Here is a 72089-nt window from a genome sequence, read left to right as displayed (position 1 = left end):
TCCTGGTCCCTGCAGCTGACGAATCAAAAACCCCCTCATCGAGCGGCAAACAAGATGGCTGCTTAAGCTCCCGGCTCCGTCGACCTCTGTATCCCGCCACAAGATCCTGTACATTATCCTGATTTCGCGCCCAGCCCCTGCGTGAATGAACTGTTCCTCACTTCGATGATGAAATCCTAAACTTTTTATCGGCTGGTTTCACGAAGTTACATCGAGCTGAGGGTTGTGGCCTGTTCCAGCGGTGAAGCCGGGGCCTCCAGTATCTCCAAGGCCAGGCTGCAGTGCAACAACAGCGGCAGAGAGACCCAGGCAGGGTCCGGTCAATCGTAGTGGAGGTTTCTTTTGCGCCCGATTTTGGCGGCGATTGTTTTCTTTGCTCAGCATTGATGGAGAGGTGACCCTGCTTGCTACCGCCTGTGGGTGGGGGTCCCTGCCCCGCGGACTCGGTGTTGGCTCCCTGCCTGGTTTTGGCGGGTCATGACCCCGGCCTGCGGCGTTAAGCCGGGTGAACGCGGCTGTAGAGAACGACGGGTCACCGTCCACGCTTGCCCTTTCGCGATCTTGTGTGCTCCCCCCGGAGATGCCGGATTCACCCGGGGGGGTGATTGCGATTGGTATTGGGCGTGAGACTATGGATCGAACGGTGTCTGAGCTATCGCTGAGGTCAATATTGGCAGAACTTTGGACGTTTCACTCACAGGTGGATGTTTTATTGACTAAAATGGATGCAAGCCTATCCGAGATGCTACTTGTGGTACCGGACCCTGCCTTGCTGTTGGAACAGCAATCTGCAGCCGTTCAAACCACGGCCAGGAGAGGGAGACTTTCGGTGCCTGAAGCTCTCGTGGACTTACTGGCTACAAGTGGTAACGGATTGACTCTTGATGACTTCCTTCTCCGATATGACTCGTTTGTGTGCTTTTGGGTCTCGCTGGGGAGGGTTCGTGTGCTGGTTCGTAAGGGTCAAGGTTGAGATCAATTAAATCGGGACGGTATGGAATGGCTATTATGGACACTCGATCTGCAATTGTTTGATTTAAGGGGCTGGGCGGTATGTCACGATGCCCCCTAGTTTCTTTATAAGGGTCGCGCTATATCCATCTTGTTGCGATAGGGGGTGTCGGTTTCTTGCGGGGGGACTAAGGGGCTGGGAGCACGTACGAATATGCCCTCCTCCATTCTTCTTTCTCCTTCCTTAGGGTTTTAGTTACTTGGGGCGACAGGCATGCTGGTAGTGGGGTTAGGCTGTAGCCATCGGCAGGGGTGCAGGGTGTGGGGTTGGAGGTTTTTTTTTTATTTTGCCTTCTTTATTTTCTATGGCCTTTTTCTCCTTTCCCTTTCTTTCTTTAGGATCAGTATGGTTTGTGATTTATTCTGATTTCACTGTGTCCTGGAACTTAGTGCCCATGCTTCTTACATTAGTCGGACTTTCGGGTGGGCAGGCCCTGAGAACTGGCGCTCACGAAAATGTATATCGTATTGCTGTTTACTCTGATTCATAAGTATTTGCGCCAGAGTCCCACATATGGCTGTTTCTAGATGGATATCCTGTTTCTGGGCTTGTCCCACGTATCCTCCTGTTTAATTGTGTGGCACCTGATCCGTTCATTTAGATAATATAAAATAAAAACCTTTATTATATCCTGTGTCCTATTCACGCGTTCTAATACAAGTTCTATCCTGAATCGTTACCGGACCTCAGGGTCGTCGGCTGATGAGCTAAGTTGTACCGCGATATAATGTGTTCTACTTCTGTATAGCGGCCGGCCCCTGCGGTTGTAGGCCCATACTTGTTTTTCAAGAATGCTCTAATAAAGGTTTTTAAAAAAAAAAAAACCCTCATCTTACCAGAACTAAGAGGGAAGGGGTCCCAGTTTTAGAGGAGTGATTAAATATAAATACGATAAAGTCCAATAGACAGAAAATGCGTCTATAATGTTTTATTCACATTATAGGACGGACCAACAAATATAGTTTCAAACATTATTGTTATAATGGTGCCCCTAGAGGTAAGGAGGATGTGAAATCGTGAGGGTAGTACAGGTAGGGAATAGTGACAATAAAAGCAAGTATTTATCAAACATTCGCAAAAATTCAATAGTCAATGTGTAACAAAACGGTCATAGTTCAATACAATACCTCATGGCACACATGCCCCGCTCCATAATATACAAAGGTAGTGGCTAGGGGGGGCTGTGTATTGTACGGGGGATTTGGCGACGTTTCGACCCCAGATTAGGCAGGAATCAATGAAATCCTTGCGTCAGGGTCTTCATCAGGACGAAGGGGGATGGGGCTAGCAACCTATTAATAAATAGTGGATACACATTATTTCTCTGTTTGTTAGGAATAGTTGCAACATTTATAGTAAAGTGGGAACACACCATGTTAAAAGCATACCTGAATTAATCAGTGCTTAATGGTCAATGATCGGGAAGAGTCCGCAGAGGGAGCGATGCTTTCTAAGGAAAATACCAACAATGTGTAACTCCGTAATCTAAAGCTTGAGAGAATCCATAAGGGATATACAGTTAGGACTTACTTTTAAGACTAAATCTGGAGTTCCGGCATGATAGGAAAGGTGGATCCGGGAGCGTTGGGCACTGGGGATCACTCAACGTATCTACACAGTGTGCAGCCGTTGGGATTCACCCCTGCATTATTTTACCACATACATCTTTGTATTGATTAACTGGAAAACCACAAGTACTAGGTACATATAATACTAGCTTGGATAAGTAAGTTCTACTGAACTTGGGGTTGAGTAGTCAAGGGTTTAGCACACCCTTCCCCAACCTAAGCGAGTTTAGTTTCTCATTAGGTTAGGTAGGTGCACACACCACTCCTTCAGTAGGTCTACTAAAGGAGAAACCAGTGGCTCTCTGCCCTCTAGATACAGGAATTGAAAGCCCCGTGTGCCTCTAGAAAGCTGAAGACAGGGCGAGCAGCCAACACTCAACGCCTGACTGAGGTGTTACTCATAAATGGCCTTAGGGAGACCCCTGGGTCAGATGAGCTGGAGAGAGTGGGTGGGACAAGGAATGAGGACATATCAGGAGGTGACAACTTTTATGACTTAGACTCAAACCCGGCAGGAGGAACCTGAAGGTTCCCACCTGGATAATTCAGATATTCCAGAGGATCAGGGAGATGGCTCAGGGGAGCCAATCTTCACCCCTCCTGGAAGAGTGAAGAGTTTACCAAGGATATCTAGATCCCCATCTGCAGAATCTGATTGCTCAGGGCATTCAGTAGAGACCTCTGTATCTAGCTCAGGGATGTGGAATTCCTATAGCCCGACGCCCAGGATATTTTGTTTGGGGTCAAGAGCAACATGTTTTAATGTGCATTTTGTCCTTGGGACAAGCAGGCCCAACCCCCAGCAGCACAAACTCTTTGGCTGCCAGTTTGCAGTACCACATTAAGGCTCAGGGAAGGGCATTGCCTGCAGTTAAGTTAATATTGTGTGCATATGTTAATGCTGTTCAAACATGTATTTATGGTTCATTGACTGAGAGCCTTTATTATTAGGCTGAGCGCTCTCAGTAAATGTAAATTCTGACAGCGCTACTGACAGTGGTTCTAGTATAAAAATATGGACACACTGTTTCAATGTTTCAAAGTTTAGTAATATGAGGCTATGCATAATGCTCCCAGAATGCTCTCTGATTAGATGTAAATATTTGCAGAAGCTTGAAAGCAAGATTAATGATGATTTGCTTTCACTATAAAATGTTCCTAAGAAATGAAAGTAGGAAAAACATTTTTATGCTAAACTACTGTAAAATTTCAGGTACCATTTCTTTGCAGCATCCTTTAGTAAAATCTGTTGATGCATGCTAGTATGTCCCCAAAATATTCATATTGGAAAATCAGTGTAACCAGTTTCAATACGATTTTGGGAAACAAAAATAAACAAGCATTGGCGGAGCCAGTAGGTCTGAAATGGTGGACAGCTTTTTAGTTTTGGCAATGCGTGACTTGTTTTGGCATGGTTTTTGTAAAACCTTATTGATGTGAGAGCTGCCAGATCCTCACCATTATAACAAACATTGGCAAAAGCAACTTCGCCCCCTAGCACAGGTACAAGTGGTGGTGCAGGGAACAAGGGAATAGTAGGGTTAACCTTGGGCTCCGAGTTGAGTTCTGGCTTAGCCAGAACTCCTGCTCGGGCTGTACTTGTCTGTGATGGTGGCAAGCCCGTCTGCGCCCATCCGCACCTCGCCAGGGGCCAGGACCCCTGCTAGTCGCAGCACGGACCTCCGAGACTCACTAACCTATTCCAGAGAGGTCCTCACTGAGCTCAACAGGCATGCCCCAAGCAACCATGCAGAATGCTTTAAAGCTTCTCAACATCAAAGGAACATTCACATGCTTAAAATGCAAATGGTGCAGCCTAGCACACATAGAATACACACCCGAAACGGTGAATAATAACTGCCTAAAAATCAAATGCCTATAGCTCAATGCTAGATCCTTCCCCACACACTCCTTGGAGATCTGGGGCATTATTAATGAAATGAACCCGGACTAGATGAGAACAACTGCCCTGATATAGCAAACCCACTCCCCCCGAAATATAAAATCATACGTCAAGATAGGCAAGGGAAAAGAGGAGGGGGCCTTGCAATAATATTTAGGGACAACCTCAACTGCCTCCCAATCACAGTAGCCCAGCTTGATGAGCACGCATTACTAGCATTCCAAGTAGCTAAGGGTAATCACACCCTATTAGGAGGAGCAGTGTTATATAATCCCCCCGGAAATCATGCCGACTTCAGCGCGAAGCTTCTCACACAACTATTCCCTGTCTGTCTCAAATACAAAAACTTTCTGGTGATCGGAGATTTTAACATTCACTGCGACAAACCAGACAACTTAGCTGCCACACATCTAAACAATGAGATACAAATTCTCCAATTTAAACAACGGATCCACGGTCCCACTCATAATGCAGGCCACACATTGGACCTACTGTTCTCAAACATTGAAACTACCTCGATTGAGGAGATTCAACCCGTGACATGGACGGACAACTCCCTTGTCTCCTTTTCAATTGCTCAGCCTGCGTTACCCGCTAGACCTTGTCTACCTGCGCCAGACTTCTACAGACCTTGGAAACTGGTAACTCCAGAATCATTTAAACTCCACAGGCCAATAAACACCAACCTAGAACACCTAGGTCACAGCTTTCCAAACTTTTCATGTTGGTGACACGCCATTCTGGAAAATAAAATTTCGGGACACGGTAACGCGAGCGAGCGAGCCCGAACCACCCAAGGCGCTTGCCAAGGCCGAGCCTACTGAGTTTGTCAATGCTTGTTTCAATGGCATTCAATCAAGATAGATTGCTGTTGTTTGGCACAAAACCATTTATTTTTCAGCACATGAGTAGGAAGAAACTGAAAATACCCCCACGTCGCACCAAAACTCTTATGGCACCAAGCAAATGAAGCAAATCATCATGACCCTCTTTAGAACATATCTCTTGTCTCTTCCACAGATCTATCCATTCATCCTTTCATCCTACCATTTACCTGCTGATGACCACCATGTAATCTTTACATTCTGTCGTCTATTCTGTCTTTCATCCATCATTCCGTTTTTCACCATTCCGTCTGTCCACCTTTCATATACAGACCTATCCATCCAACTCAAAACCTATCCATTTATCCTTTCACTCATCCATCTCTTTATCCACCCTTTTGCTCATTCATCAATCCTTTTGCTCATCTGTTCATCAAACCTTTCACTCCTTTATTCCATCCGCCCTTTCATTACATCACCCTTTCACTCAATCCCTTCTTTTGCTCATTCATCCTCCATCCCTTTCATTCATCCTCCCTCCCTCCCTTTTATTCATCCATCCAATCTTTCATGTATCCACCCATCATCCGCCCTTTTATCCAATCATCCACCCTCTTTCACCCGCAAATCCATGCTTTCACCCATCCATCCATCTATACATCCACCCTTGCTCCCTCATCCATCCACACACTCACCCACTGAAAATACCCCCACTTCGACCCAAAGCTCTTATGGCACAATGTAAATTAAGCAAATCATCATGACCCTACCCAGAAGATAGCTTGTCTCTTCCATAGATCTACCCATTCATTCTTTCATCCTACCATTTACCTGCTGATGGCTGCCATTTAACCTTTACATTGTGTCGTCTGCTCAGTCTCTCATCCATCATTCAGTTTTCACCATTCCGTCTGTCTATCCTTCATATCCAAACCATCCATCCATCTCCAAACCTATCCATTCATCCTTTCACTCATCCATCTCTTTATCCACTCTTTTGCTCATCTATCCATCAACCCTTTCACTCCTTTATTCCATCCACCCTTTCATTCCATCCACCCTTTCACTCATCCATCATCCACCCTTTCATCCACCCTCCCTCCCTTTCATTCATCCATCCAATGTTTCACTTATCCACCCATCATCCGCCCTTTTATCCAATCATCCACCCCCTTTCACCCAGCCATCCATCTATTCATTCATTCACCCATCCATACACCCTTGTTCACTCATCCATCCATAACATTTACACTATCAATACAACTTTCACTGCCTCATCAGGTTCTACTTGAAAGTTGTGACTCGTATCATGCCCTTTTTTTTACTACTCCCTCGGAAACCTCTGACACTTGTTGGAACAAATGCGCAGGATAGTGTGACTGTGATGACACCACAGGGCCTGGCCGGACCCTGCTCTGTCAAGCACAGCGTGGTGTGAGCACCCGGCAATTATTCCAATGAGCCCGGCTGAATGGCTCAGCTGGGGCTCAGATCAGGGCTGCAGAAGCGGCGCCTTGTCTGGCAGACACACATTCCACTCCGACTCACCACCACAGCCAATGGGCTGAGTTGCGATTAGGTCTGTGCAATCTCTTCTCGGGAGGTGAGCAATGCTTCCCTTATCTGTCAAATGAATCTCTTTACGAATGCAGCGGGGAGGGGCAGAGAGGTGTCTGTTGGTGACTAGGAATGTGGGAGGCTGTCTGCAGTGCAAATATCCCTCATTCTCCTCATAAATCTGCCCTCATAAATCTGATAGCGCGACACACCTACGCATGGGGCGCGACACAGTAATGTGTCGTGCCACACAGTTTGGAAAGCTGTGACCTATTTATTTATTTTAGCTGGTTTATAACGCGCTCCGTTACTACCAGATGTCCTGGCGACCTAGGTACTCCCCTCACCAACAAAGGCGCTCTGAATCTAGACACGGAGATCACCTACACCTTGAACTTATGGGCCCCCTTAATAAAATCTAAATCCATAAGAAGAACCACCTCTGAAAAATGGTATACCCCAGAAATCAAAACACTTAAAAAATTAATGCAAAATCAAGGAACACACCTGGAGAACGTCCCGACTAGATGCTGAAAAGTTAATCTACAAAACTGTTCTCAAAACTTACACAATCAAGCCATAAAAAAGGCAAAAAGGATACACTATGCACAAAGAATCAACGAAAATAGCAACTCAACCAAAGAGCTATATAAAATTGCAAAAGCCCTATTATAGATGCTGTATTCCTGGCTCACGCCCGCATTAGGTCGTATTTGGACCTCTAACACTCTGATTGTTCCTCAATACTGTTTGGTGTTATTTCTATTATACTATCGCCTTACTATAAGCGAGATCTACTTGATACAGAGATATATTAGCTACTTTCTTATCTACCTTAAATTGATTACGAATTTCACGATAGTTCACAACTTGATTTTAAGAAGCCCTTATGAATTTACAAATAAAATAAGTCCTTTTGACGATTGCCCGTCCTTCAGGCAAATACGAAGCAACAGCTTATTTTGGAAACCCCAGGGAACAAGGACGCGGTACCTATAGGATTTATACAAGAATCTTTTATCCAAGGATGATCGCTTCCAGAATATCAATTCTAAACAGTTATTCTGATATCTTGCTTCTCCTTAATTCATATTCATGCCCTGACGAAGTTCCCATGGCACTAAGGGAACGAAACGCGTTGGCTGTGCCCGTGCTCACAGACAACTAATATTTTAAATAAAGAAGAGACATTCACAAAATATTCTTTGTTCCATTGACTTCATTAGAGTGCACCTTCCTTTTTTGTTTTTGAATACTGTTGTAATTTTCACATCCCTGAACAGCAGATGTTGGAAGTGGTTGCACCATCTGATATTGAGAACATACGGAACCATTGTGCTTGACCTAGGTCTGCTGTTTTTGTGCTTTTGGGATTTATAAAATCGTAAAAGAACTGTGCAAACCTGCGTGCATGTCCCAAACATTGCACCCTGCAAAAGAAAACTGTGTAATTTTTTCACAGATAAAGTAGAGAAAATATACTCAAAATTAGACCTAAACACCCCAGTGGCTCCCACTAGCAGGGGAGAATCAGACCCCCCCTCTAATAATCACGCCCGACTAAATAGCTTCGCCCCAATTTCAGAAGCAGAAGTTGCCAGAACCATGAACGATATCAAATCTGGATCCCCCTTGACACCTGCCCACAATTTATTTAAGACAGATCATACCCTCCCTCACCCCAGCTATCATGCAGCTTTTCAACAACTCCCTAGAAGCAGCAACTTTCCCAGAAACATGGAAACAAGCGATTGTGACCCCGCTGCTAAAAAAAACAGCAGGTACAGATGTGACAAACCCGGTCAACTACCGACCCATATCTCAACTCCCGTATCTCTCCAAAGTGTTGGAGAAGCTGATTAATAGACAGCTATCCAAATACCTGGAAGACAACCACCTACTGGACCCCTCCCAAACAGGCTTCAGGGCTACCAATAGCACAGAGGCCACATTGCTGGCCGTCATGGACAAGATTAGGAACTCTCTGGACCAAGGAAAAGCTGTGGCCCTGATCCTGTTAGACCTGTCGGCAGCGTTTGACATGGTCTCTCATCATCTTCTGCTCGACAACTTACAGGAAAAAGGGATAAATGGAAAAGCCCTTGAATGGCTCAGTTCTTTTCTGAGCAACAGAAACCCAAATGGTCCAGCTAGGAGCCTTCTCATCTAACCGAAACAACTGAAATGCGGTCTCCCGCAGGGAGCATCCCTCAGCCCCACGCTGTTCAATGCCTATGTCTCACCTCTGGCACAAATTGGGAAAAAATTGGTCTTTGGGGTTTGCTCCTATGCGGATGATACACAACTTACAATCACCGTAGGAAAGGGGCATGAAGACACCAAAACTAAACTTATTAGCTGCCTTACCGAAATGGCTGACTGGATGACAGACCACTGACTAAAGCTGAATGCAGACAAAACCGAGATCCTGCTCCTCAGAGAAACCAAACACATCTGGGACTCTTCCTGGTGGCCCTCCTCTTTAGGAGACGCCCCCACACCCAAGCACTGTGCCAAAAACCTGGGTGTAACTATTGACGACACACCATCTATGCAGGCCCACATACGAACTCTATGAGGGAAAAGCTTCGCCACCCTGAAACTCCTAAAAAGGTTATTCCCGTGGATCCCCCAGGAAAACAGTCACACAGGCCCTGCTAGTCAGCAGGCTCAACTATGGCAATGCCCTTTTCGTGGGCATGTCAGACTACCTATTTAAACACTTACAGGTGGTGCAAAATGCTGCAGCAAAACTAGTATGCAACAAACACAAACACAGCTCAGCAAAGGACTGCCTAAAACAACTCCACTGGCTGCCCGTGCGTCAAAGAGCCTGCTTCAAGCTTCTTGGTCATGCTCACAGGACACTCCAAAACACAGGCCCCGTGATCCTTCAGAACAAAATACACTTTTATATTCCCACTAGATAGCAACACCTTATTCTGGCCGAAACAAAAACATAAATAAGTCTAGAACAGGAGGCTGTACCTTTTCACATCTGGCAGCATGGCATTGGAACGAGCTCCCAGTCGAACTTAGGTTGACTAAAGAGTACAACGCCTTCAGGAGAAAACTCAAAACACACCTATTCCCTAAAGACTGATATCTGGCCCTCACCCACCTACTCACTACCGTAACCCTTAGCGCCGTGACATTCCCTAGGATAAATGTTGCGCTTTATAAATATATAAATAAATATGGCCACCTTATTTGTCAGTCCAAGTAACTTTGGAAAATGCAGGCAGCAGCCTTTGATTATTGGTAAGGAGGCCAAAGAATACCGGGACACAGGTGCCAGAGTCACTATGGTGACAAAAGATCTAGTGGAGCCTGATCAAATTATACTTGGTGAGATGTAGGAAGTGACCAAAGCTAACAATGTCAGGGCTGATCATTCCTTGCCAGTTGTTAATTTCAGCTGGGGAGGGTTCACTGGCCCTAAGAAAGTTGTGGTTAGTTCAGACCTTCCGGTGGAATGCTTATTGGGCAATGACTTAGAATCTTCAGCATGGGCTGAAGTAGAACTAAGGACTCATGCAGCAATGCTGGGCATCTCTGCAGCTGTGTTTGCTGCGACTAGGTCACAGGCCAAACAGACATCCACTGAACAGGCCCTGGATCATGGAAGAATGGACCAGGAGGGGTAAGGCTGTGTCTTCCCCACAGGCTCAGGAGGAGGATCAGTCTCCTGGGGGAGATGATCATGCTCCCTGTGAAGGTACTGTCTCAGAGGAACTTGTATCTGATCAGGTTGAGTCCTTGGAGACAGGGGGCCCTTCCAGGGCAGATCTGAGCCAGGAGCAGCAAACCTGCCCCTCTCTTGAACCCCTCAGACAGCAAGCTGCTGCTGAGGCTGATGGGAGTGCCAGTGGGTCCCACAGGATCTACTGGGATGAAGGATTCCTTTACTCAGAGGATAGAGACCCCAAGCCTGGTGCCATTTCTACCTCTGAAGTTTAGGGGCTTCTTACTGACACTGGCACATGACATCCCTTTAAGGGACACCCAGGCCAAAGTAAGACTTGGGGCAGGCTTGTCCCTCACTTTCATTGGCCTACAAGTCAGAGGACACAAAAGAGTTTTGTCGCTCCTGTACCACCTGCCACAGATGGCTCTTCCTGACCAGGGGAGGTGTGAGCACCTCCACCCAGTAAAGGCATTATCGACCTCAAAGTGCAGAGGCACTCTCCCCATGAGGACAGTACACTGTTCGGTGGTAGCAGGCTGGCTCAGGCCAGTTGGTGACCCCCCCTAAGGATTGGTAGATTTTTGGGGACCCCTCTAAGGGGTTCTCTAAGTGCAATGTTTAATAAATCAGACACTGCATCAGCGCAGGTTTATTATGCTGAGATGTTTGGTACCAAATATCCCATATTTCAGTGCATCCTTCATGGAGCTGTGGCACTTGTAATGACAAGTGTGCAGCCAATGTACTTACTATAGAGCTTCCCTGGTCACTTGGAATTTCCCAGAATCGACAAGGATATTGCTGGGGCATATCTGCTCATGCAGATATGCCGTCACAGGGGATATCCCTAAAGCAGCGGGCACTATAAGGCCTGCTCGAGGGGTGTCTTACCTATATCTCAGACAGTCCCAATGGGCATCGCATACAGGGATGTGTGCCATGTCGACTCTTCAGTTTTGTCTGCACCAAGACAAACAGCTGCAGTGGCAGTATGTATGTATGTATGTATGTATGTGCTTGGTGAGGGGTCCCTTAGGGTGGCATCATTTGTGCTGCAGCCTTTAGAGACCCTCTTTAACAACAAGGCCCTTGGTACCAGAGGTATCTTTTACCAGGGACTTATGGAGTGCCAATCGTGGAAACGACAGGTACACTTAAGGGAAGGAGATCGGCTCAGGGGGCCTGGTTGGCAGTGACCTTGTGCACTTCCAGTCAAATTCTGCATACGCAGTTTCAATTATTTTGGGTGGTTCATTCACCTGTTCTAATGGAGAGAACTCCCGTAGGCGTTAGCGGATTGACACTGATGCTGCTTCCACTTTAATGGTAGCTAGTATTATGGCGGATACCTGGTTGTAGTTATTTATTAACTTCATCCCTAAGTTCAGGGCAAGTTCTGCTCCGTACTCATTTTGTATTTGTCTTAATACATCTGGTGTTATTGCTAATGAAGGAATACCATGAGTTCTGGTGCATATGGCAGCAAAGACTGTACCCCTAGAGGAGCAATCCTCTAACTGTGGTGTTATCCCCATGGGCAAGCAGATTGTTAACATTCTGTGTTTTTCAAATGGTGTTGTATTTGGGAAAACTGCTTCTAACTGGGTTATTTTCTGAGCTACTCAGAAAGGAATTTGTTCAGGTTTTGTGGGCACTTTGCCCATTAGCGTGTGTAATGTTTGTGGAGTAATTTTAGTACCTGTGCTCTGTGTAGGAGCTACATTAGGTGTAATTACGGTAGTTTGGACCGCTAGTGTCCTCAGGACAAAGTGTGTCATGTTTCTGTAAAGTTTTATCAACTCTTTGAGTTGCCCAAGCAGTTCATCACGTGGCATTGTGTCAATGTCAGGATGTGGTGCATAGGCCGCTAATATCTGCCATGTTGCTCCTGGTCTTCCTAAAGGACCAAGCCTTGCTCTTGTAGTAACGTAGGGTACGGCGCCATTAAACTAGAAAAAATGATCCTGGTAGGTAAGTGGAATCTCAATCACCACAAACGGAGTGTAGACCGCTGAAACTTCTTCATGTGTGTAATAATGAAACATTTCTGTTACGGATTTCGCTGCTGGGAATATAACCTATGAGTAGAATACCTCTGTCTGGAAAGCCTCTATCACGAATATTACTACACCTCCTCTAGGTGGTAACCCATGTTTGAGTAGTTTAACTGTCAGAGTATGCTTTACATTGGGAGCAATCCGTATTGCATTGACATCGTCTTCTTCAGACTGATTAAGTGCCTGGGTTATTGGGGTTAAGGCTCCTTCTTACACATCGTGTTTAAGACAGAGAATAACTGTCGAAGGAATTTTAAGGTACGGTTTTATGCAAAATTTAGGTAAATTCCTTCAAGCTTGATTAAACAACAACCAATACATAGGATATCTTGCCTACTCAGCTGCGGCAGAGTTTTGCGCCCACCCACTCCAGGACTCTAGTTTTTGTAAGTAGGGGTCTCTGGGAATAACCCCAACTGAGCTACTCAGATTCTACTGTTAAATAGGTACCAAACGTTGGTGGCGCCATGTCGTGTAGTTCCTACAGTATCCTTCATGCAGGACCTGCGCTGTTTTTGGATAACATATACTGTGGATCTGGCGGCAGACTGCCTCTGTACACCCCAGCCGAGTATGTTAGCCTATTTTTGCATTAGCTTGCTCACAGTGCCACTAGAATCTCCTTTTATCAGAGAGAATAGTTTTTGGCAACCTCAGAACACAACATTCTTTGACCTACAGAGGGTCATTCATATTTGTTTGCAACGACAAAGAAACCTTTACTGCAGCTTGTGTCAAATGAAGAGATAAAAGCCCTGGGCGTGTTTAATTAACTACTGACAAACATGAACAATTAAAAACATGAGTTTCTGGTAAACCATCAAGCACCCAATCAGAATCAGCCACCCTTCACATCCAGGAATTCTTGAGGCTTTGGAGAGGGTGAATTGCACGTGGTATAAGAGAAACACTACATGACTCAAAGCTCACTTCTCAGGGATGAACTGAATCGCCAGCCTCATAGCACACTTAGCCAGCTCTTCACCTCCTCCTCCTCAAACTGTTGAACAGCTATCAGGTCAAAAGAGCCTGCAGCAAAGCATTGCTGGCTTGGTTCCACACTGGACCAGGCAAGGTGACCAACTCCATACTCCTCCAAGTCAGCAAGCACTCTGGTCGAGCCAGTCCTAACCCCACATGGATGTTCCCCATCACAACTATGTTAATGGTACAAAGTTATGTTTCTGCCAAATGTATGATTGAAAAAGTGAAAGGTTTTACTATGAAGAGCTGAAAGAGAAATCATGACGTTTTTCAATATTTCTGAGTCTGCCACAGTACACAGGAGCATTATTTCTCTACAGCAGCAAATCATGTATGTGCCCTGTAGAAAGCATGTTTGAATGAAACATGGAAGGCATTGCAGCCAAAGATCTGTGCAACATCATAGCAGAGTGCAAGATAACTTGTGCTAATATTCCAGCAGAACAAAATGCCATTCCTAATGTGTACGTCGTTTTAAAGACAGTGCCAGGAAATGTATGGTCAGTGTTGTTCTTCTGCCAGTTAAAAGACTAACTCCATTAATGTGCCAGGAAATAAAACACTTTGAGAAATCCTACTCTATGGCAGGGTGCTGCCAGCCACTATATTGCAGGTTACTTCCAACATAATCTGATTTATACATACATACTCCAGGGTGCTGCCAGCTATAGGTTCTGCTCACAGCAGTCTTGAGCCACTCAGGAAGGAGGTAAGCTCTTCATTTCACCTTAAGCCTTAGGTTACATTCACAGCCTGATAGGTCCGGAGAACTTTATCCTCGCTCTAACTGCGCCAAGCAGATGGACTTAGCCCATCATAGGCTGTGTTGTGTGCTGGGTGATGCCTGGCATCATATTATCGTTGGCGGGAGGATGAAGCTCTGATAGGAGCTACTACAAGAAGAGCAGAGAAAGAGGGCCACAGTTTGCCACAGAGCAACAACTGCCCAGAAGCGGAAGAAAGAACTCTGGAACAGCAAACCTCCTGCACCCTGGAGATTCTCCAGGGTAAGCAAATGATGGTAATGAAATGCAAACTGCAGCATTAAGGTCACACAATACAACATCTTTCCCTTTAAACCGAAGGTAACAGCCTACAAGAAAAAACTAAACAAAAAGCATCACAACTTGAAAATGCTTTTCCAAATGCTGCAAAAGAGGAACAGTTAATACAAATGAACAATATTAAACTTTGTTGGTACCTTAGTAATGTGCTTACTTCTTGGTTTCACTCCATCTGCAGCAATAAAGCTCTGAAAGGAGAAATTACTGCTGTGAGTCTCAGAGTCTTCAGTGTTACTGGTCTCAGCCACGAAGACTGTGGGGTCAGACGATAACTTTCTCTTATTTGGCTTTATAGATCCACAAGTCACGCCATCGCTTTTAGCAGACACGCTACTGTCGGCAGCATCATAACTTCCGGCAGATCAGCAATTCGGATATCATCACTCATATTGGTTGAATATTCAACAAGCACGGTCTCGGCTTACCAAGCAGCACCAAAGACTCGGGTCTCATAACCATACCCAGAGTCACAGTTAGCTCTGCCGCCACTCGAGCAAATCCAAACATCTCAGCACTTAAGCACCAGTCCCAGGGGAGACCATCTATGAAGTCCTTGTGAACTTGCACCACTCCTGAGTTAGCACAAGCAGCATCATGGACAAGGTCTAACACCGCTGCCACAAACATTCATGAAAATCCAAATCCTCGTCACCCAAACTACACAAAAGTGTCTTTCTAGATAAGCAGCCAGCCCTGTAGTGTCTGTCTCTGTGCACTGATTTGATGCCAAAGTTGTAATTTTAAAAACAGCCTTTGTTACATTACAGGGGCCTGACTGACACCATTATTGGGCATTCTGCAGATTAAAACATCATCCTCTTAGCTTGCAATAATGTCCATGTTTTGCCAAACACTGGCAGCATGGAAGAATGGCAACAACTGTTGTCGCACTCGAGTTTGATTTTTAAAGTCACGCCCCAATGTGCGTATGCGCGCTAAGCATTGTGGTTCGTGCAGTTCAGCCTTATCACAACCATAGTGAATGCTGCTCATACTTCCCAAAATTCAATTGTTAGAAAAGTTAATTAAGCAGCTTTTGTAGGTGATGTTAAGCTTTGCATTATTTTTCGCCTCACCCCAAACGGACACGCCGTTCCACACGCACCTTTCAAGTTTCTAGGCGCGGACCGCATGTTTGCAGTGGGACGTCTTCCTGGCCGGAGCAGGCCATATATATTCCATATGAAGGTGCTCAAAAGTGAAGGAGCCACACACGACGTCGGTTTATCCTTTTATTGGGCAGACTGCAGATTAAAACACCATCCTCTTAGCTTGCAATATTGTCCATGTTTTGCCAAACGCGTTTCGGGTATGTACCCTTGACCTCTGTGTGTGCTGCTGTCTGCCATTGAAAGGTTAAATTGGAAGATTGGGCTCTTATCGCCCATTTGCACTCCTCAACACTGACTACAAAGTTTTTGCGTCACTATTGGCAAGGCGTCTATCTCCCGTAGTGAAAACATTGGTACACTCTGATCAAAACGGGTTTAATCCAGCCCGGTGCACTTCTCTTAATATTCTTAATTTTTTTAGAATACAGCAATATGCAACGCATAGTTGGCCTAGGTCGGGTTGCTTAGTTCTTGACCTGGAGAAAGCCTGTGACTCTCTGGAATGGCCTTGTCTGGCAGAGGTCTTAGGCAAATTTGAACTGGGAGATCACTTTTTAAATATGGTTCACCTATTGTATCAGCGCCCCACTGACCGAGTCTGCACCTGTAAGTTTATCTCGGACCCAATCAGGGTGAGACGTGGGACACGCCAGGGCTGTCCCTTGTTCCCGTTGCTATTCTCCCTAGCAATGGAGCCACTGGTGATGATGCTCCGAGGAGATGGGGAGGCATGAGGCATTCCGTTAGGGGATGGGCTACATACTATTTCCCTGTGCGCGGATGACCTATTATTATATCTTCGGAATATCACTGCGATCCCGACGTCCATTGCAGATATACTGAGAGCTTTTGAGGAAATGTCTGGACTCCGGGTTAACTGGACCAAGTCAGAGATGTATCCCTTCAGCGCTACCACAGCAGAGGAAGCTGTGATCTTAAATGGCTCACCTCTCACATGGTACCCCACCACGTTTAGATACCTTGGGATCTTTGTATATCAGATGCCTGACGACCTACTTGAAGGTAACCTGATGAGAGCAATCTCGGCACTCCGGGCTCAGATGCGCTTCTGGAAGACACTTCCCCTAAACGTTATCAGTCGTATTGTGCTGTTGAAAATTATTGTGTTGCCTAAGCTGCTGTATTATTTTTCAAATCTCCCGCTCTATGTTCCGCCCAAGCTATCGAGAGTTAGAATAGCTCCTCCGGGATTTCATATGGAATAACGGGAGGCCGCGAGTGGCTCTGTGGAAATTGCACGCTCACACTGGCTGGGGAGGACTGGCTGTCCCTAATATGGCACTGTATTATTTGGCTGCCCAACTCCAATGGGCAACAAAATGGCTTGCTGGTCAGAATCTGGAGGACACGGCGGCCATGGCACAGCCCTGGACCCACTCTCAGATCTGCCATCTGTTTCACCCCGTTGCGAAACTTCCAAGGCCAAAACAACTACATCTCGGATTGGCAATACAATGTTATAGGAGAAGCTTATATATCACCCATGCGACCCTCCCATATGCCCCTATATTTCCGCTGCTCGGTACGCGACGTGGCAGGCTGGGTACATCAGAAACAGCTCTGATGATCTGGCACGCTGCGGGTTTGACCACGCTGGGTGATCTTTACAGCGACGGTGGGCTATTGCCGTTTGCGAATCTAGCTGAAGACGCTGAGTTGCCGGCAGGTCAATTCCTTTTACATGCCTCCATTTTGAAAGCACTATCAGCTGTCTGGGGGGACTTAACGGTGGCACCACAGACACACTTGCTACTTCAATACCTGCATGTAATGGGGGAAGGGTCCCATGTGGTGCACTGGTTAGTGGAAGTACTCCTCATGCACACACTCAAGCCCATGTTGCGACTTTGTGTTAGTTGGGAAACAGATAGATGTCGGCCATGGACTGATAAGGAATGGGATGCTGTGTTAGCAAGCTCCAGACACATACCAAAACTCCAGATTCAGACTCATACAGACGTTTATCTTCCAGAGGGCGTATCTCTCGCCTGATAAGTTAAATAGATATTGCCACATTGCCACCTCTGCATGCCCACACTGCTAACAACCAGACGCGGATTTACTACACATGCTTTGGGCCTGCCCATCCCAGCAGCAATATTGGCGGGGGTAGTTACTACGCTAGCCTTATGCACAGGCACGCCCTTACCGCTGTCTTGGGAGATTTGCCTTTTAGGACTCTATGCCAGATCAAAACACAATAAAATCACCTCAAGATTCCGGGATCTGGGTTTAATCGTGGCAAAAAGACTAATAACCAAAAAATGGAAACATGCAGAGCCACCAGAGATGGTTGACTGGAAAAGTTCACTTGTAACATGGGCACAGGTGGAGAGCACGGCGCTACACAGGGAGGAAACGGCAGGGCTTCGTAAATACCCTATAGCGCCGGACTGGGACTCTATGCTAGCTGCCCTTCGAAGCGGTGCCGTGGTGAACGATGAAGGTGTGCAACCTGTTGATCTGCAATAGACATGATAGTACCCAGTGTCATGATTACAGGACAATGTTGTGCCCAGACATGCAGACAATCACGTATTCATAAGATCCCTGGTACATCAGAAGTAACCATCAAGGTCCTGCATACTTGTGGGAGGGGAGGTGCTAGCCATTGTCTTTATGGCTGTACTTAGGCACATGCCTTTGTTTAGCCCCTGCATAGGCGAGCCATAAGATAATAAGGTGCAGATAATTAATCATTATGCTCAGATATGAAACGGCGACCCGACTTACATAGTTTAGATGGCAGTTAGTAGTATTGTATGTTTCAGTTTTGATTATATGCTTATTGGAGGTACAGGTCTCATTGGTATCCACGAGTGACTACCTACTGCCAACTGCCAATCTATATTATTTCCCTTATATTGTTGTTCAAGTCCGAACAACAGGTTATTGTTCTGTGTTAGGATAGAATGTTCATCAGATATTGTAGTACTGGCCCCGATAAGATATGTATGGAACATGCTATGTATGGCCTTGTTTCTGATTCATAGACCATGAAGTAGCAGCACCGGCGAGTAATAGCACACTGAGATCTTTCCATATGTGTCCAACATAATGCATGTATCTAGCAGCAGGACTGCAGTGTTGGTTTTATGTTCTCATTGTTGGCACTTGCACTATTGAATGTCACGGGGATTATATAATTTTGCGGTGGGCAACAGAAAGTACTGTATAAAACTATGATGCCAGTTATGATAAAATCCGAAAATACCAATAAAGATATTTAAACAAAAATAAGCATATAATAAGGTCACCTTCAACAGGACCCGCAGATTATCACACAAAAAAGTTCTCAAACACCCTGGGAAGACCTGGAAAAAACATGTATGGAAACGTCCATCGGTTACTAGCCCAAGGCGACACAAACTCTTTATATATAGACATTGATTGGACCGAACACATGCAAAGTGTGATACAGTACACACGTGCCACCTTATACCCAGAAAAGATAGTGTCGTAAAACATCAAGGTCATCCTAATGTGTTCATCCTATAAGGCTCACTAAGGCACAAAATAACACACAAATTGTTAATCTGTGCCACCATAATCCCTAGAGTTATAAAAAAGCAAAGGGGGGGAAACCAATAGTATACCCCATTTGTCCTCAGATACTCACTGTAATCTATTGTGTATCAAAGAGCACACGGCTCATTACTTAAAGGTTAGTGTGCCCCAATACTCTGTAAACGTTCAAAAGGTCTGCCTGGTTCCTAGCAGGGAGATGGAGGTGATCTATCACGGTCAGATAATTTTAAACCTATTTATAACCCATCTCACCCATCAATAGACAGCTTTCTTGCAAACAATATTATATTTATTTTCCCATAGTTCCTTTGATATGAGTTTGGCACCTACGGAACACCCTGTCGTACCATCGGGTTTCCGCCTAGAAAATGACAACTTGTCCGAGGATTTTATTAGACTAAAGCATCCTTTTATACAGTGGTTAAAAGGATTCCCATTTAAGGACTTAGGGCAGGACAAAATACCTTGAATAAATGGAGGTACTCCCAACAGGAAGATCTTCTAAGAATAGCGTCTCTGTGTACACACACAGCCGGAGGTCCAGAGTCTTGGCTCCTTTTGTAGCTTAGTTTTGATACTGTCAAAGAAAATAAAAATAAAAGAGGAAGAAAGTAATATCTAACCAAGCTTGGGACCCAGTCACATACCAAAATACACTAAGATCTAGGACTCAGGCATTGAAATGTAAACCAGCCCTTCAGATATTCCTATATGTCTACTACTCCTATAGCAAGACTGAATCAATAATAATGTTTGTCATCCCACTGTCTCAAACTGCATAGTGGTTAACACATCCAGCAGGTATGTCGTAGACTGGTTACCCATATTAAACCACCAAATAGGTGGCAGTGTTTGATAACATCCTCAAGACTCTAGTATATTTCTTATACAGAACATGTCCCACGGGTTTTAAAAGGCAAGCTAGTAATCTGCCCTCCATGCCGGTAGTGATTTGTAACAGTTTACAATCCTCCGCTAGACTGTACATACGGGCTGGACTCCCATAGATTTTGCCCCTGTTGTACCGCTTCCCATTTTTTATTCATACAACACATTTGCCTGTTTTACCTCTGACTGCCCCCACCTTACACGGAGCATTCATGAAACCCCCCAAAAAATACGATACCGAAACTCACTGAATAACCCACTTCAAAAACTCACCTTCAACAACGACTTGTGTCTCATCCAAAATAGAGTGGCAGATCTGGGGTCTGGAGGGCAGATCTGGGGTCTGGGGGGGGCAGATCTGGGGTCTGAGGGGGGCAGATCTAGGGTCTGAAGGGGGGGCAGATCTGGGGTCTGATGGGGGCAGATCTGGTGTCTGAGGGGTGGGGGGTCAGATCTGGGGTCTGGGGGGGGCAGATCTAGGGTCTGGGGGGGCAGATCTGGGGTCTGAAGGAGGGCAGGTCTGGGGGGCAGATCTGGGGTCTGAGGGGGCAGATCTGGGTTCTGAAGGGGGGCAGATCTGGGGTCTGGGGGGCAGATCTGGGTTCTGAGGGGGGCAGATCTGGAGTCTGAGGGGGGGGCAGATCTGGGGTCTGAGGGGCAAATCTGGAGTCTGGGGGGCAGGGGGAGATCTGAGGGCGGGGCAGTTCTGGGGGGTCTGTTGGGGTCTGAAGATGAAGGTACCTGCCCACCAGACAGGGCTCCTTCCTCCTCTGCAGCAGGCTGGACACAAGGAGAGGACAGAAGTGATGTCACCGCTGCTGGTGCTGTTTCTGCCGCCGCTGACCCGGAAGAGGAAACCCTTCTCCTCCCATCCCCATGTGCAGCTCATGTTCCTTTGCAGAAGTTTAAAAAAATGAACACATTGCTGGTATTTCACTGAGGGAGGGGGCAGAGCTGGCATGAGGGGCTGAATCTGAGACTCCTCAAGAGCACACCAAGCAAGGGTGAAGCCTGTCCTTGGACTGTGAGTGTCTTAAAAACACCCATGTCTTTTTCTTTACAGGCGCCAAGGCTTGTTTCCCTGCCGGTGCCTGGAGGCGGCGGTTCCGTCAGGGGCCACCAGAGGGCGCTCCTCTCCTGCAGATGAACCCACCTGAACTGCACATAGGATGGGAGAAGAAGGGTTTCCTTTTCCGGGTCAGCGGTGGCAGAGACAGCACCAGCAGCGGTGCTGACATCACTTCCGGCCTCTCCGTGTGTGTTCAGCCTGCTGCTGAGGAGGATGGAGCCCTGTCTGGTGGGCAGATACCTCCATCTTCATACCCCAACAGACCCCCCAGAACTGCCCCCCTAGATCTCCACCTGCCCCTCAGGCCCCAGATTTGCCCCTCAGTCCCCAGATCTGCCCCCCTCAGACCCCAGATCTGCCCCCCTCAGATCCCAGATCTGCCCGTTCTCAGACCCCAGGTCTGCCCCTCTCAGATCCCAGATCGGTCCCCCCTCAGACCCCAGATCTGCCCTCCAGAACCCAGATCTCCCCCTGCGCTTCAGACCCCAGATCTGCCCCCTTCAGACCCCAGATCTGCCCCCTCCCTCAGACCCCAGATCTGCCCCCCAGACACCAGATCTCCCCCTGCGCTTCAGACCCCAGACCTGCCCCCTTCAGACCCCAGATCTGCCCCCCCTCAGATCCCAGATCTGCCCCCCAGGCCCTAGATCTGCCCCCTCAGACTCCAGATCAGCCCCCCCCCCCTCAGACCCCAGATCTGCCCCCCTCAAACCCCAGATCTGCCCCCTTCAGACCCTAGGTCTGCCCCCTTCAGACCCCATTCTGCCACACTATTTTGGATGAGACACAAGTCGTTGTTGGAGGTGAGTTTGGGAAGTGGGTTATTCAGTCAGTTTCGGTATCGCATTTTTTGGGGGGTTTCATGAATGCTCTGTGTAACTTGGAGGCAGTCAGAGGTAAAACAGACACATGTGTTGTATGAATAAAAAAATGGGAAGTGGTACAACAGGGGCAAAATCTATGGGAGGCCAGCCTGTATGTAGAATCTAGCGGAGGATAGTAAACTGTCACAAATCACTACCGGCATGGAGGGCAGATATTACTAGCTTGCCTTATAAAACCTGTGGGACATGTTCCGTATAAGAAATATACTAGAGTCTTGAGGATGTTATCAAACACTGCCACCTATTTGGTGGTTTAATATGGGTAACCAGTCTACGACATACCTGCTGGATGTGTTAACCACTATGCAGTTTGAGACAGTGGGATGACAAACATTATTATTGATTCAGTCTTGCTATAGGAGTAGTAGACATATAGGAATATCTGAAGGGCTGGTTTACATTTCTGCCTGAGTCCTAGATCTTAGTGTATTTTGGTATGCGACTGGGTCCCAAGCTTGGTTAGATATTACTTTCCTCCTCTTTTATTTTTATTTTCTTTGACAGTATCTAAGTTACAAAAGGAGCCAAGATTCTGGACCTCCAGCTGTGTGTGTACACAGAGACGCTATTCTTAGAAGATCTTCCTGTTGGGAGTACCTCCATTTATTCAAGGTATTTTGTCCTGCCCTAAGCCCTTAAATGAGAATCCTTTTAACCACTCTATAAAAGGATGCCTTAGTCTAATAAAATCCTTGGAAAAATTGTCGATTTCTAGGCGGAAACCCGATGGTACGACAGGGTGTTCCGTAGGTGCCAAACTCATATCAAAGGAACTATGGGAAAAGAAATGTAATATTGTTGGTAAGAAAGCTGTCTATTGAAGGGGGAGATGGGTTATAAGGTCTCTTGTTTTAAAATGATCTGGCCGTAATATATCACCTCCTTCTCCCTGCTAGGAACCAGGCAGACCTTTGAACGTTTACAGAGTATTGGGGCACACTAACCTTTAAGTGATGAGCAGTGTGCTCTTCTCCCTGCTAGGAACAAGGCAGACCTTTGAACGTTTACAGAGTATTGGGGCACACTAACCTTTAAGTGATGAGCAGTGTGCTCTTCTCCCTGCTAGGAACAAGGCAGACCTTTGAACGTTTACAGAGTATTGGGGCACACTAACCTTTAAGTGATGAGCAGTGTGCTCTTCTCCCTGCTAGGGACCAGGCAGACCTTTGAACGTTTACAGAGTATTGGGGCACACTAACCTTTAAGTGATGAGCAGTGTGCTCTTCTCCCTGCTAGGAACCAGGCAGACCTTTGAACGTTTACAGAGTATTGGGGCACACTAACCTTTAAGTGATGAGCAGTGTGCTCTTCTCCCTGCTAGGAACCAGGCAGACCTTTGAACGTTTACAGAGTATTGGGGCACACTAACCTTTAAGTGATGAGCAGTGTGCTCTTCTCCCTGCTAGGAACCAGGCAGACCTTTGAACGTTTACAGAGTATTGGGGCACACTAACCTTTAAGTGATGAGCAGTGTGCTCTTCTCCCTGCTAGGAACCAGGCAGACCTTTGAACGTTTACAGAGTATTGGGGCACACTAACCTTTAAGTGATGAGCAGTGTGCTCTTTGATACATAATACATTACAGTAAGTATCTGAGGACAAATGGAGTAAGCTCTTGGTCCCCCCCCCGCTTTCCTTTCTTATAACCCTAGGGATTATGGTGGCACAGATTAACAATTTGTGTTTTATTTTGTGCCTTATTTATTTATTTATTTATTTTTTCAATTTGTAGGGCGCAACAGCTACCCAAAAAGGGTTTCCCGGCGCCTAGACTCAGCTAGTTAGGAAGACAGAAGAAGAGTTTTGGCTATTGAGATTATTGTTCAAAATAGCCAGGTCTTAACATGCCTTCTAAACCTGGCATAATTTTCCTCCTTTCGAAAGAAGGGAGGGAGTGTGTTCCAGAGGGATGGTCCCAGATGGGCGAAAGATCTGCCATCTACTCTTGCCAATTTGAATCTCGGCACACAGAAATTGGCCGCCGATTGTGACCGCAGGTTGCGCTTGGGAGTGTAGGGGTGGGCTAGAGCTAGTGCCTTAGTGAACCTTATAGGATAAACACATTAGGATGACCTTGATGTTTGATGACACTATCTTTTCTGGGTATAAGGTGGCACGTGTGTACTGTATCACACTTTGCATGTGTTCGGTCCAATCAATGTCTATATATAGAGTTTGTGTCGCCTTGGGCTAGTAACCGATGGACGTTTCCATACATGTTTTTTCCAGGTCTTCCCAGGGTGTTTGAGAACTTTTGAGAACTTTTGGTGTGATAATCTGCGGGTCCTGATGAAGGTGGCCTTATTATATGCTTATTTTTGTTTAAATATCTTTATTGGTATTTTCTGATTTTATCATACCTGGCATCATAGTGTTATACAGTACTTTCTGTGGCCCTTCGCAAAATTGTATAACCCCTGTGACATTCAATAGTGCAAGTGTCAACAATGAGAACATAAAACCAACACTGCAGTCCTGCTGCTAGATACATGCATTATGTTGGACACATATGGAAAGATCTCAGTGTGCTATTACTCGCCGGTGCTGCTACTTCATGGTCTATGAATCAGAAACAAGGCCATACATAGCATGATCCTTACATATCTTGTCGGGGCCAGTACTACAATATCTGATGAACATTCTATCCTAACACAGAACAATAACCTGTTGTTCGGACTTGAACAACAATATAAGGGAAATAATATAGATTGGCATTTGGCAGTAGGTAGTCACTCGTGGATACCAATAAGACCTGTACCTCCAATAAGCATATAATCAAAACTGAAACGTACAGTACTACTAACTGCCATCTAAACTATGTAAGTCGGGTTGCAGTTGCATATCTGAGCATAATGATTCATTATCTGCACCTTGTTATCTTTTGGCTCGCCTATGCAGGGGCTAAACAAAGGCATGTGCCTACGTACAGCCATGAAGACAACGGCTAGCACCTCCCCTCCCAAAAGTGTGCAGGACCTTGATGGTTACTACTGATGTACCAGGGATCTTATGAATACGTGATTGTCAATCAATCAATCAATACATTTTTAGAGCGCGCTACTCACCCGTGAGGGTCTCAAGGCACTGAAGGGGGGAGGGAGGGTCACTAACTGCTCGAATAGCCAGGTCTTGAGGTGTCTCCTGAAGGTGAGATGGTCCTGGGTCAGTCGTAGGTGTGCCGGGAGGGAGTTCCATGTTTTGGCTGCCAGGTAGGAAAACGATCTTCCTCTGGTGGTGGTTCTGCGGATTCGTGGGACAGTGGCGAATGTCGAGGTTGGCGGAGCAGAGCTGGCGGGTGGGGGTATAGAATGAGAGGCGGCTGTTGAGGTATTCGGGGCCTTTGTCGTGGAGCGCTTTGTGTGTGTGGGTGAGGAGCCTGAACGTGATCCTCTTGTTGATGGGGAGCCAGTGCAGGTTTCTCAGGGGGGCGGATTTGTGGCTGTGGTGGGGGATGTCGAGGATGAGTCGTGCGGAGGCGTTCTGTATGCGCTGTAGTCGTTTCTGAAGTTTGGCTGTGGTTCCTTCGTATAGGGCGTTTCCGTAGTCTAGTTGGCTGGTAACGAGGGCTTGGGTGACGGTCTTTCTGGTTTTGGTGGGGATAAACCGGAAGATTTTTCGGAGCATGCGCAGGGTGTTGAAGCAAGATGATGAGAGGGCGTTGACTTGCTTGGTCATCGTGAGGGAGGAGTCCAGGATGAATCCCAGGTTGCGTGCGTGGTCCGTGGGTGTTGGTGCGGAGCCCAGTGCTGTGGGCCACCAGGTGTCGTCCCAGGCCGATGGGGATTGTCCGAGGATAAGGACCTCCGTCTTGTCTGAGTTCAGTTTCAGGCGACTGAGCTTCATCCATTCTGCGACGTCTTTCATTCCGTCCTGGAGGTTGGTTTTGGCTGTGGCTGGGTCGTTGGTGAGGGAGAGTATCAGTTGGGTGTCGTCGGCGTAAGAGATGATGTTGATGTTGTGTTTGCGTGCGATGACAGCGAGGGAGCTCATGTAGATATTGAAGAGGGTTGGGCTGAGCGAGGAGCCTTGGGGTGCGCCGAAGATGATCTTGTTGGCTTCTGACCGGAAAGGAAGGAGGCGGACTCTCTGGGTTCTGTCGGGGAGGAATGAGGTAATCCGGTCTAGGGCCTTTCCTTGGATCCCGGTGTGGAAGAGGCGGGTTATTAGGGTGCGATGGCAGACGATGTCGAAGGCTGCCGAGAGGTCTAGGAGGACGAGAGCGGTTGTTTCTCCTTTGTCCATCACTGTCCTGATGTCGTCTGTGGCTGCGTTGAGGGCGGTCTCGGTGCTGTAGTTGGCTCGAAATCCGTACTGGGATGGGTCGAGCAAGTTGTTTGCCTCGAGGAACGCAGTCAGCTGTTTGTTGACGGTCTTCTCGGTGACTTTAGCCAGGAAGGGAAGAAGAGAGATGGGGCGGAAGTTCTTGAGGTCTATGGGGTCTGCTGTAGGTTTCTTTAGGAGGGCGTTGATTTCTGCATGCTTCCAGCTCTCAGGGAAGGTGGCTGACGTGAAGGATTTGTTTATGACGTTCCAGAGAAGGGGTGCGATGATGGTGTCGGCTTTGTTGAAGATATGGTGGGGGCATGGGTCAGAGGGGGAGCCGGAGTGGATGGAGTTCATGACGTTGGTGGTGTCTTCGGTGCTGGTGGGGATCCAGGCGCTGAGGGTGTTGGTGGGGGTTGTTGGTTCGGTGACTGGAGGTGGAATGTGGGGTCCGAAGCTGTTGTGTATATCTATGATCTTCCGGTGGAAGAATGTTGCAAGGGAGTTGCAGAGGTCTTGCGGCGGTGTGATGTCGTTGTTGCTGGCGCTGGGGTTGGAAAGCACTTTGAAGATGTTGAAGAATTCCTTGCTGTTGTGGGTGTTTTTGTCCAGCCGCTCTTTGAACGATGTCTTTTTGGTGGTGCGGATCAGCTGGTGGTGTTCGCGAGTGGCATTCTTGAGGGCTGTCATGTTTTCTGTTGTCCGTTCTTGGCGCCAGGTTTTTTCGAGGGTGCGGCAGGATTTCTTTGAGTCTTTGAGGGCATCTGTGGACCACGGGGTTTTCCTGTTTCCGGTTTTGCCTGGGTGGTTCTTCAGTGGAGCGAGGTCATTGGCGCATTTGGTAATCCACTGTCAGAGGTAGTAGGCAGCGAAGTTGATGTCGGCGGTGTCGGTTGGCGGGTTCTGTTTTCAGTGATGCGAGTAGCTGGTCTGTGGTGATTTTGCTCCAGCATCTGCTGGGGATTGCGTGCGGTAGTGGGATGTAGTCTTTTTGAAGGTGAAGTGGATGCATCTGTGGTCGGTCCAGTGTAGTCCGGTGGAGTGGCTGAAGGAGACGTGGTTGCTGGCGGAGAAGATGGGGTCAAGCATGTGGCTAGCGAGGTGGGTGGGGGTGTTCACCAGTAGTTTGAGTCCGAGGTTGGCAAGGTTGTCGAGCAGGGTGGTGGTGCTGTTGTCGTCTTTTTTCTCCAGGTGGAAATTCAGGTCCTCCTAAGAGGATGTATTCTGGTGAGGCTAGGGCGTGCAGGGTGACGAAGTCGGCGATGGTTTCGCTGAATTGTGTGCGTGGGCCCGGGGGTCTGTAGATGAGCTTTTCTCTGAGGGTGGTCTTGAGGTCGGTGTGAATCTGGAAGTGTAGGTGTTCGGCGGCAGGGAGTGTGTCTTCGGCGTTGGTCGTGATGTTGATGGTGTTTTTGTAGATGATGGCGATTCCTCCTCCGGTTTGCTTGATGCGGTCCTTCCGGGTGATCTTGTAGCCGCCCGGGATGGCTATGGCGATGTCGGGGGCCGAGGAAGCAGGTTTCCGTGAGGAAGGCGACGTCTGGTGCTGTTGTGTCGAGGAGGTCCCAGAGTTCGATGGCGTGCTTGTGGACGGAGCGGGTGTTGAGGAGGATGCACTTGAGGTGGTTGTTGTTGATGTTAGGTCCGGGCGGTGGTCTGCAGGTTCGGAGGCAGGTGAATTTGCAGGCTTGACAGGTGAAGGTTCCGTGTGTTCGCTTCGGGGTGGCTTGGTAGCAGGCGGGTGGTCGTCCGATGTTGAGTGCATTGAGGGCGGCGGTGTCGTATCTCAGTCGAGGTCCTCAGCTCCGTCCGGGGCCAGGGGTTCTGGCGTTGGACGCGGTCCAGGCGCGGACAGGGGCAGACGGGCTTGCTTTAGGCGCGCCTTTGGTGTGCCGGCGGCGTGCCCGCTGCACGGCCTCCATATGAGGGGCTGTGGGAGGGAGGAGCAGCTGAGAGGCGGGAGCGGGGTGGCGAATGGGAACAGCGGGGGGCGGGGCCGCAGGGGCACAGCGGCGGGAAAATAGCACAGAGGGAGGTGGGGGGGAGAAAGGGCACAGAAGCAAAAAATGGGGAAGGGGGCTCAAGGGCACAGAAAGCAAAAACGAAGGGAAGGGGGCACAGGACACAGAAGCAAAAAACAAGGGAAGTGGGAGCTCAAGGGCACAGAGAGCAAAAATGTGGGGAAGGGGGCACAGGGCACAGAAGCAAAACGAGGAGACGGGGCTCAAGGACACAACACAGCAGTACAGGGGAAAAGCGAGATGCAGTTGGCAAGGGCTCACGCAGCAACAGGCAGCGAGAGCAGGCTACTGCAGGCTACAGCATCACTGGAGGTTCGTGTGGCGGCTGGGGGGGCAACCTACCTGTGGACAGGTCAAGGGTCTGCATGTCTGGGCACAACATCGTCCTGTAATCATGACACTGGGTACTATCATGTCTATTGCAGATCAACAGGTTGCACACCTTCATCGTTCACCGTGGCACCACTTTGAAGGGCAGCTAGCATAGAGTCCCAGTCCTGCGCTATAGGGTATTTACGAAGCCCTGCCGTTTCCTCCCTATGTCGCGCCGTGTTCTCCGCCTGTACCCATGTTACCAGTGAACTTTTCCAGTCAACCATCTCTGGTGGCTCTGCATGTTTCCATTTTTTGGTTATTAGTCGTTTTACCGTGATTAAACCCAGATGACGGATTCTTGAGGTGATTTTATTGTGTTTTGATCTGGCATAGAGTCCTAAAAGGCAAATCTCCCAAGACAGCGGTAAGGGCGTGCCTGTGCATAAGGCTAGTGTAGTAACTACCCCCGTCAATATTGCTGCCGGGATGGGCTGGCCCAAAGCATGTGTTGTAAATCCACGTCTGGTTGTTAGCAGCGTGGGCATGCAGAGGTGGCAATGTGGAAATATCTATTTATCTTATCAGGTGAGAGATACGCCCTCTGGAAGATAAACATCTGTATAAGTTTGAATCTGGAGTTTCTTGGTATGTGCCTGGAGCTTGCTAACACAGCATCCCATTCCTTATCAGTCCATGGCCGACCTCTATCTGTTTCCCAACTAACACAAAGTCGCAACATGGGCTTGAGTGTGTGCATGAGGAGCGCTTCCACTAACCAGTGCACCACATGGGAGCCTTCCCCCATTACATGCAGGTATTGAAGTAGCAAGTGTGTCTGTGGTGCCACCGTTAAGTCCCCCCAGACAGCTGATAGTGCTTTCAGAAGGGAGGCGTGTAAATGGAATTGACCTGCCGGCAACTCAGCGTCTTCAGCTAGTGTCGCAAATGGCAATAGCCCACCGTCGCTGTAAAGATCACCCAGCGTGGTCAAACCTGCAGCGTGCCAGATCATCAGAGCTGATTCTGATGTACCCAGCCTGCCAAGTCATGTACCGAGCAGTGGAAATATAGGGGCATATGGGAGGGTCGCATGGGTAATATATAAGCTTCTCCTATAACATTGTATTGCCAATCCGAGATGTAGTTGTTTTGGCCTTGGAAGTTTCGCAACGGGGTGAAACAGATGGCAGATCTGAGAGTGGGTCCAGGGCCGTGCCTTGGCCGCCGTGTCCTCCAGATTCTGACCAGCAAGCCATTTTGTTGCCCATTGGAGTTGGGCAGCCAAATAATACAGTTCCATATTAGGGACAGCCAGTCCTCCCCAACCAGTGTGAGCATGCAATTTACACAGAGCCACTCGTGGCCTCCCTTTATTCCATTTGAAATCCCGGAGGAGCTATTCTAACTCTCGATAGCTTGGGCGGAACATAGAGCGGGAGATTTGAAAAATAATACAGCAGCTTAGGCAACACAATCATTTTCAACAGCGCAATACGACTCATAACGTTTAGGGGAAGTGTCTTCATGAAGCGCATCTGATCCCGTAGTGCCGAGATTGCTCTCATCAGGTTACCCTCAAACAGGTCGTCAGGCATCCGATATACAAAGATCCCAAGGTATCTAAACGTAGTGGGGTACCTGTGAGAGGTGAGCCATTTAAGATCACAGCTTCCTCTGCTGTGGTAGCGCTGAAGGGACACATCTCTGACTTGGTCCAGGTAACCCGGAGTCCAGACATTTCCTCAAAAGCTCTCAGTATATCTGCAATGGACGTCGGGATCGCAGTAATATTCTAAAGATATAATAATAGGTCATCCGCGCACAGGGAAATAGTATGTAGCCCATCCCCTAACGGAATGTCTCATGCCTCCCCATCTCCTCGGAGCATCATCACCAGTGGTTCCATTGCTAGGGAGAATAGCAACGGGAACAAGGGACAGCCCTGGCGTGTCCCACGTCTCACCCTGATTGGGTCCGAGATCAACCTACAGGTGCGGACTCGGACATTGGGGCGCTGATACAATAGGCAAACCATATTTAAAAAGTGATCTCCCATTTCAAATTTGCCTAAGACTGCCGCCAGATAAGGCCATTCCTGAGAGTCACAGGCTTTCTCCAGGTCAAGAACTAAGCAACCCGACCTAGGCCAACTATGCGTTGCATATTGCTGTATTCTAAAAACTCTACGAATATTAAGAGAAGTGCACCGGGCTGGAACAAACCCGTTTTGGTCAGGGTGTACCAATGTTTTCATTACGGGAGATAGACGCCTTGCCAATAGTGATGCAAAAACTTTGTAGTCAGTGTTGAGGAGTGCAAATGGGCGATAAGAGCCCAATCTTCCAATTTAACCTTTTAATGGCAGACAGCAGCACACACAGAGGTCAAGGGTACTTACCCGAAACGCGTTTGGCGAAACATGGACAATATTGCAAGCTAAGAGGATGGTGTTTTAATCTGCAGTCTGCCCAATAAAAGGAAAAACCGACGTCGTGTGTGGCTCCTTCACTTTTGAGCATTTTTATATGGAATATATATGGCCTGCTCCGGCCAGGATGGCGTCCCACTGCAAACATGCAGGTCCGCGCCTAGAAAGGTGCGTGTGGAACGGCGTGTCCGTTTGGGGTGAGGGGAAAAATAATGCAGAGCTTAACACCACCTACAAAAGCTGCTTAATGAACTTTTTTAACAATTGAATTTTGGGAAGTATAAGCAGCATTCACTATGGTTGTGATAAGGCTGAACTGCAAGAACCACAATGCTTAGCGCGCATACGCACATTGGGGCGTGACTTTAAAAATCAAACTAAATTGCGACAACAGCTGTTGCCATTCTTCCATGCTGCCAGTGTTTGGCGAAACATGGACATTATTGCAAGCTAAGAGGATGATGTTTTAATCTGCAGAATGCCCAATAATGGTGTCAGTCAGGCCCCTGTAATGTAACGAATGCTGTTTTTAAAATAATGACTTTGGCATCAAAGGTAGACACTACAGGGCTGGCTGCTTATCTAGAAAGCCACTTTTGGGTAGTTTGGGTGACGAGGATTTGGATGTTGATGAATGTTTGTGGTAGCGGTGTTAGACGCTGTCCATGATGATACTTGTGCTGACCCAGGAGTGGTGCAAGTTAACAAGGACTTCACAGATGGTCTCCCCTGGGACTGGTGCTTAAGTGCTGAGATGCTTGGGTGTGCTCAAGTAGCGGCAGAGCTAACTGTGGCTCTGGGTATGGTTATGAGACCCGATACTTTTGTGCTGCTTGCTAAGCCGAGACCGTGCATGTTGAATATTCAACCAATATGAGTGCTGATATCCGAATTGCTGATCTGCCGAAGTTATGATGCTGCCGACAGTAGCGTGTCTGGTAAAAGCGACTTGTGGATCTATAAAGCCAAATAAGAGAAAGTTATTTTCCGACACCGCAGTCTTCGTGACTGAGACCAGTAACACTGAAGACTCTGAGACTCACAGCAGTAATTTCTCCTTTCAGAGCGTTATTGCTGCAGATGGAGTGAAGCCAAGAAGTAAGCACATTACTAAGGTACGAACAAAGATTAATGTTTTTCATTTGTATTAACTGTTCCTCTTTTGCAGCATTTGGAAATGCATTTTCAAGTTGTGATGCTTTTTGTTTAGTTTTTTTCTTGAAGGCTGATACCTTTGGTTTAAAGGGAATGATGTTGTAGTGTGTGACCTTAATGCTGCAGTTTGCATTTCATTACCATAATTTTCTTACCCTGGAGAATCTCCAGGGTGGAGGAGGTTTGCTGTTCCAGAGTTCTTTCTTCAGCTTCTGGGCAGTTGTTGCTCTGTGGCGATCTGTGGTCCTGTTTCTCTTTTCTTCTTGTAGTAGCTCCTATCAGAGCGTCATCCTCCCGCCAACGATAATATGATGGCAGGCATCACCCAGCACACAGCACAGCCTATGAAGGGCTACGTCTATCTGCTCGGCACAATTAGAGCGAGGATAAAGTTCTCCGGACCTATCAGGCTGTGAATGTAACCTAAGGCTTAAGGTGAAATGAAGAGCTTACCTCCTTCCTGAGTGGATCCAGACTGCTGTGTGCGGACCCGATCGCTGGCAGCACCCTGGAGTATGTATGTATAAATCAGATTATGTTGGAAGTAACCTGCAATATAGTGGCAGGCAGCACCCTGCCGTAGAGTAGGATTTCTCAAAGTGTTTTATTTCCTGGTACATTAATGGAGTTAGTCTTTTAACTGGCAGAAGAACAACACTGACCATACATTTCCTGGCACCGTCTTTAAAATGACTTACACATTAGGAATGGCATTTCGTTCTGCTGGAATAATAGCACAAGTTATCTTGTACTCTGCTATGATGTTGCAGAGATCTTTGGCTGCAATGCCTTCCATGTTTCATTCAAACATGCTTTCTACAGGGCACATACATGATTTGCTGCTGTAGAGAAATAATGCTCCTGTGTACTGTGGCAGACTCAAAAATATAAAAAATCTTCTTGATTTTTCTTTCAGCACTTCATAGTAAAACCTTTCACTTTTTGACTCATACATTTGGCAGAAACATAACTTAGTACCATTAATGATTCTGATTGGGTGCTTGATAGTTTTCCAGAAACTCATGTTCTTGATTGTTCATGTTTGTCATTAGTTAATAAAACACGCCCAGGGGTTTTATCGCTTTAGTGACACAAACTGCAATAAACGTTTCTTTGTCGTTGCAAAAAAATATGAATGGCCGACGAGCCTCTGTAGGTCAAAGAATGGAAGGGCTGGGAAACTGTCATTCATCTCACTGCTAAGCAGAGCAGTGTCATGCTTCGTCCTCCGCCAGGCCTCTGATTTTGACCACTGGGACTTTAGAGCCCATCCTTTTAATGAGAAAAACAAAACTACAAGTCCCATAAGCAATAGTGGTGGAAGGTGTCACACATGACCTGGGACAACATCCAATTCAGCACATCCAGTTCCATTTTTTAAGTATTTGACACAATATTGAATTTATAACCTTTGTTTTTTATGGTCATGAGTCACCAGAATACTAAAAACGTGTCTTTTATTTTCAAGGTCAAATAAGTAATGGTCACCAGCTTGGAAGCTCTGTTAATTCTTCAGTATTTGTCATTGATCTCCACGTGTGGCTGGTTTGGGTCTGCCCCCTGCATCTTTCCCGATAACTCGCACAGGTAAGGAGGTTGTAGAAGTAACATGATAACCCCATATTCGTCTGTAAGAAGTGCGCTCCGAGGCAGGTATCCGATCATTTTTGTTGGAACGAGCAAGCGCCAATATCTGCTATTTACATTTGTTAAAATAAAACACAGTCAAATCACAGTGTACTGTTCCGAAGGTTCAGTCCCAGAGACATTATCTGTAACTGAACGCAGACACCCTAGGAAGCATGTGCTTTTAAGACAAGTTGCGTTCACTCACCTGAAGGTGTCATGCTTCATTATTGGGCTATACTCCTCACCAGCCCGGCGCTACAATGCCTGGCGGGCACCACAAGAGGGCACTTTGTTGGAGATCTTTTATTAAGTACTCCGGATGAGCATAGTAGGACAGAGGATGTTGTATCATTAGATGTGAGATTGGTGAAGTCTGAATATAAGATCAACTATCGACCAGTTGCCACAATATAGTTAATGGGTTCTTCCTGGTCCATGTTGAGATCAAAAACGGTGGCAGAGAAATTGAGGAACTAATGACCCCTATCACTGTGTGAAAGTGTCGCTCACCTATGGACATGCTGGTAAGCTGGGGTCTGTACTTCAGGTCAACTTTTTTCATGCCTTGTGTAGTCATGAAGCAATCAGGTGGCATTTCATCAGGACCAAATATGGGAAAATTAGTAAATGTGACCTAATCTTCTCCACAGCGTGAGGAGCTCTGTAACTCAAAGCCCTGCACCGTGGATAGTTGATAAGGTGCCTAGTACCATATTACTACTACAGGTGAGCGCTGTCTAACAGAGTGCACTAGATACGGTAACATTGAAGAAATCAAACTTCATTCTTAGGGGTCTCACTAATACAAAGAAGAATCTGACATAGAAGCTCAAATATAAAAAGAACATCTTTATTAAACTCAAATAAGTGAGACTACGTCACACAGAAACCTTAGCAGCTGAATGAGGCAGTCTGAGGAGTACAGAAAAAAGAGGCATTATATATGCTTAGGGTTACAAACTCAGCATAAAAGTAAGGGGCAGTCCTAGCTCATACAAGCATGCAAAATGTCTAACATGGACATGCAAGATCTGCCAAATATTAGCCAATAGGAAAACATTCAAAACAAGGCATCATGTAACCAGAACGTCCCCCTTTTTGCCCAAACCCATGAGTCAATCAATGACAGCACCTAGAGGTCAATCAGTAATGGCAGAACATGTCTGTATGCTTCAAAAGAAAGGTTGTGTAATAGGAAAACACAGGGAAAGAATAGCGAAGGCCAAAAGATGAGATACGACGAGAGAAGAATACTAAAGGCTAACAGATAGTTGATACAGGAATTAGGTGGTCCAGACAAGGATTAGTTTAGGCCGGCTGGTGTCTGAGATGGGTTTCAAGACACGGACGGAGGGCGTTTTCAACACGTTGCAGTCGAAAGGGCAGAAACACTTCGTGAATCATGCAGCCTTTGTAAAGGCAACACAAAATGAAGTTGAATGTAAAATGGAGTCGAAATTAAAGAACCTCCACCCTCCTAAAATTCAGGGCATATTGACCTATCCAATAGCGAGGACGCCGCATCAGAAGGCAACTGGTTTGAAAAGCACATGCTTCCTAGGGCGTTCAGTTAGAGATAATGTCTGTGGGGCTGAACCTCCAGAACAGTATACTGTGAGTTGATTTATATGAAGAATGTGTATTCTGGACTGCCATTTTCCTCAGCATCTCTTGTGCTATGTAAAATAAAACACAACACACCTGGAGGCCAACAAATCTATCATACATTTAATGCAAAAATAGCAAAAGGCCAAGCAAACTAACAAGTGACAATTGTCTTTGCAATGGACGAGAGCATCCACCGTAGAGCAAGTTGGAGTATATAATGCTAATGCTACACAATGTATTTTTACACACTTTTCTCCTAATACAAGTCAATGAAACATGAACACGTGATAGAAACAATTACTGAAACAACACTAATGAGTGGGAGGCAGGATCTCCTCTCGAGAGGAATGTGAGGAGTCCGTGAGGTGCAGAGTCCGTGAGGTGCAGATCAAAGAAACACAGACAAGCTGCAGAATTCACTTTATCTGGAAATAACACTTCTGTTTGTCAATATTCAATTTACTACAAGATGCAGGAAAGTGTGGAGATGGACATCACTAAATAAAAGGGTTCTGAGCCCTAATAGAATCATGTAACTTTGCAGGCATATTAAGACGAACAGACTCATAAAATTAATATAAGAATATTGTAATTTGGTAATGCAATATATCAATGCATGTTGTGGCATTGATGTGTATGATGTGTAAACAATTATCGGTATTAAAGAAACCAGTATATCCAGTTATGCTTTCTCAATTCCTTCTTCCTAGAGGCCACCACTGCTGCTAGCCAGCCGTATTCAGCAGTGCCTCCTGTGACCTGGAATCCTACATTTAATCAATACCAAAGGTTGTCAATGCGTCTAGCCAACTCCGGTCATTGGTGCCACTCGCACCCCCACCACCCTTGGGCCTGTTATTCTTTTAGCCAGCTCCAGTCAGTAGTGGCCCCTTGGACCTGTATGTAAGCCTACTAGCCAGCTCCTGTTAGTATTGGCCCCTGGGACCTGTTATCATTCTAGCCAACTTGAGTCATTAGTAGCACCTTGGGACTAGTGATCATACTAACCAGCTCTAGTCAGTATGGGCCCCCTGAGACCTATTATCCTGCTAAGTAACTCCAGTCAGTAGTGACCCCTGTACCTCAAATCCTGCAAATATTCAAAACCAGAGGTCAACTCTGCTGCCAACCAGTTCCAGTCAATATTGACATGCATTGTTACCCTGCCTGTAATGAATACCAGAGGCCAGCGTTGTTGCTAGCCAGCTCCAGTCACCAGTGGCCCGTCACATTTTATCCTCAATAGGATCAATGCCCAAGGCCTGTGCAGCTGCTAACCTGCCCTAGTCAGTAGTGACCTCCCAGACCTGTTATTCTGCATATAATCAGCAAGGCTTCTGCCCTAATAACACTCACCCCACATCCTTATAGTATATTAGCAATGTAATTTACTTACATCATACGGTCGGTACCGCACTATATCACACGATCCCAAAAACAAAGAAAATCAAAAATTGCCTAACCATTCAGCACTCCACCTTGTCAAAAAAGACCAAATCACACCGAGCACTATAGCCTGCCACATCACATGGCACACTCATCCACAACATGACAAGATACCACGGCAGGGATTTGGGGCCATTAATCCTCTGTTCGGGGCATGTGTGCTGTACATGCACATGCTTTGCATACTTCTGCCATCTTGTGTTGGGTCCGGATGTTTGCAAGTTGTTTTTCTTTGAAGAAGTCTTTCCAGTCACGAGGTAAGCTGACTCCACCTTTCGGTGATAGTGCGCATGGGCATCGACTCCACTGTTAGATTGTTTTTTACCCCAAACGGGTTCGTATGTGTATTGCTGGGCTCCGAAACCGCTCTTTGTGTTCCCCGCAGTCCACTCTACCCTCAACGGTATTGTTTCAGTACCCGTTTCCCTGTTCTCCGCGTTTCAAATAGATCGACAAACTCTCCATTTTCAATAGAAAACCTCGTGGGCAACCGTTGGGCCATGCTGCTTTGGGCCAGCCATCTGCAAATGGAATGGACTTCATTCTATTTCTGTCCTGGGTGCCACGCCAAGTACCCTCCACCGACGTAATCAAGTTTGTAACCTGTGCCTCTCTCCAGAGCACAAGAAGGAAGCCTGCATGCTTGTAAGTCGTTTTGGTCCAAGACGACTCTACCCGATCATCAGGCTTGATGACGAGAGAGGCAGCGTCAAAGCATTCAACTCACTCTGGATATCTTCGGGGAAGAATCTGAAGAGATAGGAGCGTCTGCCATAGAAGAAGATGCCCATCTCTATGACAGAGCGCAATCGTTGGGGCATGCTGGGGCAGCCATGTGGATGCAATTCTACATCATGCCAGTACCATAGGCGACTGACTAAATGTATAGGTTATCTAGCGCCCTTCTGGCATCTAAAGAGGCCTAATAAACAGCATTTGGGTGTCAGCTCAATACTTAGTTGTGTGGCATGCACCATTTCTTCGGCAGCTAGTTGCGAGAAGGAGTGTATTTCATCGCAGGACCATGGTTAATGTAAGAAATCAGACCCCACAGTGTTGCAGCGCAAGCATATATCTGGGCAAGACCCGACCATTCGATGAAGGTGTTTGGCATTAAGTAGGTTCTTTGCAGGAAATTATAATGTATCAGTCGAAAATGGGCATTACTAGAAACCATGCGTATTAGTTCATAGGCCCGCTGCCAGTCTTGATCTTCCATTGGAATATAAGGCCCGTGTGAGGGCCTACTGTACTTGATCACATTGTTCTGTAAAGATGCATATTTAGGTGTCTGCACGCTCCATAGGTTAGCAGTATCGCAAGGGTTTGAGTATGCAGCGGAGCTGTCGGATAGCATGGCCAGGTGTGCTTAGTTGTGTCTGCCAAGCCCGCATGTTGTAAAAATTACCCCTGGCTTAGACCAAACTCTTTGCGGGCATGTTTAAAGGCGATAAGTCTCATCTGGGTACAATTCACCCTATTGCTCGCATCCCCCTCCCTCCATGCCCGGAAGGACATACTGAGTGCCATCTGCCTGATTGGTTTTAATATCCAGATTGGGAGCTCCCTATGGAATGGTGCGCGCTTAAGTACTCTCACTACAAACCATTGCCATACTCTGGCCGTCTGTCGCACAATATATGGAGTATCTCTTGGTGTTCCCGATTCCATCCATTAACAGCTCAGGAAGACAACCAGCATCCACCATTCCCGCCAAGAGCCGCATTTCCCAACTAGGGACTGTGTTGAGCGATCGAGCTGCGTGTTGCAATTGAACGGCATAATATTAGGGGTCCAAATGTGGGATCTCCAATCCCCCGCAGCATAAGTCCTGGTCAGTGTGGCCAAAGCCACTCTGCTATGTGTTATGGCCTTGTTGAAAGATTTAACAAGACCATGAAGGGCATGATCGGTGGACTTCCTGAAAAACTCAAAAGAAGATGGATGTCTTACTTCCATGGCTGCTTTTTGCCTATTGGGAAGGACCATAGAAGGGAGTGGGGTCCTCCTTATTTTAGCTTCTGTTTGGGTTTCCTGTCTGGACCACTGTGCCTTGTGAAGGAGGGATTGGAGAAACCTCTTGTTGAACCTTAGCAAGATATAGTGGACTGTGTGTTTGGCTTTTGCTCCAGGATGTATGAGTACGTGGAAAAAGCAAGCAAAAACATTGAGGACAGCCTTGCTGCAGAGGCTCTGGTGATGCCAAAAGGCTGCAATGGTTGAGTTTCAGCCAGGGCAGATGGTGTGGGTTTTGGGTCCTGTGGCTCCTAGGGCTCTGCTAGATAAGTGGAGTGGACCCTACCCTATCCTAGAAAGAAAAGGGGCGGTCACCTACCTGGTAGACCCTGGCTCTGACAGGAATCATAAGAGGGTCGTCCATGTCAACCGCCTTACACCCTACTATGACATGGCAGATGTGACCCTGCTCACGGTTACAGATGAGGACCAGGAAGCAAAGAGTGAGCCTGTCCCTGACCTGTCCAGCAATCCAAAAGATGGGTCAGTGGAAGGTGTGGTCTTGTCAGACACCCTACCTGCACATCAGGAGACTGATTGCAGACAAGTCCTAAATCACTTTCCTGAGCTCTTCTTTTTGACCTCTCGCCAGACTAGCTGGTGTATCCATGATGTGGACGCTGATGAAAGCCTACCTTTCGAGAATAAAACATACAGGCAGACTGAACATGTGAAAGAGAGCATCACAGCTGAAGTAAGCATGATGCTGGAATTGGGAGTTCTAAAGCCTTCTGAGAGCCCCTGGACCTGCCCAGTTGTCTTAATCCCCAAGCCTCATAACCAGGATGGTAAGAAAGAAATTAGGTTTAGGACCATTGGGGCGTGAATGCTGTGATCAAAAGCGATGCATACCAAACTCCATGGGCAGATGAACTTATTGACAGGTTGAGAGCAGCCAAGTATCTGAGTATGTTTGATCTCACATCAGAGTACTGGCAGATAGGACTGACGACTCCAGGAGCAAAAGAAATATCTGCATTTTCAACCCCAGATGGGTATTATCAGTTCACTGTAATGCCCTTTGGTTTGAAAAATGCATCTGCCACTTTTCAAAGATTGGTGAACTAAGCCCTTGCTGGATTGGAATCCTTGAGTGCAGCATATCTACACAATATTGCAGTCTTTAGCTCCACCTGACAGGATCATCTGATCCACCTTAGGAACGTGCCGGAGGCTCTGAGAAGTGCAGGCCTCGTTATCAAGGCATGCAAGTGTCAGATAGGGCAGGGAAAGGTTGCATACTTGAGTCACCTTGTGAGTGGAGGCCAGGTTCAACCCTTAAAACCCAAGATCTAGACCATTCTGGACTGGGTGGCTCCAACTACCCAGACTCAAGTGAGGGCCTTCCTTGGCTTCCCTGGCACTATAGGAGGTTTGTGAGGGATTATGGCACCATTGTGGCACCCCTCACAGAACTGACTTCCAGAAGAATGCCCACAAATAGTGAACTGGACAGTGAGGTGTCTAAAGGCTCTTGACACGTTGAAGGAAGCGATGTGCTCTGCAGCTGTTCTGAAAGCTGCAGATTATGTCACGCAATTCATTGTGCAGACCGATGCCTATGAACATAGGAGCAGTGCTATCCCAAAAACATGAGCACAGTCAAGATCAGCCAGTGGCTTTCATCAGCAGAAGGCTAATCCCCAGGGAACAGCATTGAACTGCCATTTAGATGGACGCCTTTGCTGTGGTTTGGTCCCTTGAGAAGTTTAGGTCAAACCTCTTTGGCTCTCACTTCCTAGTTCAAACTGACCACAGGCCTCTCCAATGGTTAATGCAAATGAAAGGTGAAAATCAGCTAAAGTAGTCCATCTCCATACAGGGAATAGACTTTGTAAATGTAAATGTAAAATGTAAATGTACATGTATTTATATAGCGCAAATCACTGACCGAGGTGGGTATCTAAGCGCTTGCTTAGGGAACCCGTCCTGGTATTCCCCTGTGAGATAACCCCGGCAGGATATCCACAAGGTGAAAGCCAGGCATCCCGCCGCGAGGGGCTTTTGTGGAGATTAAACAAGCTATTGCCCAGAGTCGCAGAGTGTGAACCCGTGAGTCGAGAAGGCACCGGAGCGAGAATTATCGAGTCCGTGGAATTTTTTTGCCCAAGACCCGCCGAGGTGGGGAATTGAACCCTGGTCCAGGGCCGATCTCAGCTCCCGGATTAGCCGCCTCTAACCCCTGAGCCACACTTCTCCAATGTTCTCCAGGTCTCTGTTTCACTTTGAAGTGAAACAGAGACCTGGGACTGCCAATGCAGAGGGACTTTCCAGGTTGTCCCATTTAGACGATGTTAAATGTTATGTTATGTTAAAAATACTTCTAAAGCGCGCGCACACCACAAGGTTTCATGGCGCTGTGGACAAGGGAGTCCTGCCGCTAAGTGATTCATTCATAAGCCTGGCGAAAGAGCCAGGTCTTTAAGAGTTTCCAAAATTGAGGATATGATAACATCAATCTAATGTCCTGAGGAAGAGAATTCAAAATTTGAGGGGCCAGACCCGCAAATCTTTGTCCCCCCAATTTCTAGCGTTTAAAGGATGGAGTAGCTAGGGGATTCAAATGGGAAGACCTAAGATCCTGAATGTGGATATGTCTCTGGACCCGAGTAGATACAGGGACTGGGCAGTTGCCATGGAGCGTTTTAAAGAGGCGGCATCCCAACTTGAATGCACTGCGTTCGACTACCAGAAGCCAATGTAACTTTTTCATAGGAGGGGTGACATACTGCATTCGTGACTGGCGATAGATTAATCTAGCAGCCTGGTTCGGCACTGGTTGCAGTCTTTTAGATTGATATGCCGGTAATCCAAAGTAAAGTGTTAGTGTAGTCAATATGAGAGATGACTAAGTCTAAAGCAACTTGGGTAAGACCTTTTCTCCAGTAATGGGGTATCTTTCATAGATTCACATGCTTGAATCATTCCCCGTCGTTGAAGTGTGATTCCCACGGTACATAGAATAGCAATATAGCAATAGCATAGCGAAAGCATAGCTAAAAGAGCAATAGGAAGTATTGTAACATGGACGTTAATAGGAAAAAACTTGTCACTTTAATAACTTGTCCGAGTCATTAGATATGGTCCAAACTCCAGCCAATCAGGCGAAAGCACCCTCTGGAACCTTCTCCTCAGAGGCTCAGACTCTCAGATTTTCTACTGCACGTCATGTGAAGGGAGTCTCCCTGAGCTCTGCTCAGTACCTCTACCTTTTCCCTTCAGAAACTCTTCAGAATATCTTCACTGCTTTGTCTACTACAAAGAGGTCACTCATCAGACACTGTGAGTCTTGTGGGAAATTCCGGCTTCATTCCGAAGACCCCCAAAAAAAATGTATCTATTGCCTCCACCCTGAACATCCGGTGAGAGATTGTAAAATCTGCAGGACTTTTCCTCAAAAGACTTTAAGAGACAGAGAGGGACGTCTACTTCTGTGGGTACAGAAACTCAAGACCAAGGATAATCCTTTATCAGATCTTCAGAGTGATTCCTCTCTCAGGACTGTCATCTCTAAGAAGAGGCTAGTGGTAGGAAGGAGGCTCAGATGGTATCTGCTAAGGCTAAGATGCTCAAGAAATACCACACCTCTACTCATGAAGGCCAGACTTCTTCCTCAAAAAGGGCTCCTGCTCCTTCTAAGGGACTACTTATTACCTCTACGTCTCTGAGATCTGCCTCTAAGTCTCAGGCGTCTAAGTCTCTTCCTGAGACAAATTTGCCTAAAAAAATGGGTTCCTTGTCGACGATGACTTCCGTCGCCACTGCTACAACGACGACTTCCACCTTCTCTGCTCCTCAACCTACAATGATTATGTCGTCAGCGTCCTCTCCGTCGACGTTTGTCATGGTGTCGGTGAATCCTCGCTCGTCTGCCACCTCCCTCACTTCGTCGTTGACAAAAAAGAGATCTGTCTCTGGTCAGTCATCGACGGATGCCTCCTCGCTGACGAGACGGTCGATGGCTCTCAAGGCTCTACCTGCTTTGTCGACGGTTGCCTCGTCGACAGCACAGAAGCCTTTCCTTACGGAACTTCAACTACGTTCTTCATCGTCGACCGCTGAGTCGGCAGCAGCATCCTTGGTTCCACCATCAGCTTTGATGTCTCTAGTACCATTGAAATCTTCAGCAACACTTTTGCCACCTTCAGGAACGACGGATGTTTCCCTACTTCAACGTAGGAACTCTTCTTTGGATCTATTGCCAATTCAACCATCTCCAAATCTTTCTGTGGAGCTTTTTGACTATGGGGCTAATGAGGAGGTTTCGGAAGAGGATGACCGGTTCCGTGTTGCTCGTACTCCTTCCGAGCTTCTCATCAAATGACAAGATATTGATGATGACCAAGGATATGATTATTACCCTGACCCTAATACTCAAGCACCACTTGAGAATCCAACTGTGCAGATACCCATGTCTCTCATCTCAAATTTGCAACATGTGTGTAGCGAGGAGAGGCCGTCACCCCCGCGGCCCACGAGATCATCATCCCCTTGTGGGGATTCATCATATGACCCCTCCCTCTTGTCTCCACAGACGAATGATTGGGTGTATACAACGGAGCCAGACTGTTCCCGGGACAAGAACTATGAGGACGGCGGTCCCTTTAACTGGCACCTACCAGACGAAGGGGAGGAGCCTACACCAACGTCAAGTACGGCAGCAGACAGCACGCAGGTGTGCTTGTTCACCGGAGGCGTAGGAGGAGCTGGAGAGGAGAGGAGATTGGAACGGAGTTGAGTGAGGAGACGAAGGGAGAAGGGAGAAAAGCAGAGAAGACCGGAAGAGTCATTGAAACATCCCCGGCAGAGAAGAGGAAAGACCCGTTTTCGGCACGGGAGCCAGGAGGCCATTGGCATCACGAGCCGCCCAGCCGCACGCCAGGAGATGTGTGGCTCACAGAGGTACGGAGCCGTATCGCGGGCTGGGTGGAGAGGAGGGGTAGAACCGTCCCCTGACCCGAGTATCCTCTTACCCCTGCCCTTACACCTCCTTCCCCTCACCGTGACCGTAACCTGTACAAGTAACACTGGTGGTGTTCCCGCACTCCCTTTCCCTGGAAGTACTGTGTCCTCGGGACATTAGCCTGATACCTGTTCTTTCTTTCCTTCCTGCCGGCTGTCCTGGAGTCACCACGGAGCTGGAAGCGCCTCCTTCCCACCGGAGTCCCCGACGGCGTACAAGGGAAGAAGACGGCCCGTACCCCAGGAGGAGCACGATAAGGAGTAGATCCCCGCGAAGGTTCCCCGGGAGAAAGACTTGTACTGACTTTCTGTACAGCCAAATAAAACCCGCTGTTACTAAAACCCGCCTCTTGCCCTTTCCTCCACAACACGCTACAATGTGCTTGATGACTACTACCGCCGATTTCCTCCCTCGGCTTCTGTCCCACAGAAGCCTCTTCCTCTACCTTCATCGATCATCAGGCCTCCCCATCCGGTGGCACCGATGTCTCATCAACCAGAGGACGCGCACACAACTGACGACAACAGAGAAGAAGGGGAGTGGGTGATAGATACCTCCTTACTGAGTGGGACAATTATTAAATTCAGACTCCGTCACCTACTGACAAAACTGAAGAGCCGACCTGGCACACATCCCTGTGTGCCATTCCCATGAACACTGCTAGAGGGATGTCTTACCCATATCTCAGGCAGTGAGTTAAAGTTCGCAGATTTATATATTGCAGCTCATCACCTGTGAGGGTTTACAGACGCTGTCTATGGGCACCAGGAGATAGAGTGATTTGCCCAGAATCACAGGATGTTGCGCTGAAGCAGAAACTTGAACCCGGATCCACAGTTCCCGAGTCGTCAGCTCTGGCTGCTGCACCACATCCCCTCCCCCCTGTGAGGGCATATCTGCATGAAATGCCCCTGATGCCCTTGCAATATCCTAGTCGATTCCTGGATATTGTAAGTGACCAGGGAAGTCATAGTACGTACTTAGGCTGGACACTCGTCATTATGAGTTCGCAGCTCCATGATGGCTTCACTGAAATATGTGATGTTTGGCACCAAGCATCTCAACATAATAAACCTGTGCTGATTCCAGTGTCAATTTTATTGAAAATTGCATACAGAGGGCCCATTAGAGGGGTCCCCTGAAACCTACCAATCCTTAGTGTGATCATTGACTGGCCCGAGCCAGCCTGTTACCACCAGAGTGTGTTCTGACCTCAGGGGAGAGTGCCTGCGCACTCTGAGGCTGAGAACAATGCCTTTCCTGGGTGGAGGTGTTCACGTCTCCCACTGGACAGGAAGAGCCATCCGTGGTGGGGAGCTTCAGCGGTCTTGCCTCCTTTGTAATGCAACCCTAGCCTCTCCTGTTCGAAGGAGCTGGCCTCCATCCTGTCCTCACCCCCTTTTTGGCGGCAGGACAGGCCGGAAACCTTTGGTAGAATAGGAGATGTGCCCCCCTCTGCCGACTACACCCCTCGGGTGCTGGAGGCTAGGTCAAGTACACTTTTCAGTGCCCACCATCTTGAAGATGATTGGACTTATCCAGTTAGGGCTAGGACTGTGTCCTCCTCTCACAGAAGGTGGGCATGTTAGAGGGCGTAGACACCCCAGGCAAAGGGCCCATTGGACACCACCTGTCACTCCCTTGTAACGCCCTTAAATCTAGTTTTTAGGTGGCATCCCCAGTGTCTGAACTTCAGTTCCGGATGACCTAAGAAGAGCCGGGCTCTACCGATCTGCACCAGAAGAGAAGATTACAGAGAACTACTGTACTCAGGTGTTCCGGGACCTTTTGTCTAAAGTAAAATCTGGATCCCCTACGGACTGCTGCCCACCACACGTCCTAAAAGAAGCCTTCACTGGCCTCCCGGGTCCAGCCCTCTCTCTTCTGAATGAGTCCCTAGTCCAGGGTTGTGTCCCTAAGGCATTTAAAGAGGCAATTGTTGTTTCCCTTCTGAAGAAATCAGGGGCAGACCCCCAGATCCTGTTGAATTACCGCCCATCTCTTTGCTGACCTGGCAAAGGTACTGGAAGCTTATGTGGTGAAGTGCCTGTCCAATCCAACTATCTCGACTCACACTAAGCTGGTTTTCGGCCTGCCCACTCAATGGAGACCATAATACTGGCGGTATTGAACTCCCTGCGAGAGAGCGCTCAGGGCCTGGTGCTGTTGGATCTCTCACCCGCCTTTGACAGGGTCGACCATGGGATCTTATTGGACCATGTCAAGGAGGCTGGAATTCAGAGCTCAGCCCTTAGTTGGATTAGCTCCTTTCTAGAGGATCGATCCCAAGCAGTCTAGAGCGAGAGTCCACCATGAGCGGACCTCATCTGGACTCCTCGACGTTACCTGCAGCCTCTGCAAGGAGACCCCCTCGACCTTGACGTGCTCTGGTATGCCTTTTCTGACACCAAAAGGCACCCTTGCAACCACACGTCCTGGGCTTTGGTGAAGAGGACAAAGGGTGTTGCTACGTCCCCGAGTATTGAAACTTACCATGACAGCTTTTGGTTTCCTTCGACCGGCCTCCTGGCCCGAGCCTGCAGACCTTTTCCAATTTGGCCTGTCTTCGATGCTGTGTTGGCATCTTGCACCCTGTGTCCCTGTGCCGCTGGTGGTGTGGTGTAGTCATGGTGCTGCCTTGGGCCATGTCCAGTGTTGGCCTCAACCCCCAGAGACTAGTTCCCCCAAGCCGCTGTTACTTACCTGTAAGCAGCCTCTGTCCGATTGCCCCAGTCCCCCTTAATTTGTATTGGGTTTCCAACCTTGAACTTGCACTTGCACCTGGGCGCCCCCTGTGCCGCTGGTGGTGCACTGTTGGTTCTGAACTGAACCTTGTCCAATACTAACCTTAACTTCCGAAGAATGGTCTTGTAAGTAGATGTTCGTAGCCGGTAGTAGTCTGGTCTGACCCTTCCCCCATATATGTAGTGTAGGCATGAATGTGCACCCATGGTGTACCTTTCCAAAGCATATGTGGGGTGTGTGGCAGGCGCGTGTATCCAATCATTAATTGGGGTGAGGTGCTCTGCCCAGTGGTAAGCCTCAAGGTCAGGAAGGGAGATTCCGCCATCATACTGGTGCCGCTGCAATGTTGCCAATGCCACTCTAGGGTGCTTTCCCAACCAGAGGTAGGACCGGAGCTCTGCCTGAATATCCCGAAAGGTCTCAGGTGGGACTAGGGAGTATTCATTCTGGAAGGCATAGAGGAATTTTGGGAGTGAGATCATTTTGAACATAGCTGCCAGCCCAAGTATCGTCAGGGGGAGCGTTTGCCACCTATTGGCGTCAAGCTTAAAGTCACGTATGACACGGTTAACATTACGGTCGTAAGAGAAGGCACTGTCTGTTGTGAGAAATATCCCTAGGTACTGGAATCCGTCGTCAGTCGTCTGTAGACTCTGTGGTAGCTGGAGCCAGTCCGTCCGACCTCGGGGGTCATAGAGCGTCGATTTGTGCCATTTGATCTGATATCCTGACTTAGCGCCATACCTTGCCAGCTCATCAAATAGCGCCGGTAGTGTGGTCTGTGGTTGCGTGACGTACAGCAGCACATCATTCGCATACATTGATAACTTCTCGCCCTGTCCATTTGCCGGTCCCACCCGGAACCCTGTAATCCTCTCATTTTGTCTTACAGCGCAAGCCAGCACCTCGATAGTCAAGGCAAAGAGCAGGGGCGATAGGGGACACCCCTGACGGATGGATGGGAAAAGCCCTCAACATCATTCCGTTAACTCTTCCTCGGGCACCAGGGTCTACATAGAGAATTCCAATTTTGTGCCTTTATTTGGGTCCGAAGCCCATACGTTCCAGCACTCCCTCCAAAAAAGGCCAATGGACAGCATCAAATGCCTTTTCTGCGTCTAATGACAAGAACCAATGTGGCTCTATTCTGCCTTCCACCTCCCGGAGCCAGTTGTGTGTTCTTCAGAGGTTGTACCTAGTCGCCCTTTCCGGGATAAACCCCGTCTGGTCTTGATGGATCAATCCCGGGATGACCTTTCTCATACGAAGAGCCAGTATTGTGGCATATACCTTCGCTTCCACGTTCAACAATGAGATGGGGCGATAAGATGCGCAGTCCGCCGTCGGTTTCCCTGGTTTATGAATTGGGACGATCGTGGCCTGCTTGAGGTCCAGCGGGAACCGTCCTTCCGTCTCCGCATCTCGGAAGAGGCCCTGTAGGTGTCTGGTCAGGAGGTCAGCCATCTTCTTGAAAAACTCTGCCGGGAATCTATTGGGGCCCGGGGCTTTCCCCACTCGAAGTTTCGTTAGCGCCACCCTGACTTCTTCCTCGGTGATATCGGATTCAATGTCTATCCGGTCAGTGTCTTCAAGAGTTGGAAGGGTGATGTCTGACATGTATTGCAATGCGTCCAGTTTGGATCCCACATCATGGGCCTTATATAGGATTTCGTAGTAGTCAGCAAATGCGTCAGCTATCCCGGCATCAGTAGATATCCAATCGGCGTGACCCATACGTAACCTGTCCACCCAGCGTTCATCTCTCTCTTTCCTGCTAAGCCATGCCAAAAGTTTGCCAGTTTTATCTCCCACATCGTAAATGCGATGGAGAGTGGCTAGTGCCTGCGTCTTAGCCTCCCTCGTCACCAGCTGTCGGTACTGGGCCTGCGTATCTGTAAGGCGTCGCTGGGTCCTCGTGTCCTTCTTGTGTAAGTGTTCGGTTTCTAGTTCCAAGGTCTGGATCTCTGACTGTCTCTGTTTCCTAGCCTCTGCCAGTCTACAATGAGCCCTATCCCTAAGCACTACTTTAAGCGCCTCCCATAGCACCACCCGGGGGTCCACGGTCCCTACGTTTTCCGCTTGGTATACCTTCACGTCAGCTCTCAGCCCCTTTATAATGTCCGGGTCCTGCAAGTCCCAAGCGGAGAGTCTAAGAATTGCGGGGCCTTCCTTCTTTCGCCTACCAATTTGTACCGCCAGGGGTGAGTGGTCAGATATCCCTCGGGCACAATACTCTGCTGAGTCTGTTACCTGCAGCGCTTGTCTCGCCATAAAGATGTAGTCCAGGCGGGAGTAGACTTTGTGCGCCCCCGAGAAGAAGGAGTATGCCTGCGTGTCTGGGTTTAGCCATCACCACACATCTAGTAGGCCCAGTGCCGCTATAACTTTGGCTAGCGGGGTCGTAATATGGGGTCTGTCTCGGTCACCCGTCCTGTCAGTAGCCGTATTCATTACGTCGTTAAAATCTCCCCCAATGATTTGAGTTGTGTCTGAGGTGTTGAGGATGATGTCTGACACTCCCTGCAAAGTTGCCGCCTGCAGTTTAGGCGGAGCGTAGGCCGAGATAAGAGTGTATTCTCTCCTGCCCCATGTCCCTCGCACTCCTACATATGTACCCTGGCAGTCACTCCAGATCTGTGCTACTTTCATTGGGTTTTTTTTTAATCAGTATTGCCACTCCCCTGGAACCCGCTGTAAACCCTGCGTGTACTAGAACCTTATACTGGCCCCTTGCCAGGAATGCGCACTTAGTGCCTAGCAGGTGCGTTTCTTGAAGGAATACCACATCTGCCCCTGACCGTTTGACATAATTATTGACTAGACCTCTCTTGATCCTGCAACCCAGGCCGTTTACATTCCACGTCAACACCTTAATGCCCCCACTATGTCCAGTATCCCCTTCAGGGCTCTCCACAATCATATTGGCGGTGAGTGACTAAGGGCCCAAATAGCCCACGGGGGGAGTCGGCGCAGGTTGCAAGCCGACGTCTGGTAGAGTGTGCTAGGTGATATCGGAAACCTGCTGACTGATTGCGGAGGAGTGCGGCGCTCCGTGTATGTGTCTGCCTGACTAGTGTATGCATTTTTTGTGGTGCAAAACCCCTCCCTTCCTCCCCCCAAAGCCCTCCCCCTCCCCCCATGTGTCATCCTCTGCGTGTTTACTTCGATGCAAAAACATTCCCCAACATTCCCTCTCTCCCCCCACCCTACCTTCCTCCCCAAACAGGCCCATCTTCTACCACCCCGTGCGATAGGCCGTATTGGCAGGAAAAGGTCTGTCATCCTCCCAATTATCTCCCTCCCCTGTAGATCTACCCCAACTCGTTAATCATACAATAGTCAAAGCGACCAGGTAGTCCAAAGTTCACAACGTTGGATATCAGTTCCCTATAGGAAGAAGATATAACAATAAGAAACAATCAAAAAGGAAAAACAGTGTTAAACCCAAGAGATAGGGGTGCATGTGAGTCACATGCGTGCTTCTATATAGTCTAGCCGATATCTTGTTCATCCACCTTCCTGCCAAGTCAAGTGCCTCGGGGAACAGTCTCATCCGGCGGGTCTGGTCCACCCGTGGCCATCCCATTCTCGAGTTCCTGGATTGCCATTACTAGCGGGTGAAGCGACTGATCCTCTCCTTCCTCAGCCCTGGACATGTCACCACCCGTTTCGCTCTCCATCGCTGTATGCTCCTCTACAGCCAGAGCGCTGAACCTAGATCCTGATGGGCCATCGAGCCGGGGGGAGCCCGAGTCTCTCTCCGTCCTTGGGGGCCCATTCTGCGACGGATACAGTGTAGATTGCGTCCTCCTAATTCCCTGTGATCCTTGTCTTCTCCGCGGCTGCACTCGCTCCCACAGGTTCCCAACCACGGGGTCTGTCCTTGACATGGTTGTCTCATTCCCCTCTCGCCTGCGGAGGGGCGGGAGCTCCTCCAACCACTGCCATGCATCATCCGGATGGAGGAAAAAGTAAGTTTTGTCCTTATATATGACCCGTAACTTCGCCGGGAGGAGGAGCATGTATTGTATCTTTAGTTCTCTGTGTTTAGCCTTTACAGTGTCAAAGGAGCGTCGGGCTTTCTGGACCTCCTGGCTGTAATCGGGGAAAATCATTATTTGTGAGTTCTCAAATCGAATCTCTCCCAATTTCCTGGCTTCTCGAAGAATCAGGTCTCTGTCCGCAAAGTTCAAGAACCTCGCAATGATCGGTCTGGGCCGCCCCCCGCCAGCGGCTTGGCCATGAGCGCCCTGTGCGCCCTTTCAATGATGAAGCAATTAGAGAAGGGCGCCTGAGGCAGGGTCCCCAGCAGCCACGTGCGCAGAAACGCTGCCATATCAGTGCCTTCAATTCCTTCTCTAAAACCCACAAAACGGAGGTTGTTCCGCCTAGCCCTATTTTCCGCATCGTCCACCTTCCATAGGAGCTGTTTGTGGGCTGCCTGTAAGTCTTTAACGTCCTTCCGGAGGCCGTGTATGACATCTTCTGCTTCCCCCAGCCGCGCCTCCGCCGTGGTGACCCTCTCTGTAAGGTTTTGGAAGTCCTGCCGCAGTAGGTTAACCTCCACCCCCACCTCTCCGATCTTCACCTCTAGGGCTGCTCTGGATGCCTGGATATCTGCTCTGGAGGCCTGGATAGTATTCATTAGAAGAGCAGTGTCCGAGTTCGATCCCGTCGCGTCTCTGCCACCATTTGAAGGAGCCACTGCGAATTTGTCTATGAGGCCTTGCTTCTGCGCCTTCGCGACCGCCTCCTTCTTCCCCATGGCGGATTGACTCCTCTGTCGCGGGAGGGGGAGGGTAGAGTCCAAGGAGCAAGTATGCGTCCACAGGCCACTTCTTCTCTCCACCGGGGTTGCAGAGTGGGGGCCCAGCAGGGCACCCGGGGAGGAGCGCCAACAGTCGCAAGGAGAGGGGACCCGGTGGACGGGGGCATCAATCCGCAGTTATTGGTGTCTGTGCGCGGTGAGCCGGGGTAGCGGTGGAGCCGGGGAGACAGGCTAGGTCGGGTCTGGTGGGTTATCTCTCATCCCAGAGGCACGTCGTCCTCAACTATGCAGCAGCAGTACACGCCCGCTCCCAAGCCCTCACCTTGCCTGGACCTGCCCTCTGGAGATTATGGGCCCTGGGCAGAGGGAACAGGACGTGCAGCCACAGAACAGGACCCCCTCTCCGCTCGCCTCCAAACCTGCTGTCTCTCACCAATCTCAGGGCCACAGCAGGGTCAGCCTCCTCTGTTCAGGGACGCGCCGCGGCTCCGTGTGTCTGGAGAGCGGAGCGGCTCTTCACGCCGCCGGGGCAGCCGCGACTGCACTGGTGCGGGTCGCAATGGGTCCCCCCGCTACCGTCTGGGGCACCCCTCTCCCCAGGCCTCAGCACCGCTCGGGGGGGAGGGGCAAGCGGGCGACTCACCACTCAGGCTCCTCGCTGCGGCAAAGTCCGGGCAGGTCCCGATGAGGTAAAGGATAGCTCTGGGGCAGCTTCAGGCCCCAAGGAGGTTCAGCGCCACCGGACCGCACCTCCACAGCCCTCAGGCGGCGCCCAGGCCAGAGCCCTGGATCCATTGGCAATCCGACGCGGCCGCCGCCATCTTGGAATCGGCTTCGGCTCCGGATCAGGGTGCTGTCTTGAGGTGATTTCAGCGTCCCCGCTGCACAGGATTGAGGGCGGAGGTAGCCGCCGTGCTCCGCTAGGTATTTAGCCCAATATGTGGTAATTTAAAAGCCGGTGAATGTTGTCAGTGAAGTCGGCTAGCCGGAGCTGGCGCAGTGTGCGACTCACCCGGCCATGCTGCTAGCCACGCCCCTCAACAAAGCTGTTTTGATCCGGACGGACAACATGACAGCTATGTATTACATTAAAAAACAGGGAGGAACAAACTCATCACAGCTGTCGCACCTAGCTCAAACAATGTGGAAATGGGGTACTCAGAGGAACATGTTTCTCATGGCAGAGCACCTCCCCGGCAAGGACAATCAAGTAGCCGACCTGCTCAGCAGGCACAGCCAGCAGATGCACAAACTTGTTGACCTTCATGAAGGAGTTGAAATCCTCGTTGTTTGTTCAGTTGTGCCTGCCCCCTCTCTTTTATGCCTGTCTGTGTTTGGCTTAGGTCAGAAGCGCCGGGACACTCCCTGGAGTAGGTGAGCGCTATATAAAACACCACCTAACATAACATAATATAACAAGCGAAAACGCAAAATGCCAGTACTTTGCCGCCAGGTTTCCACATCCGCAGTCGCAGGGCAATGCGGTATGGATGAACTGGTCAGGCAAATTTGCGTACGCTTTTCCCCCAGCTCCATTAATACCGCTAGTGGCACGCAAAATGCGCCAACATTCGCTGACGCTGATCCTAGTTGCTCCCACATGGGCGAGGCAACCATGGTACACAACGTTCCTAGAACTGTCGGTGGTACCTCATCAAAGACTGCGACTCACACCCAATCTTCTAACTCAGAGCCATGGAGAAATCCAACACCCAACCCTCAACAGCTGAACCTGGCGATCTGGCTCCTGAAATCCTAGAGTTTAGATACCTAAACTTGCCCCCAGACTGCATGAATATTATCAATGAGTCAAGAAAACCCACTACCAGAGCATGTTATGCAGCTAAGTGGAAACGTTTCGTCATTTACTGTAGTAACAACGATATAAACCCACTTGATGCTTCTACTCAAGACATCATTTGCTATCTCTTGCACCTACAACGTTGCAATTTAGCCTACTCATCCATCAGGGTACATTTAGCTGCGTTAGCAGCATATCTGCAAAACAGGCAACACCTTTCACTATTTAGGGTGCCAGCAATTAAAGCGTTTATGGAAGGACTTAAAGGAGTAATTCCTACAACGCACCCACCTACACCAGTCTGGAATCTAAACATCGTTTTAACAAGACTTATGGGACCACCTTTTGAACCACTACACTCATGCGAATTACAATTTCTTACTTGGAAGGTGGCTTTCCTTATTGCCATTACTTCACTTCGAAGAGTTAGCGAGCTGCAAGCCCTAACTATTCAAGAGCCATTCATTCAAGTACATGCAAATAGAGTAGTTCTCAGAACAAACCCTAAGTTCATGCCAAAGGTGGTATCCCATCTCCATATAATTCAAACCATAGAACTGCCAGTGTTCTTTCAAAACCCACAAACAGTAGCTGAAAGGGCCTTGCATACGCTAGATGTCGTCAAGAGAGCTCTGCTATACTATATAGACAGAACTAAGGCATTTCGAAAGACAAAACAGTTGTTTGTTGCCTTCTCACCACAACACAAGGGTAATCCTATTTCAAAATCAGGTATAGCCAGATGGATCGTTAAGTGCATTCAAATATGTTATTTAAAAGCCAAACGCACCTTAACAGTTTCCCCTAGGGCGCATTCCACACGCAAGCTAGGGGCATCCATGGCTTTCCTTGGAAATATTCCTTTAGACGAAATTTGTAGAGCAGCCACATGGTCAACCACACATACATTTACAAAACACTACTGTGTAGATGTACATTCCAAACAGCAAGCTGCTGTAGGACAGGCTGTTCTCAAAACTCTTTTCCAGACTGCTGCAGCTGACACAGGTAGCCACCGCTAGGGGAGATACTGCTATACATTCTATGCACAGATATGAATTCAGAAGCCCACATGCCTCGAACGGAATATGCTACTTACCAGTATGCATCTGTTCTTGGCATGTAGGGCTGCTGACATTCATATCGCCCACCCGCCTCCCCAGTGCCTGTCGCAGCTGTAGCATTCACTCTTTGCATGGACATCTCTTTCTGTACTATACTCCATCTCTGCCACAATGGCGAAAAACAATCTGAGTATGGAGATGATGCCCATGCGCACTGTAGTCCGAGAGAGGAGCCACCTATCTTGTGATACTTCGAAGACTCTTCCAGGACAATGTGCAATCATCCGGACCCAACACTAGGCGGCGATCTATGCACAGATATGAATGTCAGCAGCCCTACATGCCAAGAACAGATGCATACTGGTAAGTAGCATATTCCTTCTATAGCCCCGCCATACCGCCCGGCTAAGAACATACAAAAAGAGCCTTCTGAGACACGTAATCCAAGGCCGGTTCAATCGAAACCGAAACTCATCGACACAACTGTCTTCGGACCGAACGTCGTCGAACCAAAGGCGATAAACCCAAAGGGCGCCGAGCCGAAGGCACCGTTCCATATAAACCTTCAAAGCCAAAGGCCGTCGAATCGACCAAATCGAGTTCGAGTGCCAAAAAAGTAAAAAAGGCTGTCGACGAAGGCAAAAGGGCTACGCCCAAGGCGGTCGTCGAACCGAAAGCGAAACCTAAGGTAGACCAACCGAAAGCGGTCGAGCCAAAGCCCATCGATCCAAAGAAGGGCATCGAGCCAAAGCCGCAGGCTCCGAGGACACCTCTACAGCCGAAAAAAGTTGCCGAACCGACAAAACCGATCGGTCCGAAAAAAGTGGCGCAACCTGTAAAAGACGTCGGACCGACAAAACCTGTCGGAAAGCCTCAAAAACCGATCCAGGCACCAAAAGCGGTCGAACCGATTAAAGGCATCGAACCGAAAAAGGTCAAACCTAAAACTACGGCGCAAGGCTGTAGAAGAGGAGATCATCCATCCAGACCCCTCCACAGAAGATTAGTCCAAGCTATATATTGACCCATATACTGGGAAAGTGACTGTTTATACAAAAAAGAAAAGACCAGTGCCTGCTGAAGACTTTTCTAGAATTCCACTCAAAAAGAAGAGAGACTGTGCAACCTCTCCTATTCTTTTCCAACCTATCTCTCCAGCTATGCCTACTACTCCATATGCACCATACTCACCTGCACGCTCTGACTACAACCCAGATGAAGATCAGGACGCAGATGTGGGTTTTGGATATCCACATAACCTATATGTAGACCCCAATTCACAGTAATTGGTGGGGGGGCATCCACTGAGGGGACTCTACCCATTACAGACCCAACTGTATACCCAGCTAAGCCATCACCCACAGAAGACACAGTGGCTTTTAACTCTTTAATAGATAGAGCAGCACTCTACCATAATGTAGACATGCATTCAGATGCTATAGAAGAAGATTTTCTATTTGATACGCTGGCAACATCAGAAAGAAGTGTAAAAACACTCCCCATGTTAAAGGGCGTCCAAAAGCACGCAAATGGCATATTTAAAGACACTGCTAGGGCACGTGTCATCAACCCTAGAATAGAGAAGAAGTATAGGGCTGCACCAGTAGACCCTACTTACATCAGGGGACAACTGCCCTTAGACTGATTGGTGGTCTCCAACGCACGAAAGCGTGCTAATTCACAAACTACTGGAGAGGCTCCTCCTCCTGACAAGGAGTCTAAGATTTTAGAAGCATCAGGCAAGAGAGTGGCAGCTCAGCAAACTCATGGAGAATAGCCAATACTCAGGCCTTGCTGGCCAGATATGACAGGGCACACTACGACAGTTTAGAAGCACTTCTCCAACACTTACCTGAGCCTTTCAAAGAGCAGGCGGGTGAACTTATACAGGAGGGAAAGCTCATCACCAATGCCTCCATTAAGTGGGCTCTAGACGCGGCAGATACAGCTGCCAGATCTATCAACACAAGCGTACTGCTTAGGTGGCACGCATGGCTTCGCATATCTGGATTTAAGAGTGAAGTACAGGCCACAATTCTTAACCAGCCTATAAATCCAGATTTTTTGTTTGGTCCAGCAGTTGACACAATTCTGAACAAAATGAAAAAGGACGCTGAAACGGCAAAGTCCATGGGAGCTCATCAGTCCCAACAACACAGAGGCTCCTTTTGTCGCTCCAACTATAGAGGAGGAGCGCGAGGTAACACATTGCAGCAATCCTCCACATACAAAACTAATACGCAATCCACATACAATAAAAATACAAACAGGGGTGGATACAGAGTAAATAATAACAAGGGCAGAGGTCTTGGAGGCAATGCCAATAGATCCTCCACTAACACCAAACAGTGACTTCTTGGCACTACCCCCAGACCATATACCACTGATCGGGGGAAGACTACAACAGTTCCTGCCAGTCTGGTTAAACAGCACTACAGACAAGTGGGTCAGGAAATTATCCAACATGGCTATTGCCTAGAACTCACCTCAACACCACCCAACATACCAACCGTACACCGTCCAATGTCAAAGGAACATATAACATTAACGCAGCAAGAGGTCATCAGTATGCTGCACAAGGGGGCCATAGAACCAGTCCCACTCGAACATCAAGGAACAGGAGTATACTCACTATACTTCCTCATTCCAAAAAAGGACAGCACTCTCAGACCAATATTGGACCTCAGGCCCCTTAACCTGTACATTTTATCAGAGCATTTTCACATGCTCACTCTGCAACAAGTCTTACCACTGCTGCGCCAGGGAGACCTCCTAGCAACTCTAGACCTCAAAGACGCATACTTTCATATACCAATACACCCTGCTCACAGAAAGTATCTGAGGTTTACTATTCAAGGACAGCACTACCAGTTCAAAGTCCTACCATTCGGAGTAACAACAGCTTTACGGGTGTTCACCAAATGCCTAGCAACAGTGGCGGCACATCTCAGGAGACAACACATTCATGTGTACCCATATCTGGACGATTGGCTAATACAGGCGCTATCGGCCCAGCAAAGTGCCACCCACATGTCAAGGACCATTCATCTCCTGCACAGTCTAGGTTTCTCGTTGAACTACCCAAAGTCACACCTACAACCCTCCAATGTACAACACTACCTGGGAGCTACAATAGATACACTAGCAGCAAAGGCATATCCAAACACAGCACGGATCAACAGAATGCAAACATTAATCCAAAGGTTCAAACCACAACACTCGTTGCCAGCTCAAGTGTTTATGCAACTAATAGGCATGATGACCTCATGCATATTCATAGTCCCTCATGCCAGACTACACATGCGTCCGCTACAAGAGTGCCTAGCAACAGTGTCGGCGCATCTCAGGAGACAACACATTCATGTGTACCCATAGAAAATACGATTGGCTAATACACGCGCCATCGGCCCAGCAATGTGCCAGCCACATGTCAAAGACCATTCATCTCCTGCACAGTCTAGGCTTCTCGCAAAACTACCCAAAGTCACACCTACAACCCTCCCACGTCCAACAGTACCTGGGAGCAACAATAGATACACTAGCAGCAAAGGCATACCCAAATGCAGCACAGATCAACGGAATGCAAATGTTAATCCAAAGGTTCAAACCACAACACTCATTGCCAGCTCGAGTGTTTATGCAACTAATAGGCATGATGACCTCATGCATATTCATAGTCCCTCATGCCAGACTACACATGCGTCCGCTACAGGAGTGCCTAGCAACAGTGTCGGCGCATCTCAGGAGACAACACATTCATGTGTACCCATAGCTGGACGATTGGCTAATACACGCGCCATCGGCCCAGCAATGTGCCAGCCACATGTCAAAGACCATTCATCTCCTGCACAGTCTAGGCTTCTCGCGAAACTACCCAAAGTCACACCTACAACCCTCCCACGTCCAACAGTGCCTGGGAGCAACAAGAGATACACTAGCAGCAAAGGCATACCCAAATGCAGCACAGATCAACAGAATGCAAACATTAATCCAAAGGTTCAAACCACAACACTCATTGCCAGCTCGAGTGTTTATGCAACTAATAGGCATGATAGCCTCATGCATATTCATAGTCCCTCATGCCAGACTACACATGAGTCCGCTACAGGAGTGCCTAGCACGGCAGTGGAACCAGTCTCAGGGACAATTAAAAGACCTAGTGTTGGTGACCAGTCGGGCATAGAGCTCTCTGCATTGGTGGAATCCGCAAAACCTTTGCAAAGGACGACTGTTCCAGGAGCCTATCCCACAAATCGTAATGACGGCGGACGCATCCCTGCTAGGATGGGGAGCCCATGTCCTGCATTACACAGTACAGGGTCTATGGACAATACAACAAAAGAAGATGCACATCAATCTACTAGAGCTGATGGCGGTCTTTCTAGCACTAAAAGCCTTCAAAAAACACTTATGCAACAAGACTGTGTTGATCCGGACGGACAACATGACAGCGATGTATTACATTCAGAAACAGGGAGGAACACATTCCCCACAGCTATTGCATCTCGCTCAAAGTGTGTGGAAATGGGCCATTCAAAGGAACATGTTACATGTTCCTCATGGCGGAACACCTCCCAGGCAAAGACAATCAAATATCGACCTGCTCAGCAGGCACAGTCAACAGATGCACGAATGGGAGATTCACCCCAATGTGCTCCAACCATTCTTCCAGAAGTGGGGACACCCGGAGATAGATCTATTTGCCACAAGCGAAAACGCAAAATGCCAGTTCTTTGCCACCAGGTTCCCACATCCGCAGTCGCAGGGCAATGCGATATGGATGAACTGGTCAGGCAGATTTGCGTACGCTTTTCCCCCAGCTCCACTAATACCGCTAGTGGCACGCAAAATGCGGCAACATTCGCTGACGCTAATTCTAGTTGCTCCCACATGGGCGAGGCAACCATGGTACACAACGTTTCTAGAACTGTCAGTGGTGCCTCATCAAAGACTAAGACTCACACCCAGTCTTCTAACTCAGAGCCGTGGAGAAATCCAACAGTCAGATCCACAACAGATGAACCTGGCGATCTGGCTCCTGAAATCCTAGAGTTTGGATACCTAAACTTGCCTCCTCCTGACTGTATGAATATCATCAAAGAGGCAAGAAAACCCAATACAGGGGCATGTTATGCAGCAAAATGGAAACGCTTCGTCATTTACTGCAGAAACAATGACATAAACCCATTAGATGCTTCTACACAAAACATCATTTGCTATCTCTTGCACCTACAACGCTGCAATTTAGCATACTTATCCATCAGGATACACTTAGCGGCGCTAGGAGCTTATTTCAAAAACAGGCAACACCTTTCACTGTTTAGAGTGCCAGCAATTAAAGCATTTATGGAAGGACTTAAAGGAGTAATTCCTACAACGCACCCACCTTCACCAGTCTGGAATCTAAACATCGTTTTAACCAGACTTATGGGACCACCTTTTGAGCCACTACACTCATGCGAAATACAGTTTCTTATTTGGAAGGTGGCTTTCCTTATTGCCATTACTTCACTTAAAAGAGTTAGCGAGCTGCAAGCCCTAACTATTCAAGATGTCGTCAAGAGAGCTCTGCTATACTATATAGATAGAACTAAGGCATTTTGAAAAACAAAACAGTTGTTTGTTGCTTTCTCACCGCAACACAAGGGTAATCCTATTTCAAAATCCGGTATAGCCAGATGGATCGTTAAGTGCATTCAGATATGTTATTTACAAGTAAAACGCACATTAACAGTTCCCCCTAGGGCACATTCTACACGCAAACTAGGGGCATCCATGGCTTTCCTGGGTAACATTCCTTTACACAAAATCTGTAGAACAGCCACATGGTCAACCATACATACATTTACCAAACACTATTGTATAGATGTACATTCCAAACAGCAAGCTGCTGTAGGACAGGCTGTTCTCAAAACTCTTTTCCAGACTGCTGTAGCTGACACAGTTAGCCACCGCTAGGGGAGATACTGCTATACATTCTATGCACAGATATGAATTCAGCAGCCCACATGCCTCGAACGGACTATGCTACTTACCAGTATGCATCTGTTCTTGGCATGTAGGGCTGCTGACATTCATATCGCCCACCCGCCTCCCCGGTGCCTGTCGCAGCTGTAGCATTCACTCTTTGCATGGACATCTCTTACTGTACTATACTCCATCTCTCCCACAATGGCGAAAAACAATCTGGGGTAGAGAGGATGCCCATGCGCACTGTAGTCCAAGGGAGGAGCCACCTATCTCGTGATACTTCGAAGACTCTTCCACGGCAACAATGTGCAATCATCCGGACCCGACACTAGTCGGCAATCTATGCACAGATATGAATGTCAGCACCCCTACATGCCAAGAACAGATGCATACTGGTAAGTAACATATTCTATCTCCTTCATGCAAACACAGCAGCTGGGCTTAAAAAATAAACGCTCATCGCCAACAGTGAATTGCCCACCTCGTTAAGGGTTTTGCAAAGGTTTTTTTTACATCATTTGCTAGATGTATTGAGCATATTTATAAGCGCCTTCCTACCAATATTTTCATGAAAGAAGGGTGCCGCTCGCAAGCGGAGACTTTGGGCAATTTCAGTTCTTGTAACCTACCTGGGATTTCACGGACTTCAACGGAGAAGGGGGACTGCTGCCGAATTGGGGCTTGGATTTAGCTTGCTGCCACTTAATCCGACCCGGGAACTGCGAGGACCAGCTTGCTCAGCGGCTCGTCACCTGCCGCAGCTGGGGCCTCTTCCCGCTCCCTCTCCGGCCATTAGGCTGCAATGAATTAGACCACGTTGCTCTAAATCACATTATGGGTCGATACGGGTGTCCTTACCACTGTGTATTATGGTACTTCAGCACACCGCTAGTCAGAAGACGCACCCGTTTTCTGAAGCATCGAATCTGATGGATCCCCTCCCGGTTACTACTTGATACAAACCCGTATTGAGCGCTAAACCTTGAAGACTTGATCCACCTAATAGGGTGGTATACAGCAGCGAAAGTTATCGCATGCCCGTGACCTAACTGGATATACTTTGCCTACACACTAGCAGATGTGAACCATAATACACAGTGGTAAGGACACCCGTATCGAGATACATTTGTACTCCCGTCTTGCTTCCTATCTCGTGTCAATGTGACCCATAATGTGATTTAGAGCAACGTGGTCTAATTCATTGCAGCCTAATGGCCGTTGCATTCTTCGCTTTTCCTTTCACTATATCGCCAAACCTTGAAGACTTGATCCACCCAACAGGGTGGAATACAGCAGCGAAAGTTATCACGTGCTCGTGACCCAACTGGATATACTATCTACTACTCACTAGCAAATTTAAACATTAATACTCAGTGTCTCTCTCTGACTTACCGACATAGAAAGCCACTACAAGTTCCAGACCATTCTCAACCCTAATGTTTGGAGTTGAGTCTAAGCCCTGAAGAGTCGTGTTGACTCATCTGTACACGACGAAACACGTGTCGGCTTACTATGATTGTTCTTCAAGTCTGGACATAATAAACCGTCATCTTGCTGTGACAAGAGAAACACTCAAGAATCTGCTTCTGTTCATTGTTTTACATTGGTCATTGTACTAATTTTTGTGATACCTATCTGTAGTTGCGAGAGCACAGCTGTGTAATTGTTGTAAAGTCGTAGACTTTTTTAGACGGTTAAGGGTGTTTTCCGCCTGCTCTTCACGCACTACCCATTGACAGTTTACACTACACACTGTAACGTATTAACTGAGGCAGTGCGCCCGCAGTATCTGAATTTTCCTAAAAACCCCTGTACAGTCTACTAGAATTTGTAGGCTAGTGGTCGACTTCCACGAGCAAATCCTGTCCTGGATGCGGCACGACCAAGGAGGATGAACTGCACATGCTCTTCTTCTGCCCCGCTTACAGAAAGGCCAGAAAGCATTGGCTGGTACCCCTATGTAAGAATATGGGATTTGATAAATGCTCTGTTGCAATGAGAGTGTTTAAGACTGACACATCACCTCATATAGTGTTTGCACTCTCAAAGTTCCTTTTAGCAATGTGGTCCATAAGATGTTCCCTCATCAGAGCGGTACCCAGGGTTGAATCTACATAGTGATTGCATAATTCGCTTGATAATCTGCTTTTATGAAATGATAATTTTATGTTTTTTGCTCATGTACACTGTTTTTACTGTAATCTTTTATGACTGAAAAAATGTCGAAATAAAGATTCAATGAATAGTAAAAAGGTTGAGTCCTTTCTTCTAGCTGTGGAGCAAAAGCTGCTTGTTGTAGGGGACTACCGTCCCCACAACCAGTCCATGAAACTGCTGACTAGAGTAGTCAGTTTCCAGTAACATGTCCCTGAACACCTACTAGCTCTTCCTTCTATGTTTGTGTTCTGAGCCCCTCCTTCTCCCCTTGGACCCACCAACGATGTTTGGTCTCTGTGTAAAGGCGCTTTCGTGTTCTGGATTCATGTGAGGTGCAGAGCCCATTTCAGGTGTCTCCCTTGTATCTATGTAGTCTCTAAAGTTCTGTGCTGTTCCATAACGTTAGTGGCAATGTGCATTCTCTCCTCTCACTGCATCTCCCGCCGCTGCTTTTTAGAGTCACTCCTTGTATTGAAATTCTTTGTAAAGCAGATGCCACTTATAGGGAAGATTATAATCTCTCTGACACCACTTGGTACGTAATATCCCATACATGGGCCAAAAAAAAACAGACTCTGCATGATTTACTATATGGTAATACTTCCCTAAAATATTGCTCATTTTGCCCAGGCTTCAGTCCATATGAAACTAGTCTTTGCCCTCCCTCCCTCTTGTCCACACAGTACCCTGGATCCCGCCAGCTATTACATGCTCATCTCTCAAGAGAACTTACAGACAGAATAGAAGTTTTCTTGCGGGTGGAACCTGAACACTTTCTGTTAGTAACTCCACTGGGTGTAATCCTATTGGTGCCTGGCCTGTGTTATTGCATTGCTTGCATTAGATTCTCCACGTGCCTGGCCTGTGTTATTGCATTGTTTGTATCAGATTCTCCACGTGCCTGGCCTGTGTTATTGCATTGTTTGCATCAATCCTAGTGCTTGGACTGTGTTATTGCATTGTTTGCATCAGATTCTCCACGAGCCTGGCCTGTGTTATTGCATTGTTTGCATCAACCCTAGTGCCTGGCCTGTGTTATTGAATTGTTTCCACCAACCCTAGTGCCTGGCCTGTGTTATTGCATTGTTTGCATCAACCCTAGTGCCTGGCCTGTGTTATTGCATTGTGTGAATCAGATTCTCCTAGTGCCTTGCCTGTGTTATTGCATTGTCTGCATCAGATTGTCCTAGTGCCTTACCTGTGTTATTGCATTGTTTGCCTCAATCCTAGTGCCTGGCCTGTGTTGTTGCATTGTTTCATCAGACTATTCTAGTGCATGGCCTGTGTTATTGCATTGTTTGCGTCACGTTTTCCTAGTGCCTGGCCTGTGTTATTGCATTGTTTGCGTTACGTTTTCCTAGTGCCTGGCCCGTGTTATTGCATTGTTTGCATCAGCACTAGTGCCTGGCCTGTGTTATTGCATTGTTTGCATAAGATTCTCCTAGTACCTGGCCTGTGTTATTGCATTGTTTGCTTCAACCCTAGTGCCTGGCCTTTGTTATTGCATTGTTTGCATCAATCCTAGTGCTTGGCCTGTGTTATTGCATTGTTTGCATCAGATTCTCCACGAGCCTGGCCTGTGTTATTGTATTATTTGCATCAACCCTAGTGCCTGGCCTGTGTTATTGAATTGTTTCCACCAACCCTAGTGCCTGGCCTGTGTTATTGCATTGTTTGCATCAACCCTAGTGCCTGGCCTGTGGTATTGCATTGTGTGAATCAGATTCTCCTAGTGCCTTGCCTGTGTTATTGCATTGTCTGCATCAATCCTAGCACCTGGCCTGTGTTGTTGCATTGTTTCATCAGACTATTCTAGTGCATGGCCTGTGTTATTGCATTGTTTGCGTCACGTTTTCCTAGTGCCTGGCCTGTGTTATTGCATTGTTTGCATTACGTTTTCCTAGTGCCTGGCCCGTGTTATTGCATTGTTTGCATCAGCACTAGTGCCTGGCCTGTGTTATTGCATTGTTTGCATAAGATTCTCCTAGTACCTGGCCTGTGTTATTGCATTGTTTGATTCAACCCTAGTGCCTGGCCTGTGTTATTGCATTGTTTGCATAAGATTTTCCTAGTACCTGGCCTGTGTTATTGCATTTTTTGCATCAGATTCTTCTAGTGCCTGGTCCGTGTTATTGCATTGTTTACATCAATCCTAGTGCCTGGCCTATGTTATTGCGTTGTTTGCATAAGATTCTCCTAGTGCCTGGCCTGTGTTCTTGCATTGTTTGCATCAGATTCTCCTAATGCCTTGCCTATGTTCATGCATTGTTGTCATCATATTCTCCTAGTGCCTGCTGTGTCATAGAATTGTTTACATCAGATTCCTTAGTGCCTGGCCTGTGTTATTGCATTGTTTGCATAAGATTCTCCTAGTGCCTGGCGTGTGTTATTGCATTGTTTGCATCAGTTTATTCTAGTGCTTGACCCATTTTTATTGAATTGTTTGCGTCAGATTCTCCAAGTCCCTGGCCTATGTTATTGCTTTTTTTTTTTAGCAGAGTTTTATATAGTGCAAACTTGACCCGAAGGTATCGGGTATCAGAGCGCTTTACACGAGCACCAGTTGCATTACATGAGGACACATTAATTTATGTTAGGCACGGGGAGATTAAGTGATTTGCCCAGAATCACAGGATGTTGCGCATTCTTGCCGAGACGCGAACCTGGTTCCAAAGATTTGAGGTCGACCGCGCTAGCCATTAGGCATACTCCTTTCTCCATTGTATTGAATTGTTGCATTGCATTGTTTGCATAAAATCCTTCTAGTGCATGACCTGTGTTATTGCTTTGTTTGCATCAGATTCTCCTCGTGCTATTGCATTGTTTGCGCCAGATTGTCCTCGTGCCTGGCCTCTGACTGCAAGGAACACTGCACTCTTCCTGCAGTTTGAATCTACTTCCTATTTATGTAGCAACAGACAGCACAACATGTCTGCCAGAGATATTGTACGGTCAGAAACAGTAAATAGGTAAGTAGGTATGATGGAAAACAAACTGTTGAGTAAGATTTTCAACAAAGAAGCTGCTTTGATAGACGGCAAAACATCCATGTGGAAACATCATCAGTAGGACAATGGTACATGGAATGATAATGGTAGATTTATTTACACTTCTGTGCAGTACGTGTCACTTATTCTTTTCTTCCACTCTCATTGGATGGTAGTAATTTTAAATATCTTTACACCCAACAGAAAACCATCCTTGAATGTATGAAATGACCATCTATAATGAAGCTAATGTTGTAAGTCTTCAATAATAGCAGAAATAATGAGCTACAGTATTCAGCAAAACATCAGTGCAGTCAGCGACAGAGGAACCTGCACACAAACAGACAGATCCCGGATGAAACATCAAGGGCAGTTCAGTGATTGTAAGAGGCTGAGCTGTGCACCTCCATGCCACGAGACGAAGAAATGACCACTACAAAATTAAGGCAACAACAATAACCAACAACCTCCTGTATAAACAAGAGTCCAACACCAGCTTTGATCGTGGGATCAGTATGATGTGATTACTGCAGAGCTCTGTTTTCTAATATAATGACAAGCCATCATTTAGTACTCTAGGTGAATTGTAAGCTCTTTCTGGGTAACTCACAACATTCAGAGAAAAGCACAACAGAGCGGAGCCAGACAATTGACGGGTAAAGGAAAGAGGAGTTCTTGTATCTACAATACAACAGACTATCGCAATTTGCACTGGCCAAAAGGAAGATACATCTTTACCCGCAAGCGTGCATAGCCATAATCCAATCTAAAGGCACAATTACCTACAAAGACACCTTCTACGTATTAGGAGTGCGGCAAATGTTTGGTGGCTATTGCATTTCATTGTTAAAACAGAAATCAAATGTGTAAAATACCACACACATATAAAGTGTGTGAGAAAAACACAAGTGCTTTATCAGCCATATTGGCCCATCAGGAAATACAGTCAAGGGATATAGACAAATATATACCCGACCCACAAACACTAACCAAGAAAGAAGACTCATACACATGCAGCAAGAGCTTTAGTTTGTCATCAATACTCAAGCTTCATCAGCACACGAACACAGGACAAAAACCTTTCAAGTGCAGTGAATGTGTAAAGAGCTTTAGGCAATTATCAGTGCTTCAAAGTCATCTGTGAACACACATGGGGGAAAAACCATTCAAGTGCACTGAATGTGCAAAGTACTTTAGTAACTTATCAGAACTACAAAGACACCAGCGAACACACACAGGGGAAAAGCCATTCAAGTGCAGTGAATGTGTGAAGAGCTTTAGTCAGTTATCAAGCCTACGAAGACATCAACGAACACACACAGGGGAAAAGCCATTTAAATGCAGTGAATGTTTAAAGAGCTTTAGTCGATTATCAGTGCTTCAAAGCCATCAGCGAACATACACGGGGGAAAAACCATTCAAGTGCACTGAATGTGCAAAGTGCTTTAGTGAGTTATCAAACCTTCGAAGACATCAGCGAACACACACGGGGGAAAAGCCATTTAAATGCAGTGAATGTGTGAAGAGCTATAGTCAATTATCATCCCTACAAATTCATCAGCGAACACACACCGGGGACAAACCCTATCATTGTAGTGAATGTGACAGTAGTTTTCGTGACTCTTCAGCATTAAGGAATCATCAGCAAACTCACACAGGAGAAAAACGATTCAAGTGCAATGAATGTGGGAAGAGGTTTAGTCGATTATCAGACCTACAAAGACATCACCGAACACACACAGGGGAAAAGCCATTCAAGTGCAGTGAATGTGTAAAGAGCTTTAGTCAATTATCATTGCTTCAAAGCCATCAGCGAACACACACGGGGGAAAAGCCATTTAAATGCAGTGAATGTTTAAAGAGCTTTAGTCGATCATCAGTGCTTCAAAGCCATCAGCGAACACACACGGGGGAAAAGCCATTTAAATGCAGTGAATGTGTGAAGAGCTTTAGTCAATTATCATCCCTACAAATTCATCAGCGAACACACACGGGGGAAAAACCCTATCATTGTAGTGAATGTGACAGCAGTTTTCGTGACTCTTCAGCATTAAGGAATCATCAGCAAACTCACACAGGAGAAAAACCATTCAAGTGCAATGAATGTGGGAAGAGCTTTAGTCGATTATCAGACCTACAAAGACATCTGTGAACACACACAGGGGAAAAGCCATACCATTGCAATGAATGTGTGAAGAGCTTTAGTCTGTTATCAAGCCTTCAAAGACACCAGCGAAGACACACATGGGAAAAGGCATTCAAGTGCAGTGAATGTGCAAAGAGCTTTAGTCGCTTATCAAACCTCCGAACACATCAGCGAATACACACAGGGGAAACACCATTCAAGTGCAGTGAATGTGCAAAGTGCTTTAGTCGCTTATCAAACCTCCAAACACATCAGAGAATACACACAGGGGAAACACCATTCAAGTGCAGTGAATGTGCAAAGTGCTTTAGTCAGTTATCACAACTTCAAACACATAATCAAACACACACAGGGGAAAATCAAATTCAAGTGCACTGAATGTGCAAAGTGCTTTAGTCATTTATCAAGCCTACAAAGTGATCAGCGAGCACACACGGGGGAAAAACCATTCAAGTGCAGTGAATGTGTGAAGAGCTTTAGACAGTTATCAGACCTACAATGTCATCAGCAAACAGACACAGTATTTATCATTGCAGCGAATGTGACAGTAGTTTTCGCAGCTCTTCAGCATTAGGGTGCCATCAGCGAACTCACACAGGAGAAAAACCATTCAAGTGCAGTGAATGTGCAAAGTGCTTTAGTTGGTTATTACAACTTCAGAGTCATCAGCGAGCACACACGGGGGAAAAAACCCTATTATTGTAGTGAATGCGACAGTAGTTTTCGCTTCTCTTCAGCATTAAGGTATCATCAGCGAACTCACACAGGAGAAAAACCATTCAAGTACAATGAATGTGGGAAGAGCTTTAATTGATTATCAGAGCTACAAAGTCATCAGCGAACACAGGGAGAAAACATAGAAGGGCGCTGAAAGTGTGAAGGACTTTTGATAGAAGACCCGACTAGCAGTAAAGAAGAAAAACAGATAACAGTATTTTCAAAGTTAGAAAAGTGTTTGTTTCCAGAGATTGCTCACTTGCGTACACAAAGCAAAGCAACATGATGCACCAGGATACGCAGTTGGAGGCGAGCACAATGTGGATTAAAAGAAAAGAAACATTCTTGATTTTTATTTGGTGAAGAAGAGATACAAAGAAAAAAATTAAATCGCACCTGATCACACTTCCTGTAAAAAGCAACACTTAACAATACTGGGACTAACAATGGTAATTTCAGCTAACTTGTGGGATTAGTAATAAAACCTATAAACCCAACCCACCCAGAGTGGACATGTCAGGGATCTGGAGATGGAAGTTTCATTGGTAAAATGTATGTATTACTGTTAACAAATGCCACTGCAGTGTATGTAATGAACTAAAGCGAAACACAGGTGTTCAAGAAATAACCTATTTTTAGATATAAAAGAGCATATAAAACTTTATAAATTCAAAAATATACCTTGTTTTTAAGTAACATTTGCTGAATCTTTTACACACTGTTATCGGTTGATGGATCAGCTTGAGCCTTATAACTAAGTGTGACCCGTGGCTCCTCCCCGACTTGGCTCTCCCTATTCATTTTGTGACTTGCTAAACTCTACTTTTTACCATAATTGAGCAACTGTAAGCAGCAGACACTGGTTTAAGAATGTGTTGAAATAGTGAAATCCCACATCAAAAACATATATGTACCAGGACAATTCGTTGCACTCTCAGCAACTCGTCTTCCACACTGATTGTCCCTTGTTCTCAAATGTTCTGAAGGATTTGTCGTATGAATGCCAGAAGTGGCAGTGAGGTTCATGAAGCTAAAGCTAACAGGAGTGTTTGGGAGATAGAGAAGAGGAGAGATAAAGTAAGCGAGAGAGACAAAGAAAGGGGGAGAAAAAGAAAGAGAAATGGAAGGAGGGGGAACGGCAGGTGATCTATATTCACCTAAAAATAGAAGAAGCAGCCGAATACATGTCAATGTATGACATCACCAGCGAAATGGGCTGAACACCTGTGAATTTATATATTTATTTACAGGCCCATGTCATGCCAATAACAGGGCACAAGTAAGGAAAATACTAAAGGAGCCCATTATCATATGCAAATCACAAGGACGTCACATGTAGTGACGTCACAAGAAGTGATGTCAGGCCCTTATAATAATTTTCACATGAAAGGTCGATGGCCTGTTTTAAAAACAATAAACATAAAATAATGTAAGAAGAGGTTTTTGGATTCAGTTTTTATACATCATGTTTTTTCCCCACTATCAGTTTGTAACTAAACTCAGAAATGACTCAAAGTGTAAATATTTTTAAACAGATATGGGGAACTTGGAAATTACATTTTTGAACAGTTTTCAGCAGATAAATAAAATTTGCTTTTAATTTTCGTTTGTTTCCTGACATTATTCTTTATTTGGCCCCTAAGCCCCAAAGTGTTTCACATTTACAGCAATAGAAGGGTTAATTTTGTCAAGTTTCTGTCCCTCTCTTGCGCCACTCACACAAATAAATAAAGGGGACGCTTCTAGTGGGACGGATAGTTACAAACACTCCGAGGCCTGTGTCTGCAGTGCTGAGGCACAAAGAAACAAATCCCAGTCGCAGGCTAAGGAGCTAGGTGGAACTGAGTCCCTTTTGTAGATAATAGTGGAGGGACCGTCATCAAACTGTGTCGACCCCCGACTTGTGCCCTGCTGATAAAGCAATAGTGAATTTGAGTAATTTATAAACTGAAATGAGAGAAAGAAGGAGAGCGAGGTGCAGGAAATATTAAAGAAAATGAAAAAAAAGAGACACGACACAAGGAGGAAGTAGCAAGGGAGAGAAACGAGGAGGAGCGCTGTGGGAGAAGGTGGAATGGAAAGCGGAGAGAAAAAAGAGGGCATGGTTATATAAGAAGCAGGCTTGATAATCACCTGGCTTTCGTTAATAAGAACCAGTGCTTACTTTGTAAAAGGGGTGCAGCCCACACTACTGAGTATCGGGCGCTGAATACCAATGCAGTGTAGTCTTGATTCCACCGGATGCCTCTTTAATTCACCACCAGACACTCTTTGCCTCTTTATCCTACTCTAGCAGGTTTCTGCTTTCTACCTCATATTTCCTGGGTTTTTCACTTCTTTTTTTTTCTTTCTATCTCCTGTGTGTCTTTCACCTGTTTTGATGTGGAGCAGACTATAATGAGGAAAACAAGTTTAGTTCCAACAAAAATTAGTGTGATGTGCCTTACCTGTAACCACTGACTCAAATTAAGCACTGACAACAACCTGTGTATTAGGGTGTGATGATTAACACGCAAAACATACAGAATATGGAAGGAACGCAATAACATATAATTATGCAATATGCTGCAGTAAAAGGGACTTTTCACAGAGGCGAATGGACAGAACTCTATCCGCAGAGAGCAGAGTGGGACACAGCTCTGTCCGTTGACAGCAGAGTGGTACACAGCTCTCTCCGCAGAGAGTAGAGTGGTATACAGCTCTCTCCACTGACAGTAGAGTGGGACACGAATATAGCACGTTACAATGCGTGCCTTTACAAAGCAGTACTTTACAACGTGGTTGTTACAACGACCGCGTTTTAGCCTTGTGTTTCATTAAAACACAAGTCATTGCTCTAGGGGGCACGCTGGACTTAGGAATAGTATTATTACTATTCGTACTCCAGTTTGCCCAATAGCAGGGAAGGCATTAGATTTAAAATCTAACACATTCCCTGGTGTTGCAAGCCTGGTAACAAAATGGTTGTTGTAAAGACCACGTTGTAAAGTAATGCATTGTGTCTGTTCCGTAGTAAACATTGTGTTCGAGGCATATGAGCTGCAGATTGTACACTTAGCAATAGATCACCACCTGGTGTTAGGCTCAGATGATTGCAGGTTGTTGTCTTCTTGGAAGAAGTCTTTGTAGTCACGAGATAGGTGGCTCCTCCCTTGGACAATACTGCGCATGGTCATCGACTCCATCCTCAGATTGTTTTTTTCCACCACTGGGTTCGGATGAAAGTTTTCCGCTCCGGCTAGAAAACACTTTTTCTGCATTTTCGAAGCGTAAAACTTTAGTTCAACTTTTTTGACATCGAGTAGACTTTTCGACATCACCAGCTACATCCCGGTGCGTCGACGCGGGCCGTTGGGCCTATCGGCGCCATACGGCCTACGCCTCATGGACAGCACTCCATTCAAAAGATGCCCGGTATGTCGAGCAAAATTCCCTCATAGTGACCATCACGAGGTTTGCAACCTCTGTCTCTCGCCAGAACACGACGAGTCGACCTGCACAGCCTGTGCCTCCTTACGATCGAAGAAGACCATTCGGGATCAGAGGGCCCGTCGACACGAGATGAGGAGGTCAGCGCCAGCACCCGAGGCCATCTTTAAGGAGGAGATCGGCGAAGAAGACGTCTCCGAGGACGAGAACCCACTCGAAGATATCTCTGAGTACGAGGCTCCACTCGCCGCCGAGGAAGACTCGCCTGATCTTCAGATCATATCGGGAGCAGAGGACTCGGA

The 72089-nt window shown here is 47.2% G+C and overlaps 1 pseudogene across 1 annotated transcript; it reads left to right on the top strand.

Moving 5' to 3' along the window:
• Positions 1-32620: 32620 nt before the first annotated feature.
• On the top strand, positions 32621-69895 carry LOC147737534 (uncharacterized; annotated as a pseudogene). The gene is made up of 3 exons (XR_015299293.1): positions 32621-32858; positions 33810-33928; positions 65700-69895. The product of XR_015299293.1 is annotated as an uncharacterized LOC147737534 (transcript).
• Positions 69896-72089: the final 2194 nt, after the last annotated feature.

The sequence above is a fragment of the Lissotriton vulgaris genome, chromosome 1_1 (assembly GCF_964263255.1).
Source record: "Lissotriton vulgaris chromosome 1_1, aLisVul1.2, whole genome shotgun sequence".
NCBI lineage: Eukaryota > Metazoa > Chordata > Amphibia > Caudata > Salamandridae > Lissotriton > Lissotriton vulgaris.
This window is presented reverse-complemented; position numbering and strand designations above follow the sequence as displayed.